Source organism: Grampus griseus (assembly GCF_964374135.1).
Source record: "Grampus griseus genome assembly, chromosome: 1".
NCBI lineage: Eukaryota > Metazoa > Chordata > Mammalia > Artiodactyla > Delphinidae > Grampus > Grampus griseus.
Window position 1 is genome coordinate 122646231 of NC_139017.1, and position 72089 is coordinate 122718319.

The window sequence follows — 72089 nt, forward strand, 5'->3', positions numbered from 1 at the left end:
AGCCCTACAAACAAGAATATATGGGGTACAGAAAGATGAAAGAAGGAAGAGAATGCAAAGAAATAAGAGGAGTGCAAGAATGAAGGATGATTTTCTCTACAAGATCTAGACAACCTTCTTAAATAGAAATTTTCTTTATCTACTTAACTTCCAGAGAGGTCAAGTTCAAGGTCACACAATAAGTGCAAAACCCAGCGTTGAATCCAGATTTGCCTAAATGCAAAGCTTCTCAATTGTTACAATGGTGATTATAATGGAATTTGGCCAGAGGACTCAAGAACCTCTAAATCCTGTCCTCAATAAGCCACCTCCTCTCCCATGGGATCCCTTAGGGAATATTATACATAGACAAAAATGGCTGTCAAAAGAACTACTGAACGCAAACTGAAGTTTACTAGTTTCCTAAGCAAGTCTAGATGACAGGGAGGATTTTTGTGCTTAGGCTGAAGGTAACCTAAGTTTAGACACAAAAGACTACAGAATATCCTAGATCCTAAGGAAAAGGGAAATGTGAGGTGCAGGAGGAGCAAAGATGGAAAAGATGGCAAAGAAATAAGAGTTGCTACAGGAAAAAGAGCAATTCTCTACAACGTGGATGCAAGATCTAAACAACTTTTAAAATAGTTTCTTTGCCTACTTCTGCCTCTTCTTTTTTCCTTCATTTGGCACCTCTGTTCTTGGGTCCTCAAGGTTCCTATCTACTGTTTCTAAGACCTTGATTATACATCTGATTCAAATTTTAATCCCCACACTTCCTCCCATCTGAGGGTCGATGCTCCAAAATTACCTAACTCCTTCCCACTCTCTAATTAGAACCTAAGACTTTGGTTTTGCCTGTTTGTTCAAAGCTGGAGGAAAGCATCCTGATTGAGAGAGGCTGTGCAGTGTGGTGATTGAGAGTGTGTCCTCTGAGCTGAAGTCAAAGCTCTGTAACTTACTAGACATCTAAATTTGGACAAAGTCTCAAACATCTCTGGGCCTCAGGTTCAATACCTGTGGGGATGATAATTATAGCATCAATCTCATTTATTTATTACAAGGATTAAATGAGTTCATATGTAAAATGGATTTACAACAGTAGTTGGCACAAAGCAAATCTATATAAGTATTTGATATAATTTACTTCTAAGGAGGTTAAAACAAATATCTTCTTTAACAGTCCAAGAGTCATCTAAATTTATGTTCAAAGAGGATACATAATAACTCCAATTAATGTTATTATATATATATAATAACATAATAACATTATATACATAATAACATAACTCCAATTAATCATAAGTAGTAACAAATTTTAGTTGCTGTAATAAATGAAGCAGAAAAAGTCAGGTCCTGTGTAGGGGAAATATTCCTTGTGTAAGTGATGGTGGAAGGGGGGATATGGAAGCAGACACTTTAAAGATGAAAGATAACATATGATAGGCAATGTAAGGTAAATGCTTATTCTGTGAAATGCAGAAACACATCTAAATATTTTTTTTCATTTTTCAGACAATATTTATTTTCTACTTCTTATTTTTTCTAAAAATTCCTTAGTATTTTTTCCCAACAGCTTCCAAGGAAACTGAGGACTATGTTGCCAGTTGCAGCAGGATGGAGAATCTGTGGAGGCTTTTTACACCCTCTATCTTGTAAAAGTGGAGCCCAAGAGAAGAGAGGTCAAGGGATTTACACTACTCAGCTACTTCAGTTTTTGTTCAGTGGTAAGTAAAGCAATTCTAATACCAACAAAGGAAACCAAAATGATGGTTTCTGTAAATAATGACCACCCACGAGAGAACGGGAAGAGAGGGGTCATACACAGAGAGAAGGGCAACCAGGAGCGAATGTCTAGAGCAGGGATCATACAGCCAGCCTGAAATGACATTTTATAGCAATGCAGTGAAGAATACTCAGTAAGTTAACAATAACCTAAATAAAATAACAAGCTTCAACAATGAACATAACTTGCCACATTTCACTTAAATTAGGTTTAGCCATTTATCTTCACCTTGAAAAGAAAATCTCTACAATTCCTGTGATGTTTCCTGAGAAGGAAGCAAATGAAAAGAATCTTACATACTCTTAAACTAGGTTAAGATTATAATCATCACTTCCCTCATGCACAAGAAACACAAATGATTTTTCCTCTCCACAATCATGGGTCTCTCCTTTACAAAGGATTCTGTGTGTCCCTCCATTTCTGAATAATTTTTATTTAATTTGACTCAATAAGGAGCCAAATCAATTTGAGCCATTTTTACTACACAAAAGATTCTAGATCTCTCACTCAAACATTTTCTTCATTTTCTTGAAAATGTAGGCCATCTATAACACTAGTCTGAATTACTTTAGGAGAAATAGTATGAGATTTTCTATTAAAGTCCAGAAAAAAATAGATTTAATGGGACCAAAAGATAAATTTTAACATTAAATTAATATTTTATCAATCCCAATGTAAGTATAATCAAAATATCTACCTTCATTGTATGTTCATCTTAGTTTCTGTCCTTGGATTTTGCATACCAATTAGTAAGTGATGAATAATGGTGGTGGTGATATTTACAATAGCATTAAAATTCCATCAAAAGGAAGAGGAACACAATTCAATTATAACTATAATTATACTTATAACAGCATTTATAAGTATAAAAGCAGTTCGTCTCACAACTCTAAGTGTTATCAAATCTAGCAAAAATCTTAAGTCTGTAGCTAATTAGCACAAAGCAAACTGAGATCTGGTACTAGATACTTACATAAATTAAAAAGTCAAATCCAAATAAAATTTCCAAAATCTATCTTGACTTTGGCTTCAGTTATCCTGTTGTCTGTCTATATTGATCAAATTAACAGGACCCATGCTAAATTTCCACTTGACTTAGCGCTATGTACACATAGCCTATGAGTCTGGAAACATAGCTTTATTGTACATAAAGTCATCTTTTGGTGAAAGTTGCCCTGGTCAGCAATGCTGGAGACATGGCCAGGAAATCAAAAGGCCCCCATTGTGAATCCAGAGAGCTTACTCTCATCACTGATGATTCAAGTTCTAGAAACTGGAACTGTGATTGGATCAGGACTCAGAAGAATCCCAAAGTTCCATTAATCATTTCAAGGACACTCAGAAGACCCTCGGAAAATTCCTCTTCCGGTGCTTCTATAAGTTTGGCTACAAAATTTTCTCTGTTGGGAAAGAGGTGGGATTGCTTATAAAACTTGTTTTAAGAGCATGATTCCGTAAGATTCTTGTGGAAATAGATGAAGACCAACCAAATGAAAATAACCAATAGCTATTTGTTCAGAGCTTGCTATAGCAAAGGAGTCAGCCACTGTCATCTGGGTTTTGGTAGACGCTTAAAGGCAGGCAGAGTTGGATAGCTTTATAGTAGAAGAAAAGGGAAGTCTTCAGGTATGTCCTGATTGTATAATAGTTCTGTTGGCTTGGGAAGCTGTAGGTGGGCTAACTAGAAGCATGGCATCCCTATGTGATTGGCTAGGGGAGCATATTTAGCTTTCTCTGGTTGATTCCAAGTTGGAAGTGGGGACAAAAATCAGAGAAGCTGTCAGTTATTAATCAAGTCCTGGCCAATTTGGGCTGATTGTTAAAGAATTTATTGTGTAGCTTCCTGGATTATTACTAGAGATAGAAGTCTGACTTCCTACAAGTCTGACTTACAGCAGGCTGACTCCCTAGGCTGTTTATTGTAGATAAGGGGCATAACCTGGGAAGTTTGCTGCAGGTTGTGGGTCATTTTATAAATGGTCTGGCCATCGTTCTCTTTGTACACTCATTCTCTCATTCCAAACATTATTTCCCCAAAAGGAATATAACTAGACATATTGCAACAAAGTAAAAGAAGGTAAGGAAACATGTAATACAACAAAATTTAATGAAAGTTCCTTGTCCAAAATTTTACTTGCTTGTCATTTTAATGTTTTTTATTAGAGAATAAGGAAGGGCATGGGAAAGAATCTGTTCCCTGGAATCTCAAGTGATGTAAAGAAATTTCAATGATATTTGTATTAGTTGTATTACTGCTAAACTGCAGCAAAGAGACCCAAAAATACAATAGCTCAAACAAAATAAAGTATCTCATAACAATCCAGATATGTATACATGATCCAAGATAGAACATCACCATCATCATCATCATCATTATCATGTTTATCATCATCATCTATCTTTCTGTGGGTCTATCTATAATGGGAATTCTGCTTTCAAAGCCATTCATGACTCAGGTTCATTCATTCTCATTGTCTTTCACTTATTGTTCTTATACATTCTTGTGTGTTGTTTCCCTCACCTGCATGGTCATGACTGGCTCACCATCCCATATGTGTTCCAGCCCACAGAATCAGGGAAAGAGAAGTAGAGGGAAAGCAACTTTCTTTAAAAATATGGTGTGGGGAATTCCCTGGTGGGCCAGTGGTTAGGACTCTGTGTTCTCACTGCTGAGGGTCCAGGTTCAATCCCTTGTTGGGGAACTAAGATCCCAAAAGCCGCATGGCATGGCCAAAACATTTTAAAAATTAAAAAAATAAAAATATGGTGTGGCTACAATGGAATACAACTCAGCCATAAAAAAGAATGAAATTTTGCCATTTGCAGTAACAATGGATGGACTTGGAAGGCATTATGCTAAGTGAAATAAGTCAGAGAATGATAAATACTGTATGGTATCACTTAGATGTGGAATCTAAAAAATACAACACACTAGTGAATATAACATAAAAGGAAGCAGACTCACAGATATAGAGAACACACTAGTGGTTACTGGAGGGGAGGAGCAAAACAAAGGTGGGGGAGTGAGAGGTACAAACTACTGGGTGTAAGATAGGCTCAAGAATGTATTGTACAACACAGGTAATATAGCCAATATTTTGTAATAACCGTAAATGGAAAGTACCCTTTAAAATTGTATGACATTTTAGGGCTTCCCTGGTGGCGCAGTGGTTGAGAGTCTGCCTGCCGATGCAGGGGATGTGGGTTCATGCCCCTTTCCGGGAAGATCCCACATGCTATGGAGCGGCTGGGCCCGTGAGCCATGGCCGCTGAGCCCGCGCGTCCGGAACCTGTGCTCCGCAATGGGAGAGGCCACAGCAGTGAGAGGCCCGCATACCTCAAAAAAAATAAATTAAAAAAAAATTGTATGACATTTTAATTTTAATAAAATTTTTAAAATATGGTGTGGAAGTTCTACTCGTACTCATATACCACTGGACACGGCCTGGTCACATGGTCAAATGTAGGTAAAGGAAAGCTTGAGAAATGTAGTGTCTAGCTGTACTGTCAAACTGACTAAGAAGAATTCATCACCAAAAGGAAGAAGAAAATAAAAACGAGGAAAATGAGTGTTCTCTGCCAGAGATATCATAATGGCTATGCATTCAAACAATGAGAAAGTTATGAAAGAGCACAGAACACCTCACTCTCTTTGGAGCATTGTCCTGTCAAGCCCATGAGGCTTGGTGATGGGTTGCAGGCAAATCCACAGCTATCTGCTTCTTCGTCTTAGGGATTCCAAAGTTTCTCAGGCATTGATATAAAAAGCTTGCTCCCAGAGGGCTGAGAAGTGTAGATGATATCTAAATATTATTTAATGCTTTATTGGGTTGTAGAAAGAAAACAGTAGAAAAATCTTTACTTGTTGTCTGTCCCTTGGTGTCCTGAAAATTATTTCAGACCTAGCAAAGAGAAGGGAGGAATGCCAGATTTGACTTTTCTTAGGTATTTTATTTTTTCTTTCTTTTTAAAGATTTTTTTGATGTGGACCACTTGTAAAGTCGTTACTGAATTTGTCACAATATTGCTTCTGCTTTATGTTTCGGTTTTTTGGCCATGAGGCATCTGGGATCTTAGCTCCCTGACCAGGGATCGAACCCACACCCCCTGCATTAGAAGGCGAAATCTTAACCACTGGACCACCAGGGAAGTCCCTCTTAAGTATTTTAGCTTCTTTTCTCCTTGATAGCTAGAAATCAAATAATAATAATATGTCTAATAAATTTTGGAGTACTCTGAAAAATGCAAATATAAAAGATACAAAGCACTATTTATAATTATGTCAAAGAAATTGAATAGTTTCAATCTGACTAATAAATCAAGTACCAGACCTCTGTAATTATGGCTGTTCCAGGATTAAGAATGTTATACCTATCAAGTGTAACCTGCCCCACATGTATTGTCCTAGAATGGTTTTCACCTGTTAGGCGACAGAGTACGTCTCATTTTAGTGTGCATGTGGACACAGGTGAGAGATCCAAGTGCCAATGTATAGAGTAAAACACTGATTCCTCATGCTTTAGAAAAGAATCTGTTATGGGGTGACAGCTACAAGAGGGTCAGCACTCTGGGCCTCATATGTATAAAAGGCCTCAAATTTAGACTTTTAAAATTATCTCCAAATGAAGTCATGCATAAGGATGTTTTATCTGTATATGTCTTCCAGGCATGTAAATTTTTTCAAGTAAAATAAAATTTGTACAATTTTGACTTTTTAAAGATTTTTCAACACACTGGGAGCCACAAATGTTTATGGGTGGAAGATCATAAGATCCTATCAGGATAATGAAACCCCTCAGAACAGAGTGAAGTTTACAGTGGCAGTGCGATTTACCCTGTCTCTTCTAAAATGTTCTCTAAACCACGGCCAAAAAATATAGGTAACAATTGTATTGTTTTCAGAGAAAGTTAAAGATAGGAAAATATCTTGTCATGCTATACATGGAAGGGAAGAGGTTTATTTGAAAATTTTTAAAATTTTTTTATATGTATGCCTTTGACACAGGTTTAAAACATCACATTGTCCTTATCCTATGCAGCTCTTGCAAAATACATTAATTTTTGTCTTCTTTCAAATTACTCTGGAAATTGAGATGGCCATAAATATTGGCATCAATAAGAATATTCTGAACTAAGGCCAGAGATTTAAAATCTTTGAAAAGAAGATTTGTTGACCTGGAGGATGCCAAATGGGAGAATCCATCATCTACCACATACAGTGAGCAAATTCCAAGTGCAAATGTGTTTCAGGAACATATCATTTTCCTGATCTAACTCTTTCTTCTCTGTTTATACTCAGACATGTCAACCTTGTTTTGGGAACCAAAACCTCACTCTTTTTTTTTGTACACTTTATTTTTTTAACTTTTTATTTTATATGGGAGTATAGCCGATTAACAATGTTGTGATAGTTTCAGGTGCACAGCAAAGCAACTCAGCCATACATATACATGTATCCATTCTCCCCCAAACTCCCCTCCCAGCCAGGCTGCCACATAACATTGAGCAGAGTTCCCTGTACTATATAGTAGCAAAATCTCACTCTTACATCCCTTTTCTCAAGAATAGAGTATTTCCTATTCCAATTTAAGACTATGGATTCCTAAGGTAGTCATTCCTACAAGAATAAACAATATAATCAAGGAAATCTGAAATCAGGACTGCTATTTCAAGCTCTTGTGTAGCTAACAGGACTTCTGACTAATCCACAGGAATAAGCTCAGGGTAACTACATAACAGAGGGAAGGAAAGATTTTATGTTTAAGATTAGAAGTTCTGGAAACCAGATCAGGAGCATGACAAAATACGTGGTACACATGAGAGATAGATACAGGATTTTTAAAAGTAAAAAGAAAGAATTAAAGAAAGCAATGAGGAAGGCAGGGAGGGAAGAACAAAAGCAAGGAAGCAAAGAAAAGGAAGGAAGGTGCATAAAGTAACAACACTTTCAAATAATACTGGAAGCATATACACTCTGGATCAACAGCTTTCATATTTTCAGGGCTTCATGTGTATTTACAGGTAGATTAAAAACTCTGTTTTCTAGGCACAATTTTTGTTTATTCTGAAAGTGACAAATAGAAATCATCCACCTCTACCTGAGTTGTTATGTTGAATAATATTTTAAAGTTGTATTTCAGTTTAGTACAAAACAGTGAGGGTGGAGGAAGAGCTGGTGATGATACGCATGCCATGTGTATTCTACCACCTTTTGGTTCGTCTTGTGATGGGCACATATGCAAGATGGCTGACCTAGGTGAGAAATGCAGTCTATGATCATTCATGATTGGGAGATTCTGTGTGAAGATAAATGATCCCTATAGGTATCTGTCCCTTTGTCCTCATATTCTGACACTGAACTGGTGGTTTTCTTCCTATAATAAAAGTAATGATTGATGAGGTAGGTTTAGAGAAATACTAAGCCACCATTTCAGAAACAAACTCCTCTTTCTTATGTGCACCAGGACAATGATTCCCAACTTGGGGTGACACAGGGGAGAGAGGTCTAGGAGAATTACCTGGAGAGCTATTTAAAATTGTACATTATCTCCATCACCTACAGTTGAGAAATTGCTTCTAATCCCCTAAACTCTTAGACATCAAAGCTCTTCCGTGTGCAGGACTGCATTAAGGCAGAGTGCACTAAAGAAAACTGCAAAACAAAAGACTCAAAGCAAGAATTCTTCCTCTTTTTGTTTTAAAAATACCAAAAAAAAAAAAAAGGAATAATATGCATTAGCTCTACTAGCTATTATACAAAATCCTGTAATTTAGTCAAGGGGCTGTCTACCCAGCCACACATTAGAATCTCCTAGGGAGCTATTAAAATACACTCATGCCCTGACCCATCCCAAACCAATTTAATCAAATCTTTGGGGATGAGTTCAGCCCTCTATAGTTTTTTTAAAGTCCCGGGTTATTATAATAACCTGTCAATAATAGGCAATACTGAGAACCACTGAATTAGACCAATTAAATAGCATAAGGATCATAAATTGGATATAAATTCTAGTCCCAGCTCTGCTATGGATTTGATTTGCAGTCGTTAGTAAGTTACCTAAACTCTTGGATTCTTACTTTTCTCAAAGTTAAAGCAAGAGAATTGAATTAGATCATTTAACAAACACTTTTTTTCCAAAGGTACATCAGATACATCTTTAACATGCCTTAAAGACTCCCTATCCCCTTCACTGATTTGAGCCAAGTCTGCTACTCTCGGCTTCCTCTTCAGCCCTAGTGAACCTATTTTAGCTCCTGAACACCTGTAAGCTCTCCTTTGCTCCCCAGTCTTCACACATTGTAGCCTAACTAGGAAACACTCTGGGCCCACTCCCTCCTCACTCAATGCAGTCAGTAGTATCTGTCTAATCACATACACTTTTGACTTAAGGCTGTTCTTGTGATCATAGCGTCCTTAAAAAGGCAGAAGATGAACATTGATGGACCCCGGTACAATAAAGTAATACAATTATGTAATAAATAAAACTCTGAGCTAGGCATTCCAAAATGTGGGTCTTACCATCACATTCTGCTCTAATTAGAAAGCTGACCAAACATAATCCAGTAACTTCAACAACTTAACCTAAGTCTCAGTTACCCCCTTATGTGACTTGTAAAGTCATTTCCAGTATAAGCATATCACAGATGAGAAAGCACTTTAAAATATTTTTTAAATATGAACTAAAATATCATTAACACATACTGGAGGAGATGAAATAGAATGCAGCCATGAATTTCCCTAGGGGGATGAACCTGTCATAAATAGAGTCTCTTGAGCAATGACCATGAGGTCACTTTTGAAACAGAATATGGTAAAAAGTTTGACTTGTCCACATTATTTCTCATTCCCAACAACTACTGCTTCTAAAAGATCATTTTTGGAAACGTCAGGAAATGGAAATATATGCATCAGAAGAGACTGAAAAAGAGGATCTTCTTTCCCATAAACTCTACAAATGAGTACTCAAGGTCCCAGTGAGGAAAGACCTTTAAACTCTCCCCATCTTCTACATCAGGATAATAACTGTGGGAAGGAGTGGAAGTACAGATCATATTTTAAGAAACAATGGGGGCCATAGGAGCAAGGAGAAGAATCTTGTAATACTTTCCCAGAAATGCTAGACAATTATATTAGGGAAAGCATGTTGTATAATCATAATTTAGATGCAGGGCCGGTTCTCAGAACATTTAAGAAGTAGAGTGTATTCTTATTCCCCTTCTATCCTTTACCATCTATTTTTCACTTTCTGGAGCCTCAATAGGCACAGAATGATATTGGGTTACTCCTAGCAGCTCAAGGCAACATATTGTGATGCCCCCCCTCATAAGCCCCAACCCCAGCTTTCCCAATTTACTCATTCCTTTATGCTATTACAGGAAGCATGAAGAACAACAACAAAAAGCCCCAAATCAAAAGCAAAATAAGCAGTATCTGTCCCAGCTAGAATATTATAATCTGTTTGTGACTTAAAAAAAAACAAAGAAATGAAAGGCAAGTATGGGGAATTCACAGGGGATACAACAGGTGGCAAGTGGGAGGTTCGGTTTTAGGTAACAGTGGGAGCAGTCTATTGTCACAGGAGAAAAAAAAGAGCATGTGGGTAAGAATGAAAGGGTGGTGGAAATTTGATAGTGGACAGATGACCTAGCTGTATTATGATGCTTCTTATTTGCTTGGGAAAGAGGGATACTGAAGGTTAATGGAGAGAGAAGCTGTGAAGACACCTCAGAGTTGGAAAGCAGATTTATTAAGGAACTCCAGAAAGATGGCTGGATAATTCTAAAGCCTCACTTGAGATTTGTGATCATAAATGCAAAGTGAGACCAGTTCACAGAAGTTTGTCTCCAAAACTGCACCCACATTCCAGGCTTATCACATACAGTATGCAGTCAGCAGATAAATAGTTTTGCCAGTTGAGTGAGATGGAAGGAAAGCCGTGACAAGGGAACTGAGGCTGATTATAATGAATGTGATGGACCATGGAGTCTAACCTGAGCAAGGAGAAAAGTGAGAAGGAGGAAACACTGCAGAGTAAAAAAGTGTTGGAGTCAATGAATTGGGAGCCTGGCTGGGATAATAAAATGTTCAGGTGGACCTACTGGAGTAAAGGAGCTAGGAAGGAAAGCAGTAGTGAACAAAAAGTAGGCTGCTTAAAACTGAGGTTTCAGAGGCACTGCAATTACTGATGATGATGATGCCTAGGGCAGTATTTTACAAATTTTTTTGAGCACAATCCTTAGAAAGAAAGGAATTTTACATGATAGTATACATATACAAATTTTTACAAAACAATGCCAATCCTTAAACATACTCAGTTTTCAATTCTATTCCATTCCTTTTAAAAATTCTACTTAGTAAATTATTTTCCAGCCCTACTGAGGCATCAGAATCTATAGTGTGAAAAGAAGTGGTCTAGGGTAAGTTCCACAGGGGTAACTAAGGTGGGATAGAATAGGACAATAGAATTAAGGAAATCATGGACCTCAGGGGCCAGAGTGTTGAACTAAGCATTGTCATTGCTGTTGTAGTCGCCAAGAATAATGACAGAAGTAGTAGTAAAAGAGAAAACAATTAGCCAGATGTAAAAACTTTATATTAATTAACATTTCCAATAAAAATAAAACCATAATAAATGAGTAAATGAATGGATAATACATTACCCTTTACACATTTCAAATCCCTTTTGTAAGCTGACATGAGTAAATAGATTATAATTAATTAATTCACTAATTAATTAGACGTGTATTCATCTAACAAATATTTGAGAGCCTTCTGTGAGCCAAGGACTGTGCTAGTCTCTGGGAGGTTATATATTATGGGGAGGAAAATACCTGGTTTCTACCCTCAGGTAGTTTGTAATCTAGTGTGGAACAAAGACATTGAATAAATAATCACGTAAATAATTAAATAGAGTTACAACTTGTGATAAGAACAATAGAGTGCTGGGGGGAGAACGTGGATTAGAAGAAGTGCTATCTGAGGAGTCCTCTTTGAAGTAATGATGTCTTAGCTGAATCCCAAAAGATGAGTAAGAGATGGCCATATGGTAAATTTTTTATCCTTCTGTACTTTACCTTCATTATCTTTGAAATAAAAGAGATAAAATAATACAATCTCATTTTAAGGACGGAGACTTAAAATCCGTATAGTTCAACAACTCTTCTGAGTCTTTGATCCTTTCTAAAATGTCTCTGCCCAAATGTCAATATCGTGGCAAACTTGCTCTCTTTCAAGGGCAATTAGTGAAAACTTTCTAATTATTATTTTAGATACTTTCTCACACATTAATGCATTCAATCCTCACAACTACCCTATAAGAAGTAATGTTCTCTAATTTACAGAGGAGAAAACAGATGGAGTTGACCTTGATACAATGGTGATAATAACCACCATTTCTAGGACTCATTCTCTGTTAATAGTGGCAAGATTTTTCTCTAATGCACCAATATATGCAAAGCAGCTGCCTAGATTTAAGGGACAGTTACAAGGTCATGGGACAATTTCTTTGAGTAACCATCTGGCCCTGATCCAGCATTAAACCCACATCTGTGACCTCATTTGCAACATGCTCTTGCTAAATCTAGACAAACGATTTAGCAAGAGCTAAATCATTCCTTATTGGCTCTCACTCTTTCTAATCAATCAACCAACACCTATAGACTGTAAATAGGCACTAAATCTGGGAAATCTGGGAATAAAGAGATAGATTTATAATCCTGCTTCCCTTCAAACACTTACAAATTAATGGGGGGAATAGAAAACTAAGCAGAAGTTTCCAAACCAAGCCTCCTGAGAAGTGCAGATAAAAGATAAGTAGAAACTGCGACAGGAGCACAAAGGAGCACATACATATTTACTCTAACTCTAGGGGCAAAGACAAAGTTTTACAATCTTTTAAACATTGTTGTCTTTTGATAAACATTCACATTTCAAGTCTCTTCCACACACACAAAAAAAACAGTTCTAAGAAACCCCAAAGGAGCATGCCTCTACTGAGAACTGCAGTATTTTGTTTTTTTACCAGCATTTAATTTTCATAAGTTAAATTACACAAACAATAATTTTTTTTCTTTTTCAAAATTAAAAAAGTTGAGCATATTGAATTTTTTTTAATTGAAGTATGGTTGATTTACAATGTTGTGTTAGTGTCAGGTGTACAGCAAAGTGATTCACTGATATTTTTTCAGATTCTTTTCCCTTATAGGTTATTACAAAATATTGAGTATAGTTCCTGGTGCTACACAGTAGGTCCTTGTTGGTCACCTATTTTATATATAGTAGTGGGTATATGTTAACCCCAAACTCCTCATTTATCCCTCCCCACCTTCCCCCTTTGGTAACCATAAGTTTGTTTTCTATGTCCGTGAGTATATTTCTGTTTTGTATATAAGTTCATTTGTATCATTTTTTAAATTCCATATATAAGTGACATCATATGATATTTGTCTTTCTCTCTGTGGCTTACTTCATTTGCTATGATAATCTCTAGGTCCATCTGTGTTGCTGCAAATGGCATTCATTCCTTTTTATGGCTGAGTAATATTCTTTATCTATTCATCTGCTGACGGACATTTAGGTTACTTCCATGTCTTGACTATTGTAAATAGTGCTGCAGTGAACACTGGAGTGCATGTATCTTTTCAAATTATGGTTTTCTCTGGATATATGCCCAGGAGTGGGATTGCAGGATCATATGGTAGCTCTATTTTTAGTTTTTTAAGGAAACTCCATACTGTCCATCATAGTAGCTGTACCAATTTACATTCCTACCAACAGAGTAGGAGGATTCCTTTTTCTCCACACCTTCTCCAGGATTTATTATCTGTAGACTTTTTGATGATGGCCATTCTGACCAGTGTGAGGTGATAACCCACTGTAGTTCTGATTTGCATTTCTCTAGTAATTAGCAATGTTGAATATCTTTTCATGTGCCTTTTCGCCATCTGTATGTCTTCTTTGGAGAAATGTCTATTTAGATCTTCTGCCCATTTTTTGATTGGGTTGTTTGTTTTTTTGATGTTGAACTATATAAGCTGTTTGTATATTTTGGAGATTAATCCCTTGCTGGTCACATCATTTGCAAATATTTTTTCCCATTCTGTAGGCTGTCTTTTCATTTTGTTTATGGTTTCCTTTACTGTGCCAAAGCTTTTAAGTTTAATTAGGCTCCATTTGTTTATTTTTGTTTTTATTTCATTACTCTAGGAGACAGATCCCAAAACATATTGCTGCCATTTATGTCAAACAGTGTTCTGCCTATGTTTTCCTCTAAAAGTTTTAAGGTATCCAGGCTTACGTTTAGGTCTTTAATCCATTTTGGGTTTATTTTTGTGAGTGGTGTTAGAGAATGTTCTAATTTGATTCTTTTACATGTAGCTGTCCAGTTTTCCCAGCACCACTTATTGAAGAGACTGTCTTTTCTCCATTGTATATTCTTGCCTCCTCTGTCATAGATTAAGTGAGAGGAATCAGGCTCCCTGACTTCATGCTATACTACAAAGCTACAATAATCACAACAGTATGGTACTGGCACAGAAACAAATATATATCAATGGAACAGGATAGAAAGCCCAGAAATAAACCCACAAACTTATGAACGTATTTTTTAAACTACCAAACCATCACTCCATGTCTTCCTCACAAAATTCTGCTAAGCTTCTCTGGCAGAAGGATCTCACCTGTCCTCTTACTAACTACACCTCCTGGAGAATCACTGGGCTTAGAGTATGTCAAAGAAATAAAAATAAATAGCAATACTGAGCATTTAGACCAATGCTTCCCAACTTTAACTGCTTCTTAGAGGCTTCAGTATCATATTTAAAATATTCTAATGTCCTGCCTCATGACAGACCAAATTAAATCAGAGTGGTGGGGTGACAGTAGCACTCAGGAGAAGGCACTGGATTTTTTTTAAAAAAATACTTGCTTATTTCAATATACAGCCAGGGTTGAAAACCACTTAAAGAAATATGACTGCTTTTTCTCTTCAATTGGTCCTTGGAATTTTCCCAATGGTACTTGGACTTTCCTAATTTGATTCATCTTGGGAGGGGCTACTCACTTCTATTCACCAGTACTCATTACCTCATTAATAAACTTGCAGTCACCTTTTTGCTGATCTCCTTATGGTAAGTCTCTCTACCTGCACTTGGTAGAGTGCAGCTCCTCATTTATTCATTCATTCAGTACAGCAGTCAGTAAGTCAACATCACTGAGCACCCACTCTATGTTTAAGGCAGCGTTAAGAGCATACAATGATAAAGTCATGGTGACTGCCCTTAGGGACTCCCAGTCTAACAGCAGGATTGCACTCTGACAGAGTATGGAAGTATGTATAAGGAGGTAAGGGGCACAAGAGGGGAGCACTAACTGTTCCTGGGCAAGGAACTAAAGAGGACATCTCAAACTTACCAAGGCAAATGATGCTTCAGCGGATTATTATAAAAAGTAGGCATGAAATGTCAATTGTCAGGTCCCTGAAAGTCCATCAGAAAAACCTGAAGATCAAACAAAGCTACACTTATTAGACAGTTCAGTAAGGGATAACACCACCTTGACAAAAGTTTACTAGTATCTTAGAAGAGTGAAGGCAGGGAAAGATAAAGGATTTTGAGACCTGGGCTCAGTGCCTTTAAGGTGGGTCTAGGAAGGCAGGGAACTAGATGGGAATAGGCAGAGTTTATGACATAATTGTGGATTGGCTTTGAAGCCAGTCTAGATGATGAAGCTGTTTGTCTTGGTAAATAAATTAATTAGCTAGTTCATCATCTTACCTTCCAGGAGCATGTATTTCATGGAACAAGTAGCCGTTATTTTTGCTTGTCCTCAGTATTATTTAATATAGAGACAAGAAAATATGTCCAGTCCCAGAAATGTTTACCACAGGAATATGAAATGTTGGTTTCAGTACTCAATAAAGGAGATGAAGAAGTAGGCAGAAGGGAACTGGGCAATGAGTCAGTATGTGCAAATCAAAGCAATAAAAGCAGAGCATGCTCTAAAAATCTCTTTTGCTTTCTGAATCAAGTCCAAACTCTTCAATTTGGTGTTTAAGACCTTCTAGTATGTGAAACAACTTACATTTTAAGCATTTATTTCCTATTTGTCACTTATAACACAACCAAAAAGAATTAGTCACCATTTCTAACCTTTTGCACCTTTGCAGCACTATTTATGCATCTTCACATAACAGGGATCAAGTCTCCACTCTAACATTTTACCAGCCATGTGACTTTGAACTAATAATTTAAATACTTTGTGCCTATTTTTCAATTGTAAAAAGGCAAAAGTAAAAATAACTACCTCATAGATAGATACCGGTAAAATCATCTATCAACAAACAGGTATCTATTGAGTACCATCTAGTGCCAGGCACTGTTCTAGGGGAAAAGACTGCCCACATTCAAGGAACTTATATATTTTCAGATATGTTATGAAGAGAAATACTGAGTAATGTGATAGAGGGCAAATGTGTTGAGGAGGCAGTCTACTCCAGTGTGGAGATTTAAAAAGATCTCCATGTTCCTTGAGAAAAGAAACCATAATTATGCACTTTTCTGTGACACTTGCAACATTCTTCCACACTGTTGACACCAAAAACCAGTGAGTGAATAAATGAACAAATAAGATACTCATATTGTTACTGTAGAGAATGTACCTTGAGTGGTTTTTACACAAAAGCTTTTACATGACTTTTAAAAGTCATCTTGGTAGAAATTTTACAAGGGTAAGTTAGAATCAGAATAAATTGTTAAATTATAAATATAATTGTTAATATAATTATGTAATTAATATAGTTAGTATAATTATATATTATATAATTGAATACAATTGTTAATAAAAATACACAGTTATAACTTTTTAGTCAAAATTTAGATGCAAGAGTGATGTTTTGTGTCTGAAATGTCATTGTTAGGGCCTTTTAGAGGAGGCTTATCCTGCTGATAGAGAAGCAAGATAAATTGTTCCTAAAATCAATTATAATTATACAATACTTAATATATTCCCCCCAAATTGATGCAACTTATATCCTTTCTCTCAGGCTTACAGTAAGAATTAATAATCTCTTCTTCACAGAGCAATAAGCTCATTACTCCAGCTGCTTTTTCTAGCCAAAGGGAAGAATAATAGAAAAATCACATTTTCCCAACAAATAATACACAGTGAAAAATATGTCCTTGGGTTCACATGCAGAAGTAACAGAACCTAGCTTCAATTATCTGAATGCTAACAATTTTCCAACCGTTGCAAAAAAAAATTAACTTAACTCTGCTGATTCTTTAACTCCATCCTTATACAGGCTTTTAAAGAAAAAAATATATATATATATATGTATAATTACTGAATAATAACTATGTACCAGGTACTACACTAAACATTTTATGTTCATTATCTCATTTCATTCCCAAAATACCCATAAGGAGTAGGTATTATTTTATTTCCCTATTACATGTAAGACAACTATAGCTCAATGAAATTACCACATATGCCTGCCTGAATATAATTCAACCCAGAATATCAGAAGATAAGATAATCTTTCATTATCCAAATTAGAATACAAACACAATAAAAAGGAGAATAAAAGCCTGATTGAATATATGTATACTAATAAGAATATAAACTTTAAAAGTAAATATGTGCATATTTGATTTATTTGGTTACATATTTATTTTAAATCACATGCCCTGTAAATTAACACATTATATTTAAAATATTACTTTTTTCCACCTTCAGATTTCATGAAATAAGTTTATTTAACCTCTTCACATGCCTCTTAACATCAAATTCTTATTGACCACTGGAACCACTTTTCTGAGACAGATAACATTTTTCCAAGAATAGCATTTGTATTAAAGTTCTCCAGAGAACCAACAGGAGATTGATAAATAGATGATAACTAGATAGACAGACAGACAGACAGATAGAGATTTACTATAAGGAATTGGCTCATATGATTATGAAGGCTGATAAATCCAAAATCTTCAGGGCAGGTCTATGGTATGGGAGACCTAGTGAGAGCAGATGATCCAGTTGCAAGGCCATCAGGCAGGAAGAGGCGATGTCGCAGATGAAGTCAGGGCAGTTGGCTGTAGAATTCTCTCTTACCTAGAGAAAGATCAGCCTTTTTGTTCTAGTCAGCCTTTCAACTGATTGGATGAGGCCACCCACATTATGAGGGGTAATCTGCCTTACTCTACTGATTAAAATGTTAATGTAATAGAATGTTAAAGTCTACTAAATTAAATGTTCATCTCACCCAAAAACACCCTTGCAGAAACACCCAAAAAATTGTTTAACCAAATATCTGGGAAACCTATGGCCCAGTCAAGTTGGCAGACAAAATTAACCATCCCACCATTTTAACGTCTAATTTTTCTCTTTCTGACTGGTTTTAAGCAACTTGATTATGATTATCCATGGAGTACTTTTCTTCATGTTCTTTGTGATTTAGTTTCGTTGAGCTTCTTGGACCAGTAGGAATTTGGAAATAATTACAACCATTATTTTTTAAAATACTTTTTGTGCTACACCCCCCACTGCCTATCAGTTCTAAGATTCCAAATATTACATGCATGTCAGATGGTTTAGTATTATCCTCTAGGCAGCAAAAGCTAAATAATTTGCAGGGCCCAGTGCAAAATTAAAATGAGGGATCCCTCATTCAAAAATTGTTTAAAAATTTCAAGAGGCAACAGCAGAACATTAAACCAAGTGATAACCCCTTCTTAATGTAGAATCTATGTGTCAGGAAAGGTTGCACACCTGTGAAGCCTGCCCCGCTCATTGGTAATTGAGATGTTTTTCATGTTATTTCAGTCTTTTTTGTCATCCTTCATCTTTGATAATTTCTGTTGCTATGTTTTTTAAAAATCACATATCTTTTCTTCCGCAATGTCTAATCTGCTCTTAATCCCATCCAATGAATTTTTCATTTGGGGTATTGTATTCTTAGCTCTGTGAGTACCATTCAGTTCTTTGGTATTTCTAGCATTTTTCATTATGTTCATGTAGTCCTTAGACAGGGATTTATAAGAATACATGAACATAATAAGGAAATATATATATATATATATATGTGTGTATACATATATACTGTTTTTAAATCCTTGTCTAATAATTTTATTACCTCTATCATTTCTTGCCCTGTTTTTATTAAGCGATTTTTCTATTTGTCACAGGTCACATTTCCCTGCTTCTTTACATGTTAATGATTATTTTAGTGGATGCTGGACACTGTGAATGTTATGTTGTTCAGTGACTGGATTATATTGTCTTCCTATAAAGGATGTTGAGTTTTGCTTTGGAAACCAGTCAATTTACTGCCAAGTTCACTTGACCCTGTTGGGCTTTGTTAGAGCAGATCTAGATTAACCCTCATTCTAGGTTACAGTAAACCTACTCCTAAAGTATGGCCATTCTGAAGTTTCAACTAAATGTTTAGGGTATTCTAGCTGGTCAGAAAAACAATATCTCTCAACACTGTGCAAGCTCCAGAATCTCTGTTCATCTCAGAAAGCCTTGCATATGTTCTTTGTAAGACCTCATAGTCATCCTGCACATGTATAGCTTAGCATTCAGCCAAAACTCAAGGAAACCCTATGAAGATTCTCAGAGCTCCTTCTCTGTACAGAGAAACACCCTTCCCTGGGACACTTCTCTACAAATTCTAAACACATCAGCCTTCGCATACTGGGATCTCTGTTTCCTGTGCCCAACAAGATCTTTGCTTTTTAGGCTCCACTCCTTTGTTCCATGCCTTGGAAAGGCAAAAAGGCAGAAAACCTGGATGAATGCCAAGTTCACCTCCAGTGTTTCCCTTCTCTCAAGGACGGCTACTCTGCTCTGCAGGTTGCTCAACACCTGAAAACAATCACTTTGTATGTTTTGTCAATTTTATAGTTATTTGTTATAGGACAGTAAATCCCCTCCCATTACTCCCCCTAAGTCAGACTATTCCATCTTTTATGTGCCGTCCTCCAGCCTGAGATCACCTTCCCAGTCCTTTCCTCTTCAACTGCATAGCCCAACTCTACTCCTTTCTGTTCCTTGACATAAATGTGTCCTTGCTCCCCAGCTCATTTTGCTCTCTCCATGAACGCCTGTAGATTTATTATCCCACTGACATTTATTATATGTGCTGGAGACAGGAATCTGGGAGAAGGTACAATGGTTTATAGTACTACAGTTTTTTAGAATAGCTTTCTCCAAAACTTTTCCTCAAATTATCTGCATCTTATTTATAATAAATATCATTTCCTGGCAAAGAAAACACATGCTATAATACTTATGAAAATTGTCATTCAAATAAGATGCAATGTATATAATAATTTCCATCTTCAGAGAGTATATAAATGTTTGATTAGATTTCATTTTTCATATACAGTATATGCATGTATTTTTAAGCTATATTACGCACTAAAATAAACTCCAACATACTTACTCAAACGTGTTTTGCAACAAATTTCCAACATATTGGAGGATACCACTTAATAAGGGCTGCCAAACTAACGTGCCTTTGTTTAGTGTCAGAATACAGATCTTCTTGCCAATTCTAAGCACATACTTAACCTTCTTTTAAGTGTGCAATTGATTAGTCTTTGTCCTGTTCTTTTTACGAATTGCATATGTTTGCTTCTATAAAGCTTTACAAGCATGTCACTTTTTCACTGGGATCAGTCAGAAGTTTCTTCATATACTACAGCCAAAATAAAGCTAAAGAAATAAAATGGAAGCTGAGACTAACAGAAGATGGCAACTGTCATCCATAAAACCCAATGTCAGGTTGTTGAATCCATCAAAACTGTCTCAATGATCTCATTAACTGACTTATTTTAAGTACAATAAGTGCTAAAAATTTGAATTTTTCAAATCAAATCATTATTAATAAAATATTGATTTCATATATTTATAAGTTTTATATATTGTATGTCCACAGACAATACCATTTTTATTAAAGATATTTCCCTTCCAAAAATTATTTTTGAAAACCACTATTTAAGATGAGCAAAAAGCTTCAATGTTCAGGAAAACCTTAGACTGATTCTGGCTTAAATACTTTGCTTTTTCCTGGGTCTTCTTGTCTTTTTCTTGCCCCTCTGTAGTCTCCTCCCCCCATTTCTACCTCCTGTGACAGGCAGAAATGTTACTCTTCATGCCATTTTCATAACCATTATTTCTAATAATAGCATAAGTATAACCAAATCTAACTAACATTTCCTCTATTAGTAAATATTTACTTTGTCTTCAATATTTCATTACAGTGAACACTATACTAAAGATATTCAAGACTATAAATTATTTTTCTTTTTTTAGACTTATTTTTTTAATTAATTTATTTATTTTTGTCTGCATTGGTTCTTTGTTGCTGCACGTGGGCTTTCTTTAGTTGTGGCGAGCAGGGGCTACTCTTCGTTGCAGTGTGCGGGCTTCTATGGTTGTGGAAGCATGGGCACACGGGCTTTAGTAGTTGTGGCACACAGGCTCAGTAGTTGTGACTCGCAGGCTCTAGAGCGCAGGCTCAGTAGTTGTGGCGCACAGCCTTAGCTGCTCCGCGGCGTGTGGGATCTTCCCGGACCAGAGCTCGAACCCGTGTCCCCGGCATTGGCAGGCGGATTCTTTTTTTTTTTTCTTTTTCTTCCAGTACGCAGGCCTCTCACTGTTGTGGCCTCTCCCGTTGCGGAGCACAGGCTCCAGACGCGCAGGCTCAGCGGCCACGGCTCACGGGCCCAGCCGCTCCACGGCATGTGGGATCCTCCCGGACCGGGGCACGAACCTGTGTCCCCTGCATCAGCAGGCGGACTCTCAACCACTGCGCCACCAGGGAAGCCCGGCAGGCGGATTCTTAACCACTGCACCGACCAGGGAAGCCCTTTAGATTATTTTCCTATGACAGACTCAAAGTAGTGGAGTATTAGATTAAAACTACTATTTTCCATTTCTTAAAAGACTTTTAGCAAATCATTTCAGTAGACAGTGAGAACCACTTCAAACTGGAAAGCAAATACTATCCTATGTCATCTGCTCAAATTTAATTTCACAGAAAAACCTCTGCCTTTTAGGACATAGATATTAACCTGTTAGACATTTGTTTTGCATTCCTTGCTCCAGGGAACTTCCCTTACCTCCCCACCACTCCAAAGCTGGGGTTATGTTCCTTTTGGGGGGCCCTCAGGGGCCTCTTTGCTTTATCCTTTTACAGCACTAACTGTTTCATAATTGCTCATTCATTTTTGCTTCATCCCCAGATTTTATGTACCTGCCACCAGAGGCTTTACCTTGTTCACAGGTATATTCCCCAGAACCTAGAACAGTGTCTGGCACACAGCAAGGATGCTATAATTTTTGCTGAATTAATTAGTTATCTTTATTAAGGAAGTGACTACATATCCTTTTCCATGCCCTTAAAATTCACAGTTTGGGGGTTTGTTTTGATTTTGTCCTACCAAGCACAGCAATGCTTAGCATACCTCATGGCACACAGACATACAAAAAAATAAGTTTTGAATGCATCAATAAACTAGTTCATTTACTTAAAAAAAGGACATGATATTCCAGAACAAACCAAATCTGATAGGTATACTGTTTTAGGATTTGGGGATTACAAAGAGATCTAGCAGTCAGAGTAAATATTTGCTTACTTGATGTGTCATTCACATTTCAGACCTGAACCTACCATTGTCTGTGTGACCTTAAGTAAGTCCTTTATGCTTCTTAGCTTCAGTTTCTTCATGTATAAAATTATGTGGTTAGACCAGATCATCAGTATGTGTTCTTCCAGTTCATTTTAACTTTACTTTGGAAGGAAATTTATTGAGTTATAATAAGACAATGTGACACACAGAGCTCAGTAACCCTGTGTTTTTGGTTTTTAAATTTGTTTTGTTTTACTGTAATTTCTTAATTACAAAATTTCTTTGAAAAAACATAAAGTACTTGTGAAAGCCTGATAAAGTTAGATGATTGTCCACTGGTAAGAGAGTAAATTTGTATGCCTCTAATGGTCATCAGAGGAGTTATTTGGGGCCATGAATATTTCTTTGTTCGGTTGGGCAGGTTGTTACTGTGGTTGTATAATAACTGATACTAAAGCTCAGTGTAGCTCTTTCAAGACTCTGGTATCCTTTTCAGAGATACGGCACATAGTATTGTATGTTAACTAACTTTAACAAAAGAATAAAGTAGGGTAATCCCCATACCCATCTCCTTTTGAAAGGCCTATGTCTAAATACCTTTTAAGACTCCAGGGGTAAACCAAATTATCTAGGAATCTAATAGTTTTGTTCCTACATTTTAGTTCCCATTTGAAATGGCACTAGTCCCTCAGTAGACCGATAATCATATATTCACACCATTGAATATGCTAGTTTTGGGAGTGGTAAAGGAATAACTGTATTCTTCCATCTGCCCCTGATTTCTCATAAAGATAAAGCACAAATATATCACTTGGAGTGCAAGTCAGTGATCAGTGGTGCAAGAAGGAAGCCCACAGCAAAGTCAGAAGTGATGGCACAAGCTTATGTGCTATAGGAATGTTCTGGAGAGGGCACAGGGAGGAAAGGAAGACTAGACATTGTGCCTAACATAGGTTAGAGGACATCGCCCTCTGAAAGGGGAAAAGAGGGTGATCTAACAAACTACATAATTGCACATTTTTATTGTTATCATTGTATTACTACAATTATGTGCTTCTGGTTCAATGGCTTGAGGCTATATATATTTTATGAGGCTATATATATTTTATGACTAAAATATATATAGTCTGATTATCCAACAAGATATCTCTGCCTTCTTCCTTTTCTCTCCTCCTTTACCTCCTCTGTATCATCATGTTTATTTTTCTTTGCCTCCCTGGTACCGTCAGATTTATGAAGCTCAGTCTATTGATTCATTTATGACTTTTGGACATTTAGTATTCAGATTAATAGCCTTGTTCAGTGTGTTCTGTCTTACTTTCTTGTATGTAATTGTTTTTATAATTGTAGAAAATTTTTAAATATTTTAACTTATTTTTATTTCAAGTAGTTTGTTTAAAGTTGTAATCAGGAATTGCTATAATAAAGGGAAAATTGTTTAAACTTGCTCATGTTTCAAATATGTAATAAATCTTAAATGTTTTATTTCCTCCAAGGTAACTCTTCAGAGACATATCTAGCATCTCAAATCATCTCTAAGTCTGGACTTAGATGGCATAAAGAAGAGCCCTCTGGGGGAGGCTGATGACTTCATACTTAAAATCTATTCTCCTGGCAACGTTGGAAACTCAGATATGTTCCAGGCAAAATTTCACCCCTAAGAAGTCATAATTCCAATCTTAAATTCTCAGAATTTCTAAAGCAGAATAATTTTATACAAATCTCCTCTCTGCAGAATCTCTCTTTTTGGTTTCTTCACCATACTGACTTCTTAATCAAAGCCTTTCTCCTGTCATAAAAATTTGCCTAGGAAGTGCTCAGTTCTAAAGGAAACCTTTTCAGTATATATTGGTCAGGATGAGCTAGTCTATGCTACAGCAACAAATTACCCCTCAATCTCATTTTATAACACACTGAAAGTTTGTTTATAGCTTACATCAGTGTGGGTTGGTCAACTCTCTTCTAAAAGGTAGTTCAGGGACTCTCATTAGGTACTCCATTAGGAAGATATGAACCCTGTAGTTGCCATGAGGAGAGAGTTAGAATTAATTGAATAAAAGGTCAGATCTACAAGTGATATAAATCATTTCTGCCTATATTCCATAGCCGCAGCTTAACTGCAGGGGAGACTAAAAAATATAGCTCTCAAGTGAGTCCAGAAAGAGAAAATTATGTGGTATTGTCACTGCTACACACTATAATTCTTAGTCCCAAGAAGCAAACATGGAATTTCATAACCACAAACTCTATGAGACATATAATTGAATTTTTTCTAACTCTGAAAAGGTTTGGAAATTGATTTCCCAATGATTTTCCTGTAGCCTAGCAAGATAGGAAAAGCAATGTATTGATTCATACATATATACCTACCTACCCTTATTCATCCACCCATATATTCATTCAACAATATTTCTTTTATACAAGCAAAAAACATATCTGATTTTTTCCATGTAATAGTGCATCTTAAAGATTGTTCCATATCTATATTTATATAGATAGATACATACATAGTACAGAACTATCTCAATCATTTTAATAGTTATAGCTATTCACTATACTTCCCTATTAAAAGACAGGTTGTTTCCAGATAACACACTTAATACATCTTTGAATATATATGCAATTATGTATAGATAATTCAGATTCCTAGAGGCAAAGAGAACTGTTGGGTTCACAAGCCAAAAATTAATGTTAGTACATAGTTGTGACCATTAACTCAGCCAAGATGACTGGTATATATTTTTTAACTGGTTTTGTTCTGTCCTAATTGTTTAACTTTAATCATCTTTTTGTATATGTGTTTTATTATTATAATAAGAACCTATTATGTAGCTTAGCAGCTCATAGCAATTGTCAGGTTTAGAAGTAGAAATAAAAACAAAAGCTGTAAGGAAAAAGAGAATGATAGAGAAGGGAAAAAAATCAGTTTAAAAAGTGAAAAAGAAAGGAAGGGAAGGATGAAATAAGGGGAGGAAAAGAAAAAAAATACAGATGGACGGGCAGACATTCAGAGAGGAAGGCAGGAAGGAGCCTTTGGAAAATTAAATGATGCTTTCAAATTATGTTTCCAAAGCCAGATTAACATTGAAACGAAGAGCCAAGAAAACACAAAAATAGAAAACTATGGACCACTCTCATTTGGGAAATTACCCCTAAAGTCCTAAATGAAACACTGGCAAATAAAATACAGAAATATATTAAAGTATAATATTTCATAACCTAGTGGGATTCATGCCACAATAAATCCAATATCTAGATTTTCTAAATACCTCAGTCTCCCCAATACCTAGAACAGAGCTTTGCACTTTGAGTAAATATGTACTAAGTTGATGAATGAATGTATGAATAGTGAAAATCTTTTAATATAATTCATCATATTAATACATTCAAGGAGAAAAATTATGTGATCATCTCTAGAGATGCCAAAGAGGCACTAATAAAATTCAGCATATATTCCTGATTAAAAAAATATCGATAAAATAAGATTGAGATCCTGCCTTAATATTGTTTTAGAGAGACAGATTGAGAAGCAACTAAAAATTCGTAAGTAGCAATAACAAAATTCATCAAGGTGGTCCTGCCACATTACTGTATAAATCAATGGTTTTGAAATATACAAATAATAACTACTTGAAAATATAATAGAAGAGAATATCCAATTTATAATAGTAATAAAAAGATACGATAGTTAAGAATACCCTTAACAGATAATGTGAAAGATTTATAAAATTGAAAATTTTTAATTTTACTAAAGGACATTTTAAAATGTTTACAAATAGAAATATATATCCTGTTTTTCAATAGAAAAGCCTTCAATAATATTCTATCATTTTTAAGCCACCTAAAAAATTATATATATATATATTATATTTATATACTTATATATATCAATACTTAGTGGCAATGGTGGTAGAAAAGGGGCTTTGTGGGAGACTACAGTGTTTCTAACATGCATTGAAAAGGTAACAAGACTAACCCAAGATACTGAAAAAGAATAACAAGTAAATTATAGCTGTATCAGATATTGAAACATACTATCCAATTCCTACTGCATCATAACACCTCCAATACTTAGCAGTGTAAGACAACCATTTCATGATATTCCTGAAATCCGTGGGTCAGGAATGCAGGGCACAATGATGGTGTGTTGCTTCTAGAAACATTAGAATAACTGGGAGTGACTCAGCATTTGGGGGTTGGAATCATAACAGCTTTACTCACATGTCTGCTGCCTGGGCTAAGATAACTTGTAGATACAGCTCGGCTAGAGCACCTACACATGTTCTCTTCATGAAGCCAGGCCAGAACATTCCTAGAAAAAGCCACCTAAAACACTGGTTTGATGATTTGCCTCTGAGAGGAGCAAGTTAGTTGGCAGAGGTGGGAACAGTAGGAGAAAAGGGAGGAAATGAAGAAAGGGAGAGTCCAAAGTACGAAGGAGACTCACCATGTTTACATATTAACTTTTATTTTTTTTAACTAGTTAATATATCAAAAAAAAATTAGCCTAAGTAAAATTTTACATCTATTTATGATATACTTGATAAATTAACTGAAACTTCAAATTTCTTTATGTTCTGCTAGAATTTTTTCAGGATACAATGGTAAAAAAAAATATTTTTTCAAGATTAGAAGCTCTGTTGTTTTTTTAATGGGAAAATAATTATTTGGTTTTTTGAAGGATGAATGTAAGTTCTAACGCACAGAGCAAAAAGTTGTATGCATATTATTTGGGTGAAGTCAAAGGAAGTTCGTACCATCACTTCAAAATATTCATGCTTATAACAAAATACACGCCATGCTTTTTTCTTAATTTCATAAAAATGAAAGCAGGGGCTTCCCTGGTGGCGCAGTGGTTGAGTCCGCCTGCCAATGCAAGGTTTGTGCCCCGGTCCGGGAAGATCCCACATGCCGCGGAGCAGCTGGGCCCATGAGCCATGGCCGCTGAGCCTGCGCGTCCAGAGCCTGTGCTCCGCAACAGGAGAGGCCACAGCAGTGAGACGCCCGCGTACAGCAAAAAAAAAAAAAAAAAAAAAAAAAAATGAAAGCAGTATTTCCCTCATATTTGTTTCATGTTTGACACTACTGCTTCTTGTTTGGCCCAAGTCAGGACCTGAGCTTTGCGATAACCCCAATTACTGGCAACCTACTGACAGTAGGTATAAGTAGAATGCCCCGGGGAAGACTGCTATATGAGCCTCAGGAAGGCAGCCTGTGAGATCAAAAAAAATCTAAACAGAAAATGTGTCACCACAAATTCAGCTTTGGAGTCAAACTCATAAGATCAAGAATTTCGTGCCTTGGAGTTCCCTAGTTTTCTATATGAATGGCATAGTCTTATTAAATATTAATTAAATTTATTAATATCATTCTATACTAAGGTTCAGTCTGTATTTCAAATTTCCATAGTGATCCAAAGGAGACTATCACCGTAGTGTCAACTTGCTACAAATGATTACCTAGAAATTCTAAGTAAGCCCTGATACATTAACTATACAAGCTGGGAAATAAATTTCATAACATTGAGTTAGATATCAAAGCATGATGGAATTTCAATAATAACTTTGTTACAAGGATATCAAACCCAACCTTAGTCTGGGCATATACAATTACTTCAGCCATGAGGTCAATAAAGCCATTTCTATGAAGCTCTTCTCGAAATGAGGAAGAGAGTGAGCCCTTCAGGAATTGTCAGAATTAGGACACCTCTCACAGCAGCCTTCCTTAAGTCTTTACCATTGTTGCCTTATGGTCCAAGAGCTCTCTTCTCTATATTGTCCCTGTTGTATCTTGAGGCTGAATACAGTGCTGGCACTTAATAGGCAAAAAAACAAATATTTGTCCATTGAAACTAGTTGGAATATATTGATAAAACTTAGTTTCCTCAAGGGCAAGTCCAGTAAATCCATGATTTGCTATTACCAGAAGTTATGCTAAGCACTTTATATTTATTATTCACATATTATTCTCAAAACAACACTGAAAGGTAGTTACTATTATTTCAATTAGACAACTAAAAAAAAAAAAAAAAATGAGGCTTAAAGAGGTTGAGTAACTTGCCCAAACATATACAATGAAAGAGACAAAATTTGAATTCCTGCTCAAACCCCTAGGCTGCCTCTCAACTCAGGTCTGTACAGGACTAATTGCTATCTATAATCTCACAGCTAGCCTTCCCCACTCCAAGTACATACATTAAAGAGAACAGGTAAGGTGACAAACAAAAACTACTAGGTAAACAAATTCATATAAATGAACTATTTTGAATATATATCAGCCCATTTAGAAATGCTGACTTTCCCATCCTAAGAATGCCTCTGTTAATTCTCTGGCACCATTGCATTAATGATTAACTTTTGCTCTTTAATTCCTACAGCAAGAAAATAAACATGATGTCTCTACAGCACTAGCATGAATATCATTCTCTGAAATTGTGCCGTAGAGGAAGAGGTTGGCAAGGGAAAATTGTCTTCCAAAGGCTTATATGCTTGCTAGTCACTTCTTACTTTATGGTTGCTATCATGTCCTAAATGAGGTTATGTAAGTAAAACAAAGACTTAAAAAAATTATTATTAAGTAACTCTAATATTCCATTTTGCATCATTGAAGGTCAAGGGCTAAATAGCTACCTCTGGCTTGTAAATTTATTTTACTTCTTTAAAGAAGAAAGTCACAGAAAGAGATTTCTATGTCATTTCCTGGAGAGAATGCTAATAAAGTCCAGGGAGGACCATGGTCAAAAAGATATGCTCTCAGGTCTCACTGAAAGACAACTTCCAATGGTTAGATCCATTCTTCTGCTAAGTTGTAATTTCACTTGTGTACTGTCTTCAAGTATGTGGAAGAGAGACAAGGACAACAGAAAAATGAGAATCTAGGGGTTGGTGCTTGACAAGTTTTCTGTAATTTGATTTAGTCTGTAACACCAATTAATCTTTTGCAAAAGACCTTTTTGATGCCTTCAATTCATTTCCAGTGACAATATATTTGCACGCACAGGTCTTTTCGTGCAACATTTACTAATGTTGTGGTAATGGGGCTTTAGAAAGGAAATGCTTATTGTTTCATTGTATCTTTTTTAAAAATTTATTTATTTTTGGCTGTGTTGGGTCTTCGTTGCTGTGCACAGGCTTTCTCTAGCTGCAGTGAGTGGGTGCTACTCTTCGTTGCGGTGGCTTCTCTTGCTGCAGAGCATGGGCTCTAGGCACACAGGCTTCAGTAGTTGTGGCACATGGGCTCAGTAGTTGTGGCTTACAGGCTCTAGAGCACAGGCTCAGTAGTTGTGGCGCACAGGCTTAGTTCTCTGCAGCATGTGGGATCTTCCCGGGCCAGGGCTCGAACCCGTGTCCCTTGCATTGACAGACAGATTCTTAACCACTGTGCCACCAGGGAAGCTCTCACTGTATCTTAATAAAGGTTAATGCATATCTCAACTTTTTCTGACTTTTAGGACTAAAAGTGAACTTAAGTAGCAGTAAAGTTAAATCATCTGCTGCCTTCAAGGGACATAAACATCAATTTTCTGGCACCTCATATTTACCAATGAAATTACATTAAACAGTGAAATAGTAGCTCTTTTAGCTTTCACTTGCTTCCTATAATGTAATGAGGAAGCACTGTATCACTTAGTGTGCTCCTTCCTTCTGTCAAATCCATCTCTGAGTTTCTGGCAGGACTAAAAGAATGTACCTGAGGTGATTACCAATATGTTAGATTATTAAAAATTAAGTACCCCAGCATTCTCTTTTACATTCATTTTCCAGGACAATTGTCCAGAATACCTGAATTAAAGGCTACTCCTTCACCGCCTTAACCTTGAATTGCTTCATTCTGAAGACAGAAGGCCTATCTCACAATCTGGGCATTTTAATGGTGATGTAAATTACTGACTCTAAAGAAATAACCAACTTTTAACAAGAGGCAGCCAACTACATCGTGGAAAAACTTAGGCTCAGTGTTAATCAGATAGGATACAACCAATATGACTCAGAATTCACTCTCTGCATCACATATATCATCAACAAAGGTGGTTTTTATCATGGTAATTGGCCTGGGCTGGGTGAACCGATTTTAGAACAGATGGACAAAAACCTTAACAAAAATAACCACAAATGGCAAAGTCACCTGAAACATAAACATCTGATATTTAACCTTTTTGTTATGCCTTAGGAAAGGAAGGAGATCCCAAGATACATATACAAAGATGTTTAGTTTCTTCTCCTATGTTCATGGCAAGAACTGATGATCAGATGATGTAGTAGAAATCATCAAACAACTTTTAGTTCCTGTTCTGACATTAATTGAGTGGCCTTGTGGGAAGTTACTTAAGCTCTCTGGCATAAGTCTATTCGGTTGTAAAATTATTATATTTTGCTATACCTTCTACATCCCCTTACAGCTATAAAACTTCAAAATTCTATCAATACAATAATTTATTATGAAGCATGTAATACAAGTATCTTTGTTTTGTTCACTGCTGAATTTGAGCACTTAGAATTGTGCCCAACACATAGTAAATTCTCCATAACTATTTCTTGAATGAATATAGCATACTTAAGTGTTTGTTGAATGAATTCATATATAAAGTATGTAACCTTTCAGTTTATTACTGGCTATATTATTATTTACATACAGAGAATATGTTGTGAAGAATTTTTCTGAAAACTCCCAAAGTACCACGAGTTAAAGTTCATGGTATAAAAAAAGAAGTTAAAAAATAAGGACAGTATTTTCTAATTTTTTCACTCCATAAAATACCCAGAGATTAATAAATGAGCAGCCACATGCAGTATAACAGATCAAGATCAATTATACTGTAAGACCAGATGCCATAAAACTCCTAGAGGAAAACATAAGCACAACACTTTTTGACATAAATCACAGCAATATTTTTTTGTTTCTGTCTCCTAAAGCAAAGCAAATAAAAGCAAAAATAAACAAATGGGACCTGACTAAAAAAAACTTTTGCACAGCAAAGGAAACCATCAACAAAATGAAAAGACAACGTACTGAATGGGAGAAAATATATGCAAAGGATATGACTGATAAAGGATTAATAACCAACATATATAAGCAGCTCATACAACTCAACATCAAAAAAAAAAAAAACCTGATTAAAAAATGGACAGAATAGACATTTTTCCAAAGAGGAAATGCAGATAGCTGACAGGTACATGAAAAGACGCTCAACATTGCTAATCATCAGGGAAATGCAAATCAAAACCACAATGAGATATCATCTCACACCTGCCAGAGTGGCTATCATCAAAAAGAACACAAATGACAAATGTTGGCAAGGATGTGGAGAGAAAGAAAGCCTTGTACACCGTTGGTCGGAATGTAAGTTGGTGCAGCCACTGTGGAAAACAGTATGGAGGTTTCTCAAAAAGCTAAAAATAGAACTACCATATGACCCAGCAATTCCACTCCTGGGTATATATCCAAAACAAACAAGAACACTAATTCGAAAAGACACATATACCCCAATGTTCATAGCAGTATTATTTACAATTGTCAAGATATGGAAGCAACCTAAGTGTCCACAGACAGATGAATGGATAAAGAAGATGTGGTAAATATATATATATACACACATATATACATACAATGGAATATTACTCAGCCATAAAAAGGGATGAAATTTTGCCACTAGCAGCAACAATGGAGAGAATTGGAGGGCATTATGATAAGTGAAATAAGTTAGACAGAGAAAGACAAATACTGTACGATATCACTTACATATGGAATCTTAAAAATACAACAAATTAGTATATATAACAGAAACATGCAGATTCACAGATGCAGAGAACAATCAGTTGTTACCAGTAGGGAGAGGGAAGAGGGAGAGGCATTATAGGGTCAGGAGAGTAAGAGGTACAAACTATTAGGTATAAAGCAAGCTACAAGGATATATTGTACAACACGGGGAATATAGCCAATATTTTATAATAACTATAAGTGGAGTATGACCTTTAAAAATTGTGATTCACTATGTTGTACACCTATAACATAATATTGTACGCAACTATACTTCATTTTTTTTAAAAATCAGTGAAAATTGACGAGTACTTGGGGAAAAGAAAAAAGTAAAGACTTTTTAAAAAATCTTTGGATCTTTGGACAAATATTTCCTGGACTTCTGAGTTACAAAACATGAAATTCTAAAATTTTAAGACTAGATATTCAGACACCTAAACTGCAAAAGAATCTGACCATGGTCTTGGGCATGTCTGTTTGACTCCTATTATCCACATGCCTCAAATATGTATTTCAGTTTGAAACTAGGAATATATGGTGACTGTAAGAGAAATACACCTTGTTCAAGCTGAATGGGTTAGTTGCTGGCTAAATGAGCTGATCTTTTGAGTAAAATCATTTATATTTGTCTACTTAAATGCTGGAATATATACCCCAAAGGTTGGTTTAAGTAGAATTAATGCCAAGCTTTTGTTGTTGGCAATATATAATCATACGTTCATTTTCTATTTAGAGCCATTTCTTGTTTATGATTACAAAATTATTTCATCTGTATAAAAGAGAGACTATAAGCAAGAGAATGATAGAAATAATGCAAGGAAAAACAAAAGAGGGGAAAATTTGTATGTGAATACCTCATAGAGATTAGAAAGGCAAATGAGGAGATAGAAAATAATAATTGCTATTATTTGTTGAGCATCCACTCTATGCTTTAATAACGCATACTTTAATAAATTAAATAATCTTCATAACAATCATAACAAATATATATTATCATCATCTTCTTTTTCAGGTTAACATGTAAATATGCATTAGAATGCCTGGTGGTGGCAAGTTCTCTGGAGAAAAAATAAGCCAGGGCAGGGGCAGGGGTGGGTGTGGGGGGTTAGAGAATACAGTATCATCTTATAGATGAGAAAGTTGAGGCTCAGAGCAATAAAGTAACTTGTCAAAGGGCAGACAGAAAGTCAAAATCTAAACTAAGTTCTATCTGACTCCATTATCCACACTATTGACATCAAACTTCCAAAAGAGAATTTTTGAGATATCAGTGATAAATTCACAGTGCCTTATGCTGAGAAACACTAAATTTGATTTACACTTTGGTTGTCAAGGCTGATCATATGGCTATTTTATTACGTATACTACATTATGAAGCCTCAGGTTGAAATGTGTTTATATTTCCATATATTTCAGTATATCAGGGCAGGTAAAACTTTAAAGAATGAATTCCACTTTTTAGAGCTGAGTTAAAAAGAGTTCCTTCCTCTGCCTTTTTAATTGCATTAATCATAATACTAAATCCATTTTCTGTATCCCACATTCCAGAAATAAAAATTAGCTACATTCTTTTTTTTTTTCTTAATTGATTTATTTCTGTTTTTGGCTGCATTGGGTCTTTGTTGCTGCATGCGGGCTTCTCTCTAGTTGTAGCAAGCAGGGGCTACTCCTCGCCGCCGGGCGCGGGCTTCTCACTGCAGTGGCCTCCCCCGCTGCAGAGCACGGGCTCTAGGCATGTGGGCCTCAGTAGTTGTAGCTTGCTGGTTCTACAGCACAGGCTCAGTAGTTGTGGCTCACGGGCTCCGCTTAGTTGCTCCGCGGCATGTGGGATCTTCCTGGACCAGAGCTTGAACCCTCTGCATTGGCAGGCGGATTCTCAACCACTGCGTCACCAGAGAAACCCAAAATTAGCTACATTCTTTTGACAACTTATAGTTTTTATTTCTAATTCGTCTTCTTTAATCTTATTTCCTTCCTTCCAACCAAGTTGAGGCCTGTGGACTTTTCAAATGGTTTTCTCGGTGTGTCTTGCACCTCCCATCTCTTCACTGTGGCTGCTCTCCTTCTCTCTGCATTCCCCACACCCCTTCACCTTCCTCAATCAACTGCAGCACCCTGCCCTCCATGCTGTTCCTCAAACATGCCAGGGTGCTCGTGCCTGACAGTTTTTCAATTTTGTTTGGCTTCTGCTTTTTCCTGGAATATTCTTCTCGCTCTAACCAGATATCCGCATGACTAACTTCCTTACCACCTTTAAAACTTTCCTCCAATGAAAACTGCTCAATGGGACTTTGCTAAAAACTATTTATTTTTGCAAACTGCTCCCTATACCCCACACTTACCCTGCTCTACTTTTTTAAAGCATCACCTTCTAACAAACTAAATACTTTATTTTTTATTTTGTTTGCTGTTTATTTTCTTTCTGCTCCTCTACAATGAAAGCTCCATGAGGGCAGGGAACTTTGTCTTATTTTCTGATACATCCCCAAAGCCTAAAACAGTGCCAGACACATAGTAGACTCTCAATAAATGTTAGCTAAATAAATAAGCATCTCATTAATATAAATTCTTAGAGTGAAACTTCTTAGTCAAACAGTGGGCAGATTTCAAAATTCAGAGGCTTATTAGTAAATTAATAAGTAAATTAAAACACTGATTACAAAGTTTACCTAAAGCAACAAAAATGTATGGTCTGAAAATAGAAGTGCCTCGCACTCTGCAGAGGACTCACCTCCTCACTTCCTCTCAACTGTTACTCCTCTTATGACCACAAGCCACAATAATGTACAAAACCCTATCTCTGAGGAGCAGCAAACACCTTCCAACTTTGATCTACTCACCCAACAAAGGTGCTTAAAGCTAAATTTAAGGACAGACCACCACTGATCTAGATGCAAAAGTCATACTCCAGGTGCTTTATTCACTGGACCTTCTCATATGTGCAAAACCCAGGGATACTGTCCTGACTTGCCCTTTCCAGACTGTATTCTTTGCCAGTTTAAACATACCTGGTTCCAACCTAGGATCCTAGTTCTTATCCGTCCTGGAGCCACCCCTCTGTTAAGCCATCTGCCTGGTCTGACTTGGAGTCCTCTTCTTGCCTATTTCCTACATTTTGCTCCAATACCCAGGAGGCGGGCTTCTAAATTCATAACACCCATGCTCTCCCTTTCTGTAGAATCCATGCTCCATAATCCACCACCTTAGCTGACCTGCCCTCAACAATTCTACCCCATAGTCAAACAACTGTAAATAAAATATAAATGGAAAAATTTTTATATATGTAACATATAATTTATATGTACCCCCTAAACTGTTTGTGTTCCTACTGTTCTTCCCAGTCAGGGTTATTAATGCATATATCTACATCTCCTTCTCCCTGTTCTTCCTAAGCCTGGTTCCCATTTGACATTCATTGCATATTTCAGAGGGTACTTCCTCTCCTTTAGCATCTGTCTTATTACTGAGAAAAGTTAAGCCTGTTCTAAATTGTTGTTCATTTGTTTTGACCCTTTGAATCAATGAAGCAATGAAACTAAAACTCTGCTCTCTTTTTTATTTGCCCCATGGCTTTCTACTGTACACTACTGAGTGGTATTCCAGCTCTGCAAGCCGCCATATATTTTGTGTTCCATTGTACAAGGGTGAGCTCAAAGTGAAATGAATATTCTTCTCTCAAACTTTCTAGTGACTCCATCAGCATAACTGATAATTATGTCAGCATAATTGATAATTTATCCAACCAGATGCAAATACATTCAGGTTTACCATTAACTCCACTGTGTGCTACAATCCAGCACCCACATTATTCTTCTCAAGGCATATCTGCACATTAAGTATTCCCCCTTCACGGTCTTATACTAACTCCATCACTGCAAATTCCATCCCAGTTTCCCTTTTCTCCAACAGGAGGCACAGATTGACACTGATTTAGTGGATCCTTTTAGATTTCCTTGCTGTTTTCATTTCTAAGTCTCCCTGAACTTAAATTCACTTGTTTTTGTCTTATACATGTGGTGTTTCCGTTTCCTGTTAATTCCTGATCACCTTTTCACAAAGGACCTACAGCCAGACCTAAAGGGTGATAGAGTTGGTTTTTATTGTTCCCCTTTCGCTTATCTCCCCTGGCTTCCAGCTGGACCCAGCTGCCTCTGGCAGCCCACCATTCCAGATCCCCACTTACCCCTCCCACATCCATTTTAGGTGGCACTATTTTCTACCTTAAAACATAATGCAGCTACAATAAAAGCCTTAGGTCAAAGACTTCTGTCTACACCACTACCACCATCAATCTGTGACCTATATCTCTTTTAGTTAACTAAAGATTAGGAACCTCAGACCAGGAAAAAAGTAAAGATCACACATTACCAAAGAAGCAGAGACCCATTTGGAATAGGTAGATAAGGCTGTGGTCTGTAAATCATATTAGAAACAGACCCTCTGACTTGATAATATTCAAATTTGGCTGGGTTTTTTTTCTTTTTAGATATATCCCAAGTCTCCCCACTCTCATCATTATATCTGAAACCTGAGATTTTGAATGCCAATAAGTTATGTTTTCAAACTTTTCTCCTGGCTAACAATATGTGTTGCAGTAATCATGATTTGATATCATCTACTTAGCACTGGCTTGGAGTCACCAGATACAGGTCCTAGTTCCACAATTACTTAGTTCCACAGCTCACTAGCTGTGAGAACTTATGCAAGTTACCTAGGCTTTCTTAGACTTAGTTGCCTAAAGTAAAATGGAAATAATAATTGTAGCCTTTGGACGTCCAGCAAAGTTTAATAAAAGAACTATTTATAAATGTGTAGGCAGAGTTTAGAGAACACAACAAGGAAATATGCAGTGCCCAGGGCTATTAATATCCCTGGGCCTGAGAGGCGAAAGACAGAGCAGCTACCAGAACCAGGGAACTCAGGGAGACCTTGGTTAGAGGGAAGCAGCCAACCCAGTATAATGCAGCAGGCAGAGAGCTGGGCAGTAAATACACTAACACGACCTTATCCCTTTTCCCAGATCCCACCAGTATCTCTCATTGGCTGACACCCACCTGGAAGCCAGAGGGCAAAGGAACCTAGTAGGAACTGTCCATAAAAGTCAGCCTCCTGGAACACCTGAGCAAGAGGTAAAGGGTGAGGATGGATCTGGAGGGGCAGCAGAAGATATCCATCGCAGTCTACACAGTTGGCTCCTCAGTAGACATTCTGACCAGTTAATCTGGGTGAAAAAAATCCAAATCCCTAACACAGATGACAAACAAACCATTAGCTACTGCATTATTGCAGAATGATGCCATACTCCTACCCATAAAACATGAGCTATCACCGGCACTCTAAATATAAAGGAGCAGAGGGAGGCAGGAAAAGCAAAAATTAACTTGAAATTTAGGCGCAATGTTCACTGCCTTTATAAATAGCCATGAAGCTGATTATCACCACTTCCTTTTCCACCGCCACCAATTCTGTTTAACTTACCTTCTGCAACACCCGGGGATGGAAGGTGTGACTCAACCTTCATTTATGTGTCCTTATTGGTCCACACTTTATTGAGTTGCCAGAGTTTTCCACTGACCATGAAGAATAGCACTAAAGGATGTCCTAGCAAACCCCCTAGGTTACAGAAACAGCCCTCTTTGCCCTGATCGTGGAGGAGCAGCCCACTTCTTCCTTGATATTTGGGCTTATTCACTCTGGCAGATACAGTGATCCCTTTCTCTGCCTGTCGCTTTAATCCCAGAGTATCCAGGGAGCAGTCTGAGCTTTCAGTTCTTCAAAACTACGACTGGGCTCTCTGATGGAAGCACTTCTCTCCGAGGCATTTCTCTCCTGAGCCTCCAAATCCACCAAGCCCAAGAATACTGGTACAGGAAGCAAAAACAACTTTAGCATGTTATTTGGTATAAAAGTGAGCAGTGCCACTCTAGCCTCCAACTCTTGCATTCCAGAGCCCCATATTCTGACTAATGGGAAGACTAACATACATGGACTGATGGTTTAAGTCATACACCACTATCTGTATGACAGCACCAAATCTTACTGGGTGTTGTATCAGGGCTGTACTGTGACCGCTCCTGTGTCATGGGAGTAAGTGGTAAAATTGGTGAATACTCTGGGCACAAACCCACTGCAGCCCTTTCTTTGCTGTAATGTATGCCCCAACAGTGGAGGAAATGTTTTGTGGAACAGCGTGGTCATGGATACAGCACTCTAAGTCTATAACTGGTGGTGCAGGCAGAAGCACTGTGTTTAAGGAGGCAAATCTGTCCTAGAATACATGTCTACTCTGATGAAATCAAAACACTGCCTCTTCAATGTTGAAAGAGGATTGACATAATCGATGTATCACCACATGGCTGTAAAGTACACCTGGGGAGTAATACCAAGTCACGGATCAGACCTGGTGAGGGAAAGGCCATATTTTTGAGCTCATGCAGAGCTTCCCACACTGCTGCCATTGCCGTAGTTGTGCACAGATCTAACACAAGCTGGAGAAAGAGGCGGATGGACAGCCATCTTGCCAAGCTTGTTATTGAGGGCCCCCTCCACTGTGGATGCCGTCTGATGACACAGAGGTGGGGCACAAATGTCTCGCCACTCAGTGCCCACTGTGAGAGAAGCATCACATACCTCTGTCCCACACCTCCTATCAGACTCCAGCCCTGACCCAGAACCATATCTGCCCCATGACTACAGGAGAGGAGGAACTCTTCAAAGAGGCCACTGAATCTTTCTGATTTTCCACTCTTTTCAAAGTTAAACATTCAAGTACTTCATTTTTCCCTTTTCTCATTCTCTTGACAAAAAGTTTATCTGTGAATATCCAATCTCAGAATCTCACTTTATTTTTTTTTAATTTTATTTATTTATTTTTGGCTGTGTTGGGTCTTCCTTGCCCAGGCAAGGAAACACTGACACCTCAATTCTAATCCTTTCTGCTAGTATTCTGCTTTGGCCTAGGTTTTGAAGAACACACAGAAAATAAGGTCTCAGACGGAGGCTTTGCTCATGAACATCTAAAAATCTTACTAATACAACATTTAACTGTTGCATTAAAGGCCACACACACACATACGCACATGCACACATATTTACTTTGTCATTCATTGAACCAATATTTCTCTTTTTTTAAGATTTATTTTTATTTACTTATTTTGGCTGCACCGTGTCTTAGTTGCAGCACGTGGGATATTCGTTGAGGCATGCGGGCTTCTTAGTTGCAGCATGTGGACTCTTAGTTGTGGCGTGTGAACTCTCAGTTGCAACATGCGTGAGGGATCTAGCTCCCTGACCAGGGATTGAACCCAGGCCCCCTGCACTGGGAGCACAGGGTCCTACCCACTGGACCACCAGGGAAGTCCCTGAACCAATGTTTCTTGAGGTCATATTTTTGCCATGTATGTTTTGGGTAAAGGAGGATAAATTAGTGAATAAAATATATTAAAATCCCTGCCCTCCTAGAGTTTATATTCTTTTAGGTGAAAAAGATGTTAAAGAGGAAGCAGACAATAAATAAAATAAACACAAATAAATACACAGTGTGTTAGATGGTGATAAGAGGGAAAGGCAATGGGTGGGGGGTGAGGAGAGGGACAGTTGTGACTTCAAATAGAATGGTCAGGGGAGACCTCATTGAGGTGACGTTTCAACAAAGACTGGAAGGAAAGAGGGAGTCTTTATATGTTTAGGTGGGAAGAGCATTTCAAGTAGATGGAATAGCAAGTGCAAAACCCATGTGTGGGGGAGCACACCAGGCATCTATGAGAAACAGCAAGGAAGCCAGTGTGGCTAGAGAAGAGTGACTCAAGAAAGGGTCTTGTGAGATAAAATCAAAGAGGTAATAAAGGCCAGATTGTGCAATGTTTTATAGCTTTATGAGTTTGGCTTTCACTTTGAGTGTGATGGGCAGCCATAAAGGGTTGAAAGCAAAGACGAAGATGATCTGACTTCTTTTTAAGAGAATCACTCTGGCTGCTTATTTAGAATGGATTGTAAGGGATTAAAGGCCAGTTAAGAAGCCACTGAAAATACACACACACGCACACACACACACACTCCAATCTACTCTTCGGAGTTTCATCATTTGTTCCTTTTCTCATTTAATAAACATTCATTGGGATGTGCAAAAAACTACAGCTGATATTATATAAACCCTCTAGCCCACTGCCTACCCCTAACCAAGAACTTGAAAAGGAGACAGCTATAGACTGAATGCTTGCATTCTCCCAAATTCATATGTTGGAACCTAATCCCCAACATGATGGTATTTGGATGGGGCCTTTGGGAGATGATTGGGTCATGAGGACAAAGCTCTCATGAATAGGATTAGTGCCCTCATAAAAGAGGTGGCAAAGAGGTCCCTTGTCTCTTCCACCATGTGAAGACACAGCAAAAAAACAGCTCACAAGGAAGCAAGCCCTCACCAGACACCAAATCTGCCAGAGTCTTGATCTTGGACTTCCCAGCCTTCTGAACTGTGAGAAATAAATTTCTGTTGTTTATAAGCCACCCAGTCTTTGGTGTCTGTTACGGTAGCACAAAGGAACTACTCTTTACAAGTATTATACTGCTGTGCATCTTGCCTGCTAGGAAGACCTGACAAAGCCCTGAAATAATTTTTGCATCCTTAATGCTTATCAAAGTAAAGAAACACAACAAAAGAGACCAAGTTTCTGGATTGCCACACAATCAGCTTATGACATTTGATATTGTTAAGACTGCTGCATATTTTCAAAGAAAAACTGTAGTGTTCATAGAAATATGACTGCAGCCCTTAAAAAAGACACAGATAATAATAGCAATTACTTTTACCGAAAGAGATTTCCATGGAATTCAAGAGAGAACTGCAGTCATTTCTGCTATTAGAAAACATACATAAACATTATTCAAACTTTTTATATCCTAAGATTCCAGGAAAGGATTTTGTTTTTAAATACCACTAAGATGATCTGAAGGCCCAAAACTCCACAGTAATCCTGATGCTGCCCAAGATGGAGGGTATGCAACAAGAATTTCTAATCAGAAAGCAAGCCGATCAGACAAGCATGAGGCAGAGTCACCGGGTTTTTAGCTTTAGCAGGTTTCTTGTATTGAAGCATCATCCTAGAAAAGCGTTGACTTTAGAAATTGCATATATGCTCACTGCTCCTGGGATCCTAAGAAAATGAAACAGATCATCATTTCTATCGTGGTATCCTCTGGCTTAAGGTAAGAGGCTGGTTTTGGAAAGAAGTGTGATGTTGTAGGTTGAACACCATCTGTTTCATACCTTGATGAATGTTTAACGCAGTTTCTTTTCCCATCGTTCAATTGGCTCACACTTATTTATATACCTCAAGACTCCTCTTGTGCTCAGCAGCAGAAGTCTTCAGTGAACACTGAACTGCCTGAACCTCTCCAGCATCTGGCTCATGTCTATCTTATCACTTACCATAAATTGTATTTATCTTTTCCATTAGAGTATAAGCCCCTTGATGAAAGGCATCCTGTCTTACTCATCTTTGTACTTACAGAACACAGTATGGTACTTAACAAATAATGTGTTCAATAAATGTTTTGAATAGGATTAAAGACAAACATAAGGCCTGATACCATAAAACTCCTAGAAGAAAACATAGGGAAGAATCTCCTTGACACTGATGTTGGCAATGATTTTTTTTAGATGTGACACTGAAAGCACAAGCAATAAATGAAAAATCAACAAATGGAACTACAACAAACTAAAAAGCTTTTGCACAGCAAAAGAAACAGTCAGGGGACTTCCCTGGTGGCGCAGTGCTTAAGAATCTGCCTGCCGACATTCACAGAAAGATAGACAAGATGAAAAGGCAGAGGGCTATGTACCTACCAGATGAAGGAACAAGATAAAACCCCAGAAAAACAACTAAGTGAAATGGAGATAGGCAATCTTCCAGAAAAAGATTTCAGAATAATGACAGTGAAGATGATCCAGGACCTCAGAAAAAGAATGGAGGCAAAGATCAAGAAGATTCAAGAAATGTTTAACAAAGATCTAGAAGAATTAGAGAGCAAACAAACAGAGATGAACAATACAATAACTGAAATAAAAAATACACTAGAAGGAATCAATAGCAGAATAACGGAGGCAGAAGAACAGATTAGTGACCCAGAAGAGAGAATGGTGGAATTCACTGCTGCAGAACAGAATAAAGAAAAAACAATGAAAAGAAATGAAGACAGCCTAAGAGACCTCTGGGACAACATTAAATGCAATAACATTCGCATTATAGGGGTAACAGAAGGAGAAGAAAGAGACAAAGGACTAGAGAAAATATTTGAAGAGATTATATTAAAAAACTTCCCTAACATGGGAAAGGAAATAGACACCCAAGTCCAGGAAGTGCAGAGAGTCCCATACAGGATAAACCCAAGGAGAAAGATGCAGAGACACATAATAATTAAATTGGCCAAAATTAAACACAAAGTAAAATTACTGAAAGCAGCAACAGAAAAACGCCAAATAACATACAAGGGAATTTCCATAAGATTAACAGCTGATTTCTCAGCAGAAACTCTACAAACCAGAAGGGAGTGGCATGATATAGTTAAAGTGATGAAAAGGAAGAACCTACAACCAAGATTACTCTACCCAGCAAGAATCTCATTCAGATTTGATGGAGAAATCAAAAGCTTTACAGACAAGCAAAAGCTAAGAGAATTCAGCACCACCAAACCAGCTCTACAACAAAACGCTAAACGAACTTCTCTAAGTGGGAAACAAAAGAGAAGAGAAGGACCTACAAAAACAAACCCAAAACAAATAAGAAAAAGGTAATAGGAACATACATATCGATAATTATCTTAAATGTGAATGGATTAAATGCTCCAACCAAAAGACACAGGCTTGCTGAATGGATACAAAAATAAGACCCATATATATGCTGTCTACAAGAAATGCACTTCAGACCTAAGGACACATACAGACTGAAAGTGAGGGGATGGAAAAAGTTATTCCACACAAATGGAAATCAAAAGAAAGCGGGAGGGGCTACCCTGGTGGCGCAGTGGTTGAGAGTCTGCCTGCCGATGCAGGGGACACGGGTTCGTGCCCCAGTGCGGGAAGATCCCACATGCCGTGGAATGGCTAGGCCCGTGAGCCATGGCCGCTGAGCCTGCGCGTCAGGAGCCTGTGCTCCGCAACGGGAGAGGCCACAACAGTGAGAGGACCGTGTAATGCAAAAAAAAAAAAAGGGGGGGGAGTAGCATATTCATATCAAATAAAATAGACTTTAAAATAAAGAGTGTTACAAGAGACAAGGAAGGACACTACGTAATGATCAAAGGATCAATCAGGAAGAGGATATAATAATTATAAACATATATGTACCCAACATAGGAGCACGTCAATTAATAAGGCAACTGCTAACAGCTCTAAAAGAGGAATTTGACAATAATTGTGGGGGACTTTAACAACTCACTTACACCAATGGACAGATCATCCAAACAGAAAATTAATAAGGAAACAGAAGCTTTAAATCACACAATGGACCAGGTAGATTTAACTGATATTTACAGGACATTCCATCCAAAAACAGCAGATTACACTTTCTTGTCAAGTGTGCACAGGACATTCTCCAGGATAGATCACGTCTTGGGTCACAAATCAAGCCTCAATAAATTTAAGAAAATTGAAATCATATCAAGCATCTTTTCAGACCACAACACTATGAGATTAGAAATCAATTACAGGGAAAAAAACATAAAAAACACAAAAACATGGAGGCTAAACAATACGTTACTAAATAACCAAGAGATCACTGAAGAGATCAAAGAGGAAATCAAAAAATACCTAGGGACAAATGACAATGAAAACACGATGATCCAAAACCTATGGGATACAACAAAATCAGTTCTAAGAGGGAAGTTTATAACTATACAAGCCTACCTAAAAAAACAAGAAAAATCTCAAATAAAAAATCTAACGTTACACCTAAAGGAACTAGAGAAAGAAGAACAAACAAAACCCAAAGTTAGCAGAAGGAAAGAAACCATAAATATCAGAGCAGAAATAAACGAAATAGAAACAAAGAAAACAGTAGCAAAGATCAATAAAACTAAAAGATGGTTCTTTGAGAAGATAAACAAAATTGATAAACCATTAGCCAGACTCATCAAGAAAAAGGGGGAGAGGACTCAAATCAATAAAATAAGAAATGAAAAAGGAGAAGTTACAACAGACACCGCAGAAATACAAAGCATTCTAAGAGACTACTACAAGCAACTCTATGCCAAAGAAATGGACAACCAGGAAGAAATGGGCAAATTTTTAGAAAAGTATAACTCTCTAAGACTGAACCAGGAAGAAATAGAAAATATGAACAGACCAATCACAAGTAATGAAATTGAAACTGTGATTAAAAATATTCCAACAAACAAAAGTACAGGACCAGATGGCTTCACAGGTGAATTCTGTCAAACATTTAGAGAAGAGCTAACACCCATCCTTCTCAAACTCTACCAAAAAATTGCAGAGGAAGGAATACTCCCAAACTCATTCTACGAGACCACCATTATCCTGATACCAAAACCAGACAAAGATGCTGCAATAAAAGAAAAATACAGATCAATATCACTGATGAGTATAGATGCAAAACTCCTCAACAAAATACTAGCAAACAGAATCCAACAACACATTAAAAGGATCATACATCATTATCAAGTGGGTTTTATCCCAGAGATGCTACAGTTCTTCAATATATGAAAATCAATCAATGTGATACACCATATTAACAAATTGAAGAAGGAAAACCATATGATCATCTCAGTAGATGCAGAAAAAGGTTTTCACAAAATTCAACAACCATTTATGATAAAAACTCTCCAAAAAGTGTGCATAGAGGGAACCTACTTCAACATAATAAAGGCCATATACGACAAACCCACAGCAAACATCGTCAATGGTGAAAAACTGAAAGCATTTCCTCTAAGTTCAGCAACAAGACAAGGATGTCCACTCTCACTACTATCATTCAACATAGTTTTGGAATTCCTAGCCACGGCAATCAGAGAGGAAAAAGAAATAAAAGGAATACAAATTGGGAAAGAAGTAAAACTGTGACTGTTTGCAGATGACATGAGACTATACAGAGAGAATCCTAAAGATGCCACCAGAAAACTACTAGAGCTAATCAATGAATTTGGTAAAGTTGCAGGATACAAAGTTAATGCACAGAAATCTCTTGTATTCCTATACACTAGTGATGAAAAATCTGAAAGAGAAATTAAGGAAACACTCCCATTTACCATTGCAACAAAAAGAATAAAATATCTAGGAATAAACCTACCTAAGGAGACAAAAGACCTGTATGCAGAAAATTATAAGACACTGATGAATGAAATTAAAGGTGATACCAACAGATGGAGAGATATGCCATGTTCTTGGATCGGAAGAATCAATAATGTGCAAATGACTATACTATCCAAAGCAATCTACAGATTCAATGCAATCCCTATCAAATTACCAATGGCATTTTTTTCAGAACTAGAACAAAAAAATCTTAAAATTTGTATAGAGACACAAAAGACCCCGAATAGCCTAAGCAGTCTTGAGGGAAAAAAATGGAGCTGGAGCAATCAGACTCCCTGACTTCAGACTATACTACAAAGCTACAGTAATCAAGACAATATGGTACTGCCACAAAAACAGTAATATAGATCAATGGAACAGGATAGAAAGCCTAGAGATAAACCCACGCACCTATGGTCAACTAATCTATGACAAAGGTGACAAGGATATACAATGGAGAAAAGACAGTCTCTTCAATAAGTGGTGCTGGGAAAACTGGACAGCTACATGTAAAAGAATGCAATTAGAACACTCCCTAACACCATACACAAAAATAAGCTCAAAATTGATTAGATACCTAAATGTAAGACCAGACACTATAAAACTCTTAGAGGAAAACATAGGAAGAACACTCTTTGACATAAATCACAGCAAGATCTTTTCTGATCCACCTCCTAGAGTAATGGAAATAAAAACAAAAATAAACAAATGGGACCTAATGAAATTTAAAAGCTTTTGCACAGCAAAGGAAACCATAAACAAGAAGAAAAGACAACCCTCAGAATGGGAGAAAATATTTGCAAATGAATCATCAGACAAAGGATTAATCTCCAAAATATATAAACAGCTCATGCAGCTCAATATTAAAAAAAACAACCCAATCCAAATATGGGCAGATGACCTGAATAGGCATTTCTCCAAAGAAGACATACAGATGGCCAAGAAGCACATGAAAAGTTGCTCAACATCACTAATTATTAGAGAAATGCAAATCAAAACTACAATGAGGTATCACCTCACACCATTTAGAATGGGCATTCAGAAAATCTACAAACAAATGCTGGAGAGGGTGTGGAGAAAAGAGAACCCTCTTGTACTGTTGGTGGGAATGTAAATTGATACAGCCACTATGGAGAACAGTATGGAGGTTCCTTAAAGAACTAAAAACAGAATTACCATATGACCCAGCAATCCCACTATTGGGCATATACCCAAAGAAAACCATAATTCAAAAAGACACATGCACCCCAATGTTCATTGCAGCACTATTTACAATAGCCAATTCATGGAAGCAACCTAAATGCCCATCTACAGACGAATGGATAAAGAAGATGTGGTACATATATACAATGGAATATTACTCAGCCATAGAAAGGAACTAAATTGGGTCATTTGTAGAGACGTGGATGCATCTAGAGACTGTCATACAGAGTGAAGTAAGTCAGAAAGAGAAAAACAAATATCGTATATTAACGCATATATGTGGAACCTAGAAAATGGCACATATGAACCTGTTTTCAGAGCATAAATTGAGACACAGAAGTAGAGAAAAAGCGTATGGAGACCAAGGGGGGAAAGTGGCAAGGGGTGGGGGTGGGTGTGTGATGATTTGGGAGATTGGGATTGACATGTATACACTGATGTGTATAAAATGGATGACTAATAAGAAAATAAATAAATAAAAGAATCTGCCTGGCAATGCAGGGGACACGGGTTCGATACCTGGTCCAGGAAGATCCCACATGCCGTGGAACAACTAAGCCCATGCTCCGTAACTACTGAGCCTGCACTCTAGAGCTTGCAAAAACAGAACCTGTAAAAACAGAGAGTAGCATGGTGGATGGGGGAATTAGGAGTGGGGGTTGGGGGAATTGGGAAGATGTTGTTTAAGGATACAAACTTACAACCACTAGATACTTAAGTCCTGGAGATCTAATGAACTGCATAGTGATTTTAGATGACAATACTGTATTATAAGTTTCAAAGTTGCTAAGAAACTAGATCTCAATTGTTCCTGTCACACATACACACACACACACAAATGATAGAGGTGTTATCTAAAGCTACAGTTATAACCATATTGCAGTATATAAATGTATGTAATCAACATGTTGTATACTTAAGCTTATGCAATGATATATGTCAATTATATCTCCAAAAAATTAAATAAAATAAATGCATTGATTAAAATAACCAAACTGATATGACACTGGATTCCCCAAGCAATACCCAGAGATGTTCTAGGATCTCCTCATATGTATCTTAAAGATATTTATAATATTTTGCTCTTGGACTCTCTTTCCAATTATCCTCTCATTCGTCTTAGCAATAAACAAAATGTTTACCTCAATTTACCTTCCAAGCTGGCTGAATTATGTTGTTTGCATTGTGCTTTCCATCAACTTCATTTTCTACTACCAACGCAGTTGTAGAAAAGTAACAGAAACTGCAAATTCTGTCAGTCTCAGGAAAGAACATTCAAACTCTCTTTTTTTTGGTGTCTCTTTACTTTTATTTTAATATATGGTCATCAAATAAAAAATTTTAAAGCAATGGGAAAAGAGAAAGCTACGATTACATTCAACATTGTTGTTTTATTGTGACTTCTTATGTGCCGTATTTCATAATAATACCTTTCTCTTTCCTCGACTCCTCCTCAAGATTTCCAGTTTGTTACACTTTCTAGTCCCCCAAGTCCTAAATCTAGAAGCTGCCATTGACTTTTCCCTCCTCTTTACCCTACCCACAGAATATTCAATAAGCCTCCATATCCTCCAATCCTCCCTTCACAGACTCCCTCATTACTGTCCTTTCCTTTCCACTATAACTGCTGAACTCAGCTGTTACAGTAGCCTCCTAAAAGGTCTTCCTGATTCTGGCCTATTCCCCTTCTGGGTAACAACAAGTTCAACCTTCCTAAATCATCATCAAGATCATGTCACATCCACATCTAAAAGACATTTTTAGTTCCTTTATCTGATATCCAAGGCCATATATGATCTGTGTTGGTTCGCAAACTGGGGAGTTCCCCAGATGAAATCTGAAACTGGTCCCTGCACACACGGAGGGCAAGAGAGACAGAAGAAAGAAGTACTCTACTCTAGATTGGTAGATGGCTAATTTAATAAGCAAGGGAACTTACATACAATACTTCTCTTGGGTGGCCACAATATGAATAGATCTCTGCGCCCATGTACCAGAATCTGCAAAGTTTACAGAGATGCCTTAACTGGATTCAGCCATATGTACCATCCAGATGAGCTCAACAGTACACTGCTTTCTCAAGTCTTTGCCCTTGAAAACGTCTCCCACAATAGGAAGAGTGGGCAGGATATACATTCCAAGGACGAGGGAGGGGATAAATAGCCTCTGATTGCCCAGGTCCAGCTTGTAGGTCAACCGGTGGTCACACCCCTCAACGACCTCCTCCAACCTGCCTACTTCCCCAACTTCTCCTCACTCACTGTCTGCCTTACTCATGGCCCTCCAGCAAATTAGGTCCTTTTAAGTTCCTCACACTCACCCATCTCTTTCCCACAGCAGGACCTGGGTACTTTCTGTTCCTTTCGACTAACATCCTCCCTGGGATCTTCAAGGACCTGGTTCTTTCTCATTCCCCAACTTTTAGATCAGATATCACCTGCTGAGACAAGCCTTCCCTGAACATCCTTTATAAAATGGCTCTCATTCACCAGTCACTCTTCTCCATCCCATTACCCTGCACTTTGTCTTCACAGCAATTATGGCAATCTATAATTTTTTTGCTTGTTTATTTCTTTACTGTTTATTGTCTAGTTCCCTTCACCAGAAGATAATCTCCACAAAAGTAAGAATTTATATCTCTCATTTATTGCTGTATATATATTTCATTGAATAATTCCAGCCACAGAGAATGTGTTCAATAAACATGATTGAATAAATTAATGAATTAATTCATATGTGAATAAGTGAACTATAGAGTCAAGGTCAATCACACTGAGGTCAAATTCCAGATATACCTTTACCAACTGTGTGATCCAATAAAGCTACTTAGCATCTCTGAGCCTTCATTTCCTAACCTGTAGAATAAGTCTAAGAAAACTTCTTCATACGTCAACTATGAATATTCAGTCAGATAATATTTGTAAAATTCCTACACAGAGACTAGCTCATAGTAGTTGCTCAGTAAATGCTGCTTCCTTTCTCCATCTGATATCTGAGTTCCTCTTCTGGTAAGCTGCCTAATACCCCGGGACTCTGCTAGAACTGGAGCCCCCTTCAACCCTTCCACTTTTTCTCTGGATTAGTCATATCCTCTGTTGAATGGATAAAATAGTATTTACCTTACAGGGCTGTTCTGGAAAAGTGATAACAGTGGTTAAAACATTTAATTATTACTCTTACTGCAACTTAGAATTGTCCAGAAGAAAATGCAAGGTATGATAGGCAATACTAGTGACACCGATATCCAGTATTCCTCCCCTTCCCAATTGTTTTAAGAACACACCTCTTGGGACTTCCCTGGTGGTGCAGTGGTTAAGAATCCACCTGCCAGTGCAGAGCACACGGGTTCGAGCCCTGGTCCGGGAAGATCCCACATGCTGTGGAGCAACTAAGCCCGTGCGCCACAACTACTGAGCCTGCACACTAGAGCCAGCAAGCCACAACTACTGAGCCCTCGTGCCACAGCTACTGAAGCCCATGCGCCTAGAGCCTGTTCTCTGCAACAAGAGAAGCCACCGCAATGAGAAGCCCACACACCACAAGGAAGAGTAGCCCCCGCTCACCACAACTAGAGACAGTCCACACACAGCAACGAAGACCCAACGCAGCCAAAAATAAATAAATAAATTTATTTATAAAAGAAAACTCTAGTTTATATGTCAACTGGATAATATTTTCTTAGTCCATTTCCCAACTTTCCTTTAAAATCCATTTGAGTACTTTAAATTACACAATTTTTATTAAAAACTAAAAATTTTTTTAAAATCTCCTGAGCAAAAAAACCAGGTGTTGGAAAGGATATGGAGCAACTGGAGTTCTCACACACTGTTAGTAGTCCTGTAAACCAGTACACTTTGTAAAATGATTTGGCAGTATTTACAAAGCTGAATATATGACAGTCCAATGACTCGATAATTACACACATGGATATATAGCAAAAATGTGTGCATATTTATATTTGCAAAAAGACATGTTCTAGAATGCTCATAGCAACACTTCATAAGAGTCAAACACTGGAAACTATCCAAATGCCCATCAAGAACGGATAATGAATAAATTATGGTATATTCACACAAAGGAACACAGACAGCAAGAGAATAAAATCTGCACCCACACACAATATAGATGAAACTCACAAACAATATTGAGCAAGAGAATTCATACACAAAAGAACATACTATAATGTTGCTTTTAGATACAGTACAAAAATGGGGAAATATGCTGATAAAAGTCAACATAGACTTCTAGGATAATGACTAGGAGAAAGCACAACGGAGACTTTTCAGATACCTGTAGAATTCTGTTTCTTGATCTGAATGTTAATTATATGGATGTGTTTGATGTGTGAAAATTCACTGATTATGATTCACTTATTTTCAATTTTCTGTATAAAATTATTTTTGTCACACAATTAACAAAAGTTAAAAGAGCTCTAAAGACAAAAATAATGGGCAAAAATATTACAAAAGTCTGGGAGAAATTTCATTTTGGATAACATTGGATTAAGAAGTTAATCCATTAGACCATGTACACTTTAACCTCTGAAACAGAGCTCTACCACCCAGGAAGTAGGTACAAAATCAGCTCTGCTGTTTCCCACTTCCACCAGCTTCCCACCAACTCAGAAACACAGATTCTGTTCTAACCAGAAAACTGGGAATTCAGAAACCTGATAGCTGTGAGTCATAGTCAGCTTTCTCCCTCTCTATCAATAGTCTTTCTGCATCTATTCTGAGACTATTGTCCTGGCAACCTCTTCTCCCAACAAGACGCTTGGGGTATTATAGAATGTGTTTTTCATAAAATGTGATGAGCAGGATTGGATACAGAAGGCCATGTATGCACGGAATCCTAGCTGCCATGGTAGAGATATCCTAAGATTCCTTAGAATATAACCTCTCTCGGGCTGTCCCTTGTGGTCCAGTGGTAAAGAATCCGCCTTCCAATGCAGGGGACGTGGGTTCAATCCCTGGTCGGGGAACTAAGATCCCACATGGCAGGGCAACTAAGCCCACGTGTCTCAACTAGAGAGCCTGCGTGCTGCAAACTACAGAGCCCACATGCTCTGGAGCCTGCACACAACTAGAGAGAAGCCCACATAAAGCAACAAAGAGCCAGAGCACCGCATTGAAAGATCCCACATGCCTCAACGAAGCCTGCGTGCTGCAACTAAGACCTGACGTAGCCAAAAAAAAAAGAAAAGAATATAACCTCTCTCAACTGATGAAAAACCAAGGAGTCAAGACAGAAGATCTCTCCTGTCAGTTCCTTCTATATTTCAATTGAGAGAAACCCAACTCAAGTAAGATTGGTAAAAAGGTGGAGTTTGTTGGAAGAATTCTAGGTTGTCCCATTCAATTGAAATATATTTTGAATAACTTCAGCAAAAATGGGCAGAGATCCTGTTGGGCTCCAGGATCAGTTGGGGAGGCAATATCAGGATGACTTTCTAAGTGCAAATTCTGGATCTAGACTGCTTGAGTTTTGCACCTGACTCTTCTACATAATCCCTGTGCCTTTAGGACCAACCATATAATACGTTATGTAAAATACAATAATGCATGTAACATACATGAAACAGTGCCTAAAGTAGCACAAAGTAAGCATTCCATAAACAAATTTTAGCTGCTATTATTAATACAGGGATTTGTTGGGAATTATGTTTTCCAGAATCCCCTTCCCTATAGTTGGAATTGGCCAAAAAAGGAACTTACATGAGTGAGATTTGGCAGGTGGAAATGAACAGTGACTATTATGCTTAAGAGTTTTTTCAAAATCAGATGGAAAGACACAAAAGCCAACTAGGTACCAGTTCATCTTTTCCTCTGTTCCACGTCCATCCAGCTCTTCTTTGCAACTGATGCACCTGACGACCATCAAAAGCCCCAGAGCTAAGGCCAGACACTTGGCTACTGACACACAGAGGTGAAAGCATACAAAGAGAAGGAGTTACAAAGCTTCTCCTAAACATCTCTATTCACTCCATCCTCACAGTCCGACGTCAGCAACTGTGCATGCTGTACATTTCAGATTCCCCTGCAAGCTCTGTCTTCTCCATCTACACCACTACTTCAAGAAGACTGATTAGTGATTTGTTTTCTGATCCACCAACTTCTCATTCTGGAATTTTACTTCCCTAAGGCCTCCCAAAATTGTATAAAGTCTTATTCCTATAATAAATCCCTTATCCCATGACATTCACAGTGGCTTTGCTTCCTTTATTGTACTCCGACTGATATGATTATTGGTACTGGGTGTGGTTCCAGGGAAAGAGAACCTATAATTTATTTTTAAATTAAAATTTCTATTTTGAGATAAAGATACATTCACATGCAGTTGTAAGAAATAATACAGAGAGATCCTATGTACCCTTTACCCAGTTTCCCCCAATGGTAATATCTTACAAAACTATAACTCAATATCGTAACTAGGATATGGGCACTGGTATAGTCAATATACAGAACATTTTCATCACGACAAGGACCCATCACAATGCCCTTCTATAGCCATACCCTTTGTCAAAAATCATGTAGGCATATTTGTATGTTTATTTCTAGGTTTTCTGTTCTGTTACATTTATCTATACCTATTCTGCTGCCATGCAGTCTTGATTACTGTACCTATATAATAAGTTGAAATGGGTGGATTGACTCCTATCATTATATATTTTTAATAAAAATTGTTTTAGCTATTCTAGTTCTTTTACCTTTCAAATAAATTTTAAAGTAGCTTTATCTATAGCTACAAAAAATCTTGCTGGGATTTTAATAATAACTGTGTTAAACCTATATATCAATTAAAGAAGAATTGATATCTTTATTATGTTGATTTTTCCTATCCATGAACATCGTGCACCACTCCATTTAAGTAGATCATGTTTGATTTCTTTCATCAGAATTGTATAATTTTCAGCATATAGTTTCTGTACATACTTTGTTATATTTATCTCTAAATACTTAATTTTTTGAGTGATTGTAAATGGTATTGTATTTTTAATTTTGGTGTCCATTCTTAGTATAAAAGAATACAATTAAATTTTATATATGTTCATCTTGTATCCTGCTACCTTGCTGATCCCACTTTTTAGTTCTTGAAGACTTCTTGTTGATTTGGGGGGCTATTCTATGAAGACAATCATGTCACCCGCAAGCAGGGACAGTTTTATTTCTTCTTTTCCAATCTATTTGCCTTTGATTTCCTTTTCTTGCCTTGCTGCACTGGTTAGAACCAGTGCCATGGGGCTGATTAGGGACATTTTCTCTGATCCTCCAATTCCTTCCAAACTTCCTAAGCTCCTCCCATAAATGTGTAAGGTTTAATCATCAACTTTCTCACTCCAACCAGTCTGGAGTCAGCCTGTAGTCACCATCCTCCACCTGGGTGGGGGCCTTAGTTCCTGCAGAACTCAAAAACTGTATCAGATTGTTATGTATATCCCTTGAGGAGGAACTAGGACTCTGTTTTATTGCTAAACTATTGTTTCTCGACTGCTTTTCCTTTGTTCCTGCATTCCCTTACTTCCCTTAAGATCATTGATTACTGAGACTTGTTCAAGGGCAAGCACTGTGGCCAGGCTTAGATCACAAAATGGCTTAGGCCAAAATGGCTTCTCTTATGTCAAGAAAGCCATTCCTGATTCTCTTTCTCCAGGGACACCCTAACCTATCTGCTTACACTTTTATCTACTTAGAGAATACATAAAGAATCATGAGCAGAAATATGGACAGTAAGGGCCATTCTGGCAAGGTCTCAGATAAAAATAAGTAACGTGTTATTGGAAACTGAAGAAAAGGCAAACCTTGTTGTAAAGTGGCAAAGAACTTGGCTGAATTGTGTTCTCATTCTAGCGTTTTGTGGAAGGAGAACTTGCAAGTAATGAAACGGGATATCTAGTTGAGGAGATTTCAAAGCAAAGTATTGAAGGAGTGGCTTGGTTCCTCCTGACTGTTTATAGTAAAATGTGAAAGGAGAGAAGATGAATTGAAAAAGAAAATGTTAAGCAAGAAAGAACCAGAACTTAAGGATTTGGAAAATCCTCAGCCTGCCCATATTGCAAAAAATGAGAAAATGTATTCAGAAAAGAGCCACTAAGGGTGTGGCCAAACAGCCATTTGATAAAGAGATTAGTATGAGTATGAGTCACTGCCTTAATCAGGCACCCCAGCAGAAACACTGCCAGTTTGAACTGAAGAAGACAGAGACAGGATGAAATGAAGGAAGGCTATCAGGCTTCTTAGATTCTACAAGACCAGATCATAGAGTTATCCAGCTGCCACTGTGTGGTATACTTCAAAACCACAAGAAAAAATAACCCTGAAGGCAATTCAGAGATCATCAAGGCTGCCTCCTTGGTTTCAAAGGAAAGAGGTTGGTATGGGCAGGGGTGTGGGTGGGGGTGGTGGGGGGAAGGGGGTGAATTGCCTCAGTTTCACCAGGCCAGACAGCAATCTCTCAGAGCCATGAAGGTAAGGTGCCTGGAGCCCTGGGGGCAGGGTCACCTACAGCCTTGTTGACCCTTGTGACCCTCAGCTGGCAGAGTCTTAGGGGTGAGACCCATGCCAAAGAGAGACAGATGGAAGAAAGGAAATAAGAAAAGAAAAAGAAAAAAATCTTGGTATCCATATAAGTCCTAGACCCATCATCCCCCTGCCTCATTCTCAAGTAATTCAAAATTACTCATTTAAGATTCATCATTTAAAGTTCACCTCCTCTACCACTTCTAAGAGGTATTCTCTGACACCCAACTCCACCACGAGACTGAATTAAGTGTTCTTCCTTCATGCTTCTATAACACTTGGTGCATACCTGCTTTAATAAACTTACCACACTGATTTTTCATCATATATTTATATATCTATTATCTCCATTAGATTACAAACATCTTGAAAGCAGACACCATGTTTTATTCATTTTTGTAATCTTAGGGTCTAAAAATATTAGAAATTATTCCAACATATTAAAATGCTATCAATGATTATTTGGGGGTTGTGTAATAGTAAGTGATATTTATTCTCTATATTTGACATATTTGTAAGTGTTTTACAAGAGTTATTATCTTTATTATTAAAAAAAAACACCTTATGACCCGAATTTGCTGCATTTCCCTCATTGAATATTGTATCACTGAGGATAGAAAGACAATCTTAACTGTGGCAGACCCTTGTCTATGTGAAAATAGTATATCTCATCAATAGTTTTCCTTTTGGTTATCTTCTAAAATAGAAAAGAACTATTGAGATAGTCAATACTCTCTGCTTAATTTTTTTCACTTGATATTCCTTTCTCCCTTTTCAAATAAAGGAAACTTTCTCACCTTAAAGAATGATGCAGGCATAAGAAGGCCTACAACCTTTACCACAGAGAGTAGTCAATAAAATCTCCTAATAAAAATGCTATTGAGTGGGGCTTCCCCGGTGGCGCGGTGGTTGAGAGTCTGCCTGCCAATGCATGGGACACGGGTTTGTACCCCAGTCCGGGAAGATCCCACATGCCGCGGAGCGGCTGGGCCCGCGAGCCATGGCCACTGAGCCTGCGCATCTGAAGCCTGCGCTCCGCAACGGGAAAGGCCAAAACAGTGAGAGGCCCGCATACCGCAAATAAATAAATAAATAGATAAAATAATAAAAATAAATCAAATTTTAAAACTCACATGTCATAAAAATAGATACCAAATGTGTATACCTGTGTAAAGATATTATTATTACTCCTTCATTTTATCATGTTATTATATTATTTCCTAGATATATCTGAGATACTGATTTTAGTAATCTTTTTTAAGATAAAGAAGAAACCGGTGTGGGGAAAAGGGAACCCTCCTGCACTGTTGGTGGGAATGTAAACTGACACAATCACTATGGAGAACAGTATGGAGGTTCCTTAGAAAACTAAAAATAGAGCCACCATATGACCCAGCAATCCCACTCCTGGGCATATATCTGGAGTAAACCTTACTTCGAAAGGATGCATGCACCCTGATGTTCATTGCAGCACTGTTTACAATAGCCAGGACACAGAAGCAACCTAAATGTCTATCAACAGAGGAATGGATAAAGAAGATGTGGTACATATACAATGGAATATTACTCAGCCATAAAAAGGAACGAAATAATGCCATTTGCAGTGACACAGATGGACCTAGAGATTGTCATACACACTGAAGTAAGTCAGAAAGAGAAAGGCAAATATCATATAATATCACTTGTACATGGAATTTAGAAAAATGGTACAGATGAACTTATTTGCAAAGCAGAAGTAAGAGTTACAGATGTAGAAAACAAACTTATGGTTACCAAGGGGGGAAAGAGGGATGGGAAGAATCAGGAGGTTGGGATTGACATACATACATTCATATATATAAAATAGATTACTAATGAGAACCTACTGTATAGCACAGGGAACTCTACTCAATGCTCTGTGGTAACCCAAATGAGAAGGAAATATAAAAAAGAGTGGATATATGTATATGTATAACTGATTCACTTTGCTGTACAGCAGAAACTAACATAACATTGTAAAGCTACTAGACTCCAATAAAAAAATAAAATATTTTCAGTAAAAGAATAAGAAGAAAACTTTCAAAATATCTTTATCAGTATCCTCATTTTAGAGCTAAGGTAACTAAGACCCATGGAATTTAAGTAGACTCCTCAATTAGTAGCGGAAGTCAAGTGAGAACCCAAGTCTCTAGTCTGGCAGTCAAAGGTTCTTTCAATATATTAAAATACTTGGCAAACTTTCCTTTATTGTTATATTTTTATAAGCAAATCCATAAATGTATATGTGATAGGGCTGCTTCTAAAATGGTCCCCAGTGATCTCCTGGCTCCTGAGAATGACTCCCTTGTGTAATCCTCTCCTCATGTGTGTGGGCTGGAACCCAGTGACTTCCTTCTAGTGAATACAGTGCAGTTAAAGTGATGGGATATTACCTCCAAGATTAGATTATGAAAGACTGTGCCTTCTGGCTCTGACACACACTCTCTTGCTGGTGCTCTTTTGTTTTCTTTGCTGGCTCACTCTGATGAACCAGGCTGCCATGTGGAAAGGCCCATGTGCCAAGGAACTGAAGACAGCCTCAGTCCAACCTATGAAGAACTTAATCCTACCAATAACCACTGCATAAGCTTGGACACAGATCATTCCCCAGTTAAGTTTCAGATAAGACTGCAATCTCAGCTGACATCTTTACTGTAATCATGTGAGAGTCCCTATGCTAACCTGTGCCCAGATTGCTGACTCACAGACACTGTGAAATAATAAACTCTGTTGTTTTAAGCTATCAAGTTTGGGGGTAAGTTGTTGTAAACAGTAGAAATCTAATACCAATTTTGTACCTGTAAATGTAAGGTTACCATACAAATACCTAGAAATGTAGTAGTTGCTTTGGAACTGGGCTGAAAGGATTTTGAGGAGGATTACTGAGAAAGTCTAAGATGCCTTGAATAGGTTGTTAATACAAATCTGTATTTTGAGAATGTTGCCAGTAAGAGAGCTCAAAATGAAGTGCAAAAACTGGAAGGAGAAAAAAAAAAAAAAAACTAGAAGGAGAATCCCTATTATGGAGAATCAGAAAACTTAGTGACATTGTCACCTGCAATTATGTGAAAAACAGAATGTATACCACCAGCCACCATGCTATGAGGAATCCCAAGCAGCCACACAAGAGGATATTTAGAAGTGTTGTCTGACAGCCCCAATTGAAGTCCCAGCAAGAACTATTTTATTCCAGGCATGAAAGTGAATGAGAAAGGCTTCTTATGATTACAGACCCATTTTCAAGTTACTCCCAAACAGAGTCTTCCCATAGATCTCTGACATCATGGAGCAGAGATAATTCATTCCTATTGTGTCCTTTCCAAATTCTTGATTCATGGAATTTGTGAGTATAATAACATTTTGTCATTTTATTCCACTAAGTTGGCGGTGGCAAGTTATGCAGCAATAGTAACTGGAACAGAGCACATCAACAAAAGTTGCAAGGGAATCAGAAGGTGATACTCAAGGACCAAGGAGAACAAGACATGTCAGTGAAGGTCAGCCAGGAAATAGGACAGCATATGGACCAGACACTTCTCCCCTGGTGCTGTGATGTCATTTGCATAAGCTATAACCAGATGACATCCCTAGGAAATAAAAGGAAAAGTTCTTGAAAGGTGAAAACAGTCTTGATATAAATGTGAATTTTGAACTGAGTATAAATCTTTAAATTAACTAAATATTTATTTAAAATACTCTATGTTCTAGACTGGGAGTGACTGTGTTACCTGCAAGTGGCAAGACTGGGAATTTCCCACTGTTTGTAAAAATGGGGATTCCAGAGCAAAATTGCTTTCAGTTTTAAAAAGGTAAAATTACATTTATGAATTCTTGAGTTGTGCCTGTAAATTTTAAACACCTCACACTTACAATTATTTATTTGTTTTAGTATCTGTATTCTTTATTGACAGTAAGCTTTCAGAGAACTGAGATCATGATTGTACTGCCCACTGTTATATTCCTAGCTCCTAGCACATGATTTGTCACATAATAGAAGCTCAATAAATATTTGTTGAATGAATGAATAAACAGAAATACATGCTAATTGACAATCACAGGGATCACCATGGTAAAATGCTATCATTGACCAATAAGTAATTTTAGCAAGCATAAATCTTCTGTTCACAATCATAAGCACTTTATTTTCTCCAAATTAATCTCAGTTCTGAACTCCCTAGCTATTGGACTTCAAGAATATTATCCCTGGTCATAACCAGGGCTCTCCCTCTCTTCCAGTGTCACACTAGTATTCAGGAGGCTTATTTTGTGCCCTGAAAGCAGGAGCAGGGCCTCTAGTCCTTAACTATCATGATGGCCACTGCCTTCTTCAGAGTCCAAGCTCTTGAAATCTAACAGCTCTTTGCTGCTTCTGTACCTCATTGTAGGCATGAGAATCTTAAGTAAAGCTGGATTGTGATTCCATTTCCCTGGATGCATTGTGCAAACATTCCTGTCTGGATGCTGTTATTGTGATGAAACTAAATAAACTATTGGTCCTTTGCAAAGGATCCTCAAGGGTCTCCTCAGAGGCATGAGTTATAGAGGATGAAATGTAAGTAGCAGAAAGCATTCATGCTGGTACCTTGGAGGGATTTACAATGAGGGTCCAGACTACTTTTCCAAGATGCCTCAGTACTAATTACCACAATACTTCTCAGTTGAGGACAAAATATCCAGCACTTTTGCAATAAAGACAAAATTATCCTAATGACTACATAAATCCTCCCACAGCAGCCACATTACCTCTTAGGTCAATTTTCTAGAGATAATAAGTACACTCTGCAAAAACACTGTACTATCTCCACACAGGAAAGATCACTCATCCTTTATAAGCTGCCCTGGTATGCAAAGGGATACACTACCAAGCATGCGTGCCACAGTGGCTAGGATGGCTTGTCTGAGGTCCTCATTTTTAGTGCTGCTGCATCAAGTACGGTCTACAGTTTAGCAGGTGTCAGGGAACACAGACTTCATGTCCTGCTGATTAGGAAGAAAGCTATCAGGTATATCAGTTAGCTGAGTTCACTCCAGATGCCATACACTGAGACCTAATTTAATTAGTTGAAAAATATAATCTTTATCACTCTAATGGTAAGCAGTTTAAATGGAATGGCTATCACTTTTATTATGAAAAATATTATAAATGTAAAACAATATTACCAGCTTCCATAAATATTTCATATAGATTCTCCTTTGTGGTTGTTTAACTATAGTAAATATAATTAGCACACTTTAATTTGCTCCATCATCACCAGTAACTAAATAGTACAGATACCAGAAACTAATTTTTTTGATAAAAATCAAAGAGGAATCAAAAGAATTTCCTTCCAGAAAGCAGAACTGTCCCCAGGTTTATTATCCTGGATTTATCTGCATAAGAATAAACATCCCTAGGGAAAGAGGAAAATTCAGTTGCTTTTACATATAAAATTGACTACATTTTTTTTCACTGTTATCCATTTATTTGCCTCATGCATTTACTCTAGAAGCTGTCCTTTGAATACATAAAAACTGGATTTAAACAAAAAATTCATTTTAGTTTAAGGAAGAGTTAACATATCTTCCCTCTAACATCTTCCTATTCTCAGTAGGTCTCAGTAGGGTGTTTTAAATGTATTTCAAAACAGATCACATTCATCCTAGTAAAAATCCTTAAAACTGATTTTTTAAGTTGACTAATAAATAAATGAATAAATGAGGGTGCCCAATAGCCAATATCCATTAGAATGAACAAGTATGGGGCAGTGTTAAGGACCTGGGACCCGAGGGGGAGGTGGAATATCTCATTAAATAAACATTAATTACTACTCAACACTACTACTATTGTCACGTGTGTCAGGGTACTGGGTCTTTGCCTTATCACTTTGTGATAAGGTTAAAATCATAATCTAAGGGGGCAATGGACAACTAAGAGACTTCAAACTTTTGCTTGGTGATCCAAGGGTTTTTGTTATTAAAGCAAATTTCTCTGAATGCTAACGGGAATAAGGAGACACATTCATGATTCTTTTGCATTCCTGTATATCTTGCAAGTAAGGCACTAACAGACCTTAGCTACATACTATCTTTCCAAAAATATCTGCAAACAGCTATACAGATAATGTCTCTCTGAAGCAAAAGGCAGGTATGCTTACCGCCTATTATAAAATGCTCAAATTCCCTAAGCTGAAAGTTCCTCTCCTGTAACATAACCCGCTGCATACACAGGCGGCATCTGTCACTCTTGTCATCATCATGTGGGAATTGGGGCTCCAAAACTGCTGATTGGTACTCTGGCTACTGCTATTTATATTAGTAATAAATTGTCCTTTGTCTCTGACTCATGAGTCTCATGTCTTCTACCATCATCCATGAGACTGTGTAGCAGGCTAACTTGTTAGCTATAAGTAGGGTAAAACCAGACTCTTTGCAGTTCCTGAAAATAAGATGTTCAAGAATAAAAGGAAATGTTCTTTGTACATCTCCATAAAGTATGGCTAAAAACACAAGTGTGGCAGTATATGGCTTAATATATTAACTCTATTACTAAGACAGCATAATGATGCCTTGTATCAGGGAGGGTGATAAATTAGTAGAAAGGCAGTTAAAGGCAGTTACAGCTTTTGAGTTTCAAAACCTGACACTTCATTTTCAGGGTGTGAGTTTCTGAGGTCCCAAAATCTGAGCCCTTAAAAACATAAAATGTATGCTTTAAATAACAGATTGGAAAGAATGAAGGAAGTCACATCACATCACCTGCAGGCTAGACGAAGACTCCCTTTTACAGTGGGGATGTGTGGCAAGGGGAGGAAAAAGAAGGGACAGGGAAAACAAGAAGGCTGTATGCTGTTGGTTCCCTAAGAAAGCGCCCTTAGAGGCTGGGGATTGGGAGGCAGAGAAACCCTGGAATCTGAGAGGAGTGAGGATCTCTGTCCTTCATTTGCACATAAAACAGAGAGGAACTTGACAGCTGCAGCATAGTAGGAGAAATAGTAGATAGAATGCCTCTGGGGCTTGTCTACATGGAGAGATTTCCCCTTCATCATTGGGGTCCAGGAGCAGAGCCAAAGGTGTTTCATACACAAAGTGGGGTACAGAAGCCATGTGATTGAGACAGCAGAATACAGTAGTAACACACATAGACCAATTACTGAAAGTGGAAAAAATAATATACATCTCAGCTGGTGCCATAGCGGATAGATGACAACAGCCAAGAATGAGTCCCAGAGCTTCCATAAGTCCTCTGGAACTTACATACAATATGGGGGAAATGTGTAGGAGGACAGGTACCCCTGAAGTGATTGAACTGACTAATATTTAATCTTTACCAGCAGGCAGAATAAGGGTTTAAAATAAAAATTGCTAGGAAAAAAATGAGTGTTTTTTATTTGTGTGTTTGTTTTGTACATTGTTTGTGGCCTAAAATCTGCACTTGCTAGACCTGTATTCCTAAAACAATCCATTTTAAAAACACATTTACTGTGTTCATCATTTTTTTTAAAAAAAGGAAAACTATGTCTTCTTTTATGTTCTTGGCCAGAGTCTCCTGAATTGTCCAGCTCTTGTTATTTGTGGATTCCCAGAACTGCAGTGAGACTGAAACCATGATGCAGTCCACCTGACATTATTTCTACAGAAAGGGATTTTTTAAATCTTCCTCTAGTTAAACAACTAGGAGTCATATAAATAATGGAAACTATTCCCAACCTCAACCTACCCTCCTCTATTACTGCTTTGCAGACACAGAGAACTGGCAATTTCAACTCAATACACATTTCCTCTGTATAAGTAAGAAGGTAAATGAAATTTTATTTACAAGAGTCTCAATTCCACATGTAAAATTTATACCTATATAGTATTCCTCAGAGCCTGGACAACCTTAAGATCATATATTTTCTGAATCTCTCTGCATTCTTTCAAAATTATACCTTAAGGGGTCCATTTTTATTTCAATATATTTTGAAAACAGGAATGTTAAATGAAATTGGAAAACTAGATAAATTTGCAATCTTCTGTGAAGCTTTTTATCCTAGAAAATTTTAATCAGTTTTTATAACAATAAAGCAGCAATTCCAAAGGTTAAATTATTTTCAAAGATTCTACCAAGCCAAGCCATGCTAAAGGGGCTACCTATTTAGCTATGTCCATAAAGGAACTCAAGGTGACAAGAGCAAAGGAGAGAAAAGTTATATGATTTAACAAGGGCACTTGATAGAAAGAAGTCACCAATCCCAGGTAGAGGTTATGTTTGAGAGACAAAAATAGAGAATAAAATTGTACCTCCCCAAAATAAATCTTCCAAAAACCTGCCTTGTACATGAACTTCTTAACCCAGTATCTATGATATTCCTGCATCATATTGATGTTATAACTCTCTATGAAATGTTCCCTAACTTGTGACCCGCCCCCCACCCTAGCCTTCTTTTCATGCACATATAAGTCTTAAAAACCTCTTAAGGTCTAACCCAAATCTCTCCCTCCCTCTCTCTCTCCCTCTCTCTCTCTCTCTCTCTCTCTCTCTCTCTCTCTCTCTCTCATACACACACACACATACACACTTAAGCCTTAATTTATATCTCCCCACTGATAAACCCAAAAGACCTCTATAGCTCTCATTGCCAGACCAGTAACACCTTTTTGATCTTCCAATCTGTTACTTATGTCTGACCTATCCAATGGACCTTGATGTTATTTGAGGGTTGGAAATGTGACTAATATAAATTTCTTATTCCCAAAAGAGCCTAGACCTCTGCTGGTACTCAATAAACCATTGGTTGAATTGAAGCAACTCTGAAAAAGCTTCTTTGACTCTGCCAGGAAAGTATCTTGCAATATTCCACAAAGAGGAATGTACCAGAAGAATGACCCTAGTTTAAGTTGTTGACTATGGGAACTTTATATAGCAGCTAACTTGAAGAAATATCCATAGATACCAATTACAACTTTCTGTTTAGGGCTTTTGTACTCTGATCTCCATGTTTTTCATTATGAGAGATAATAGAAAACTAAATGTAGCTTTTCCCAAAGCCCTCTGTTTCAGAGATTTATGTTACAAATAAATGAGTAAAGGGGAAATGAACCAGAAACAAATGGATGCTATTTCCCTCAAATCAGACATGATTTTAAAAATTTAAGACAAAGATGATTGGATAAAAAAGAAAAAAAGCATCACCCTGAGTATAACACTTTTCAGAAACTTGTACCAGATATCTTGATAGCACAAAATCATTTAGATTCATCCATCCATCCCTGACAAACAATACATAAATATCTTCTTTATTAGGCTTCAAGATATGTTCCTCCTTCACTAAATACACATCCCTCCCTTCTAATCTAATCTCACCAACTTTTTTCCCAATTGTACATTTCTTGTACTTAGCATCATGACATCTTGGTAAGCAGTATTACAGAGAAAATAAAAGATTTTTAAAAGCCAGAGATTTTTTTCTTGCTTCATAATTTTATTTCAACAGGAGTTCTGCACAAAAAACTATGCATGAAGGTTAAATCAATATACCTAACCTTATTCTGACTCCAGCTTTCAGGTAAGAAAATGTATTTGTTACCTAACATTTTTAAAAAATAACAATTAAAATAAAAACAACTATTTATATTCACTGAAAATTACGTTAAAAATTATTCTCATCTTGGGAAAACACTTTTAGTGCAAACATGTTAATGAAACAAAAAAATGCTAACCCTATAATGATGGTGATGATTACATAGGATGTCAAAGACCAAGTTTCATATCCAAGTTCCTCTATACACTAGCTGTGTAACCCTACACTAGTTACTTAAATTCTGAGTCTCAGTGTCTTCATCTTTAAAATGCTGCTAGGAGGATTAAATAAGAATAGTATATGTGGGGCTTCCCTGGTGGCACAGTGGTTCGGAGCCCGCCTGCTGATGCAGGGGACACGGGTTCATGCCCCGGTCCGGGGGGATCCCACGTGCCGCAGAGCGGCTGGGCCCGTGAACCATGGCCGCTGGGCCTGCGCGTCCGGAGCCTGTGCTCCGCGGCGGGAGAGGCCACAGCAGTGAGAGGCCCACATACCGCAAAAAAAAAAATATATATATATATATATATATATATATATATATATATATATATATAGTATATGTGGAGCTCCTAATACAGAATCATCAATAAATGCTAGTCTCCTTTAGTATCATTTAGAGATTTCTTGCAGTCATATGTAACAATTATCATGGTTTACCCAAGTAGGGGTTTATTTTTATCACACAACAAGAAGACTGGAGGCATAAAGTCCAGGGCTGGTGCAGCGCTTAAGAAAAGCATCCAAGACCCAGGCTCCCTGTGGATCTACCCACTTTAGCAAATGGCTTAATCCTTATGGACACAAGATGGCTGCTCTACTTCCAGACAACAGTTTGGATTCATGTTAGCATAATATATCTTTTCCCATCCCTTTGCTTTTAATCTTTCTGTGTCATAATATTTAAAGTGGGTTTCTTGTAGCCAGTATGGTTGGATCGATTCTTTTGAATTTATACCCAGAGGTAGGATGGTTGGATCCTATGATAATTCTATTTTTAGTTCTTTAAGAAACCTTCATACTGTTTTCCATACTGGCTGCACCAACTTATATTCACATCAATTGTGTACAAGCATTCCAATTTCTTCAAGTCCTTGCCAGCATTTATCTTTGTTTTTTTGGTTTTTTTATATAACAGCCCTTCAGGCAGGTGTGAGGAGACATTCCAGTGTGGTTTTGTTTTGCATTTCCCTCATGATTAGTGATGTTGACCACCATTTCATATACCTGTTGGCCAGTTCTATATCTTCTTTGGAAAAATGGCTATTCAATTCCCTTGCCCATTTTTTAATCAGGTTATTTGTGGGGGTTTTATTTTGGGTTTGTTTGGTTTTTTTTGCTATTGAGTTGTAGGAGTTCCTTGTATATTTGAGTATTAACTTATCAGATACTTTCTCCCCTTCCATAGTTTGCCTTTTTACTTTGTTGATTGTTCCCTTTGCTATGAAGAAGCATTTTAGTTTGATGTAGTCTCACTTTATTTTTGCTTTTGTTTCCTGTGGTTTTGATGTCTATCCAAGAAATCTTTGCCAAGATCAATGTTCCAAACTTGTCTCATATGTTTTCTTCTAAGAACTTTATAATTTCAGGTCTTACATTTAAATCTTTAATCAATTCTGAGTTGATTTTTGTGTATAGTGTAAGAGAAGGGTCCAACTTTATTCTTTTAGATGTGGATATACAGTTCTCTCAGCATCATTTGTTAATGATACTATCATTGTATATTCTTGACACTCTTGTCGAAGGTCAGTTGACCATAAATGCATGGATTTATTTCTGGGTTCTCTATTCTGTTCCTTTGGTCTATATGTGGTCTTTATGCTAGTACCATACTATTTTAGTTACTGTAGCTTTGTGATATATTTTGAAATGAGGACTGTGATGTCTCCAGCTTTGATCTTCTTAAGATTGCTTTGGCTATTTGAAGTTATTTGTGATTCCATATGAGTTTTAGGATTGTTTTTTCTATTTCTATAAAAAAATACCATTGGGATTTTGATAGGAATTACACTGAATCTGTAGATCACTTTGGGTAGTACAGACATTTTAACAATATTAAGCCTTTCAATTTGTGAACACAGAATACCTTTCCATTTATTTGTCTTTAATTTTACTCAGCAGTGTTTTGTAGTTTTCAGTGTACAAGTCTTTCACCTCCTTGGTTAAGTTAATTTCTAAGTATTTTATTCTTTTTGATGTTATTATAAATGGATTGTTTCCTAATTTTCTTTTTTGATAGTTTGTTGCTGGTGTATAAAAATTAAACTTCTTTTTAATTGAAATATATAGTTGATTTACAATATTGTGTTAGTTTCAGGTGTACAGCAAAGTGATTCAGTTATACATATATATGTATATATCTATATTCTTTTTTTTAATTTTCCATTATATAGTTCATTGCAAGATATTGAATATAGTTCCCTGTGCTATACAGTAAATCCTTGTTGTTTATCTATTTTAGAAACAAAACATTTTGTTATGTTGATTTTTTACCCCACACTTTTACTGAATTCATTTATTTGTTAGCATCTTTTATTGTGGAGTCTTCAGGGTTTTCTACATATAAGATCATGTTATCTGCAAACAAAGATAATTTTACTTCTTCCCTTCTGATTTGGGTGCTTTTCATATCTTTTTCTGCCGAATAGCTCTGGCTAGTACTTCCAGTACTATACTGAATAGAAGTGGTGAGAGTGGACATCCTTGTCTCTTTCTGATTTTAGAGGAAAAGCTTTCAGTTCTGCACTGTTGCATATGATGTGGGCTTTCCATATATGAGCTTTACTAAATTGAAGTAAAATCCTTCCATGACAAGATTTTTGAGAGTTTTTATAATGAAAGGGTGTTGAATTATGTCAAATGATTTTTCTGCATCTATTGAGATGACCATGAGATATTTATCCTTCATTCTGTTAATATGGTGTACGAAATTAATTCATTTTCCTATTTTTTAAAATTTATTTATTTGGCTGCACCGGGTCTTAGTTGTGGCATGCAGGATCTTCGTTGCTACATTTGGGATCTTTTTTTTTTTTTGATTTTGGTATTATTTATTTATGATTAATTCACATGCACTATTTTTCATTTTATTTATTTTTTTAACATCTTTATTGGAGTATAATTGCTTTACAATGGTGTGTTAGTTTCTGCTTATGTGGGATCTTTGTTGCAGCACGCAGGTTCTTTAGTTGTGGCATGTGGAATCTTTTGTTGTGGCATGCAAACTCTTAATTGAAGCATGTGAGATTTAGTTCCCTGACCAGGGATCAAACCCAGGCACCCTGCATTGGAAGTATGGAGTCTTAGACACTGGACCACCAGGGAAGTCTCTCATTTTCCTTTGTTGAACCATTCTTTTATCCCAGGAATAAATCCCACTTGAGCATGGCATATGATCCTTTTAATGTGTTGCTGAATTCATTTTTCTAGTGTTTTGTTGAGAATTTTTGCATCTATGTTCATCAGGGATATTGGCCCATAGTTTCCTTTTCTTGTGGTGTCCTTATCTGTCTTGGTATCAGGATAATGATAGCCTCATAAAATGAGTTTGGAAGTGTATTCTTTTCTTCCATTTTTTTGGAAGAGTAAGAAGTGGTGTTTATTCTTTAAATGTTTAGTGTAATTCAACAGTTAAGACATCTGGCCCTGGACTTTTCTCTGTAGGATGTTTTTGATTACTGATTTCTATAAACCTCCTTATTTGTTATAACTCTGTTCAGGTTTTCTATCTCTTCACAATTCAGTCTTGGTAGGTCGTCTACCTAGGTTGACAACTTCTAGGTTGGTTGTCTGCTTCTAGGAATTTACTCATTTCTTCTAGGTTATTCAATTTGTTGGTATATAATTGTGCATAATAGCCTCTTATGATCCTTTTTATATCTGTGACGTCAATCGTAATGTCTTCTCTTTCTTTTCTGACTTTACTTATTTGAATCTTCTCTTTTTTTTCTTAATTAGTGTGGCTAAGGGTTTGCCAATTTTGTTTATCTTTTCCAAAAATCAACTCCTAGTTTCATCAATTTTCTATTTTTCCATTCTCTACTTCATTTATTTCTACTCTAATCTCTATTATTTCCTTCCTCCTGATAACTTTAGGCTTAGTTTATTACTTTTCTACTTCTTTGAAGTGTAAGGTTGTATTGTTTATTTGAGATATTTCTTCACATTAATGTAAGAATTTATCACTATAAACCTCCCTCAGTACTGCTTTTGCTGCATCCCATAAGTTTTGGTATATTTTGTTTTCATTTTCATTTGCCTTAAGCTATTTTCCAATATCTAATTTCCTTTTTGATTTCTTCTTTGATCCAATGGATATTCAAGAGTGTATTATTTAATTTCAACCTATTTGTGAATTTTCCAATTTTCATTCTTAGTTGATTTTTATTTTCATTCAATTGTAGCCAGAAAAGATACTTGGTAAAATTTCAATCTTCTTGAATTTGTTAAGACTTGTTTTGTGACCCAACATGTGATCTATCCTGGAATAAGTTCTGTGTGTGCTGGAAAAGAATGATTCTGCTGTTGGTTGGAATGTTCTATATATGTCTGTTAGGTTTACTTGGTCTATAGTGTTGTTCAAGTCTACTGTTTCCTTATTGATTTTCTGTCTGGATGTTTTACCCACTATTGAAAGTAGAATATTGGCATCTCCTACTATTATTGTACTGCTGTCTTTTCTCCCTTCAGATCTGTCAATGTTTGTTTTGTATATTTAGGTGATCTGATGTTGGGTCCATATAAGTTTATAATTGTCATATCTTCCTGATGAATTGACCCTTCTATCAGTCTATAATAACTTTTTCTGTGATAGCTTTTTACTTAAAGTCTATTTTCTCTAATATAATTATAGCCACCTCTGCTTTATTTTGGTTACCATTTGCATGGTATATCTTTGTCCGTCTTTTTACTTTCAGCCTATATGTGTCCTTAAATCTAAAGTGAGTCTCTTATAGACAGCATATAATTGGATCGTGGGTTTTTTAATCCATTTTTTTAATCCACTCTATGCCTTTTGAATGAGGAGCATTTGCATCCCCCCAAAAAAAGTATGTATGTTGAAATCCTAACCTCTAAAGGTATCAGTAACTGGGGATTAGGGGAGGTTGTCAGGCCATGAGGGTGGAACCCTCATGAATAGAATTAGTCCTCTTATAAAAGAGATTCCACAGAGCTCCCTAGCCTCTTGCATTATGTCATGACACAGTGAGAAGTCTGCACTCCAGAAAAAAGCTCTCACCCAAACATGCACCATGATCTTGGACTTCCAGCATGTAAAACTGTAAAAAACAAATTTCTGTTGTAAGCTACCCAGTCTGTGTTATTTTGTTATAGCAGCCCAGAAAGTCTAAGCTTCTTTACAATGATTCTTTTGAATTCTGGTCAGGTAATTCATATATTTCCATTTCTTTAGGGTTAGTAACTGGAAATTTATTTTATTCCTTTGGTTGTGTCATGTTTTCCTGATTCTTCATGTTCTGTAGTTTTGTGTTAAGGTCTATGCATTTAAAGAAACAGCCACTTCTTCCAGACGTTATGGATTGGCTTTGACTGCAAAGATCTGCAACCTGGCTAGATTCTGGAGCTTTGTACCTATGTGCCCCAACCTCTCTCTCAGGATCCTGTAGTCTCTTACTCCCTTTGGTGTCCAATTGTACTGGGTTCTTTGACATTCGATGTGAGGTGGGATGGACTGATCTCTCAGGGAGTGCACTGAAAACTTATGATGTTGGAGACATGTTCCACTCCTCTGCCTCCTTATTAGGCGAGAGGCGTCAGTGCTGTTTTCTCAATCTTGCAGATCTGTGCTGGCTTCAGGGACCCTCCTTCCTCTTTTCCTTTGCTCTTGTCTGTTCAAGGCTTCCAAACAATGCTGATTCCTTCAGCACTTGGTGTGAGGCAGGACGGAAACCAGCCCTGTGGGATGCCCAGTGAAAGACAGGGAGGCCAGGCATGTGCTCCATCCCCCCGACCCGCCACACACAACTGTAGAAGTCACAGGCTCAGCTGATCTCCCTTGGCACTAAAATTGTGCCAGTCTGGGGGAGGAGTTGAGGCAGATCAAGTTAAATCCCTCTTTTTACCCATTTCAATGCAGCTGGGTTCAGTTCTGTGTCTGGTGTGCTGCAACTTCTTAATTGGATTCTGGATTTCTCATAAAGATAAGATGGGACTGCCTATTCCACCATTTTTCTGACATAGCTCGGAATACTCAGGTGAAATTCATTTTAATGATACATTTATTCTTAACCCAATATATCCAAAATCTTATTTCAACTTATAATGCATACATATAAGTTGAATGCATACATCCTAAACCTGAGTACAGAAGCATAACTAAATAGAGGAATATCCTTCTCAATAACTAGAAGTATGAAAGTACATCGCCCAAGTCTGGTATGGTAACTCCATAAAAGCATAAAGAACTCAGGTTCCATCTAACGTTCTTCTACCCAAATTGAGCATTTGGCTTTTGTCCTTATGGTCACAAAATGACTTCCATCTTCAGGAACTGCATATGCATTTTAGGCAGGAAAAAAGTTTAGGGTAAAGTACACACAAAAAAAGTATGCCAACTGAGGCTGTAATCAATATTAACAAAAAAACTGGCTTTCTCATTAGCTCCATCCAGTAGAATTCCACATACATCTCACTGTCTGGGTCATATAGCTACTCCAAGTTGCAAAGAAATCTAGAAGATGAGTGTTTTTCATGGTTTCACTGATGCCTCAAAAGCATAAGGCTTCAGGACTTCCCTGGTGGTGCAGTGGTTGAGAATCCGCCTGCCAATGCAGTGGACACAGGTTCAATCCCTGGTCTGGGAAGAGCCCACATGCTGCAGAGCACCTAAGCCCATGTGCCACAACTACTGAGGTTGTGCTCTAGAGCCCACGAGCTGCAACTACTGAGCTTGTGTGCTGAAATTACTGAAGCCCACGTGCCTAGAGCCCGTGCTCTGTAACAAGAGAAGCCACCGCGATGAGAAGCCTGCCCACTGCAATGAAGAGTAGCCCCCGGGGCCACCACTAGAAAAAGCCCACGTGCAGCAACGAAGACCCAACACAGCCAAAAAAGAAAAAAAATCCATAAAAAAAAAAATAAGGCTTCTGTTAGTAAAGGAGAAGGGAGGGAGGGATATTGATTAGGTAACTAACTAATTTATAACTGAATGCTATGTAACACAGGTAAAATTTCTTTCATTGAATTTAATTATATATAAACATTTTACAAATAAAGTAACAATGGAAGGACCTACTTTTACACATAGTTCTTCACAAATGAATTTACTCAGTGATTCAATTAAATTTATGACTTATACAGTTAAACTTCAAAGAAATGTCAGTGACCCTAAAGGAATTAGA